This window comes from Nicotiana sylvestris, chromosome 9 (genome assembly GCF_000393655.2).
Source record: "Nicotiana sylvestris chromosome 9, ASM39365v2, whole genome shotgun sequence".
NCBI lineage: Eukaryota > Viridiplantae > Streptophyta > Magnoliopsida > Solanales > Solanaceae > Nicotiana > Nicotiana sylvestris.
This window is the reverse complement of record NC_091065.1, coordinates 6,215,348-6,287,436: the sequence shown is the minus strand read 5'-3', so window position 1 is coordinate 6,287,436 and position 72,089 is coordinate 6,215,348. Positions and strand designations below refer to the sequence as shown.

The 72,089-nt window shown below is 37.7% G+C and overlaps 3 protein-coding genes across 3 annotated transcripts; 1 reads left to right on the top strand and 2 right to left on the bottom strand.

The window, feature by feature from the left end:
• Nucleotides 1-6,033: 6,033 nt before the first annotated feature.
• On the bottom strand, nucleotides 6,034-6,495 carry LOC138877200 (uncharacterized). The gene is made up of 2 exons (XM_070156793.1): nucleotides 6,352-6,495; nucleotides 6,034-6,258 (listed from the first exon to the last, which is right to left on the bottom strand). Exons 1-2 carry the CDS (start codon nucleotides 6,493-6,495, stop codon nucleotides 6,034-6,036), a joined length of 369 nt encoding a protein of 122 aa, XP_070012894.1.
• A 43,393-nt stretch (nucleotides 6,496-49,888) lies between these two features.
• LOC138877199 (uncharacterized) lies at nucleotides 49,889-50,461 on the top strand. Its single transcript, XM_070156791.1, has one exon. The coding sequence runs from the start codon at nucleotides 49,889-49,891 to the stop codon at nucleotides 50,459-50,461; it is 573 nt and encodes a 190-aa protein (XP_070012892.1).
• A 10,251-nt stretch (nucleotides 50,462-60,712) lies between these two features.
• On the bottom strand, nucleotides 60,713-63,886 carry LOC104240558 (calmodulin-7). The gene is made up of 2 exons (XM_009795422.2): nucleotides 63,596-63,886; nucleotides 60,713-61,390 (listed from the first exon to the last, which is right to left on the bottom strand). Exons 1-2 carry the CDS (start codon nucleotides 63,669-63,671, stop codon nucleotides 61,017-61,019), a joined length of 450 nt encoding a protein of 149 aa, XP_009793724.1. The 5' UTR covers nucleotides 63,672-63,886; the 3' UTR covers nucleotides 60,713-61,016.
• Nucleotides 63,887-72,089: the final 8,203 nt, after the last annotated feature.

The window sequence follows — 72,089 nt, the reverse complement described above, 5'->3', positions numbered from 1 at the left end:
AATTACAATCACTATCTCAAAAGAAATAATGCACTATTATATTTTTAATATAAAAATGCACTAACACCAATATTGCCTCACTCATTTTAATATTAAAATAAGAGAGTTTGCTAGTTAAAGGGAGACTATTATGCATAATGAAGATGGGCTATGCATTGAACCTCCACTTAGTAAAACAACGATCTCTACTCCAGAGTCAGTAGTAGTCTCAAACTTGAACTATGACTGTTTTAGGAAAATAAAGTATCATTGTTTACATATAATAATCAAGATGTTGACATGAGCTTTATTAGCCAGCACATTATGGTCTTGTACTATCCCGATTTTCATGAGTATTTTTTAGAATAAGCCCAATTCTCATAGGAAGCGGACTGTTTCCACACTCACATAGGTGAAATCTATCAAGTGGTGCTCCTGTACCTCTAACACCCCACTCATACAAGCTATAGATTTTCATTAAGAGTTAATAAAACTCAATCTCGCAAATTATTATGGGATAAATACACTCATAACATAGATGGAACAATAACAAATATAATAGTGCATTTCAAACCAAGCCATCATATGATTCGTTCTTCCCATTGAATCTGGTTATAGGATCTCTAGTCCCCAAATTGAGTTTTTTCATATATGACTTACGAGTTTATGGGCTTCAATCCCATCCACCTCAATGTACTCCAGACCCTTTCTCTTACTAAGGCCTTATTCAGTGGATCTACAAGATTATCACATGATTTAACATAATCAACTTTAGTAGTACCACTTGTCAAATATGTTCTCATAGCACTATGTTTTGTCCTTATAGGTATGAATTTATCGTTATAATATCGATTTTGTACTCTACCAATTGCAACGATGCTATCACAATGAATTAAAATAGGAGAAATTGGTTTTCCAAAATAAGGAATTTGAAATAATAAATCTCTCAATCAATTCGATTCCTCACTAGCTGAAGCTAAAACAATTAGCTCAGCCTCCATGGTAGAGTTAGCAATTAGTATTTATTTTTTTAATTTCTAACAAATAGCATCACCTCTCATAGAGAATATAACTTGTAGTAGGACATGAATCACCAGATAAAGTGTTCCAATCTGCATCAGAAAAGTCTTTGAGTACACCAATTTTTTTTATTAAACAAGCCATAGATTTTTGTACCAAGTAAATATCCTCATAACTCTTGTTATGGTATGCCAATGTTCATTACCAAGTAAATTTAGATCTCCGTTTATATGCTTATTGTGACTCGGATTAGGCAAGTTGTCTCTTGACGCGATGCTCCTTGATAGGTTATTTTATTTGTATGGTTAATTCTCCCATCTCCTGAAAAATCAAAAGAACAACACACAATTTCCCGTTCCTCTGCTGAAGCTGAATATCGATCCATGACTGCTGCAGCCTGTGATAAATGGTTGAAGGGTTTGCTGTTGTTTCTTGGAATAAAACATTTTGATTCGATGCATTTATGTGATGACCCTAAAGGTCATCTCTTGCTTTAGAAGTCTAAACTGTGTTTCGAGGCCTTAAAACCCTTTTTTTGTCTCACCTTGATTTGCGTGCATAGTTTGGGTTCCGAAAAGCTTTTACGTGAAATTTAAGAAAAATAATGAAATTGGCCTTTAAAATCGATTAAAGTTGACTTTGGTCAATATTCTTGGTAAACAAACCCGGACCCGTGATCTGACGGTCCCGTAGGGTCCATAGTAAAATATGGGACTTGGGAATATGCCCGGAATCGAATTCCGAGGTCCTAAGCCCGAGAAAAGAATTTTTAAAGAAATTTATTTGCTGAAAAATATAAAGGCTTTTAGAAGTAAAATGATGCATTTTCTTGATTGTATCGGGTCCGTATCTTGGTTTCGGAGTCCGGTAAAAGTTTAAAATAATAATTACGTTGAATCTGTGAAATTTGGTAAGAATCGAAATTGGTTTGGTATAAATCGGACATATAGTTGAGAAAATGGAAATTTTGATGTTCTTAAGTAATTTCATGAATTTGAGGTTAAATTTGTAGTTATTGATATTATTTTAATGATTTGATCGCACGAGCAAGTCCGTATGATGTTTTTAGACTTGCATGCATTTTTGGTTTGGAGCTCCGAGGGCTCGGATGGGTTTTTGATAGGGTACGGGGTGAAATGGACTAGGAAAAATTGCAGCTGGTATCTGGTATTTTTGCTCAGGCCTCTGATCTCGCAATTGCGAGATAAGGCTTCACATTTGCGAAGTTCTCAGGCTTGGGAAATGCGACCAAAGGGTCACAATTGCGAACCAAGCCTGGGCAGGCCCTTATCGCAAATGCGAATATTGGGCTAGGAATTGCGAAGCCCCCTTATCGCAAATGCGACGTACCGTTCGTAAATACGAAGTCAACAGGTTTTCAAAGGGTTCGCAATTGCGACATCTGCGACCTATTAAGTGAGATTTTGACGGGATTCTTCCTCATTTTTCAGCTTTTTCAAACTTAAATATGCGATTTTCTTGAAGAGAGTTCTTTTCCAAATCATGAGTAAGTGGTTTCTAACTTATTTTCTTCAATCTATAACATCTTTTTGCATGATTTCACTTCAAAATCTAGGATTTTTCATGGGAATTTGGGTGTTTTTGGGTAGAAGTTAGGATTTTCAAATTTTGGGGAGTTGGACCTCAATTTGAGATCTGATTTCAAAATGAATTGTATATTTGAGTTCGTGAGTGAATGGGTGATCGGGTTTTGGTTCGAACTTCGGGTTTTGACCAAGCGGGCCCGGGGTCGATTTTGACTTTTTGGAAAAAATAATGGGAAATCTATTTTCATGCATTAGAATTGGTTTATTTAGCATATATTAATGTTATTAAGTACATTGTGACTAGATACAAGCGAATTGGAAGTGGAACCGAGGGGTAAAGTGGTAGTTGAGGCTTAATAGGTCTGTGGAATCGAGGTAAGTGTTTGGCCTAACCTTAGCTTGAAGGAATATGAGTTGTGGTCTATTTGCTATGTGTTTGTATCGAGTACGACATATAGGTATGGTGACAAGTATCTATACGTTGGTGTCAAGCATGCCCGTGAGTCTTATATCATGATTGTTGTGACTCTATTATGTATCGATCATGCTCAAATTGGTGATTATTTATGTTGAACAAAGCTTATGAAAGTTTCTTGGTTATTGAGTATTGTTGAGAATTGACACAAGTTAAGTTTCAATTTTGTAAAGTAATTGTTGAAAACGAGATTGGTTATAGTTGAATCCCTTGCCGGGATGTTATTGTTGATATTGTTGATTTCCTTGCCCTGGATGTTATTGTTGATATTGTTGACTCTCTTGCCGGGATATATTGTTTCTATTATTTGGGTGAAATAGAGTGTAAAGCACGAAGGGTGATGCCGTGCATGATATGGTGAGTGAGTGTAATGCACGTAGGGTGATGTCATACCGATATTATGAGTGTTAATGCACGAAGGGTGATGCCATGCCGATATTGTGAGGAATAATGCACGAAGGGTGATGTCGTGCCATGATTATGTGAGGTAATGCACGAAGGGTGATGCCATGCCGTCTTTGTTGTTTCATATGGTGAGAATGAGAGTAAAAGCACGAAGGGTGATGCCGTGTACGTGTTACTGTTTCATTATCTTGTTGGTTTAAATATGATGTTCATTACGCTTCGTTATTAATGCTTCTTTACTGGCTTATTGTTAGAATCTGTTATTTCCCACAGCATATCCCCTTCCCACTTTATTCTGTTGATTCTTGTTATTATGATTCTGTCTGTATATGATTTAACTGCACAGGTTTATTTGATAGTCATGTCCTAGCCTCGTCACTACTTACCTGAGGTTAGGCTCGACACTTACTCAGTACATGGGGTCGGTTGTACTGATACTACACTCTGTACTATTTTATGTAGATTTCGGTACCGGACCCGGTGAGTAGCTAAGGTAGCTGCCTTCAATCCAGGGAGACTAAGATAGATCTACTGGCATCCACAGAGCCTGAAGTTCCTCTTTCCTGTTTTAGCTTTCTGCTGTCTCTTTTCTTTCCGAGAACAGTTGTACTTTCTTTTCAGACCAATATTTGTAGTAACTCGTACATGTTCGTGAAGTTGTGACACCAGATCTGAGGGTAGACCTGTATTAGATTATTTGATCATGTTATAATTCTTCCGCATTTATAATCTGTTTACCTTTAGTTTTTGGCTTATATCTGTTTGGGGTTGAATGTTAAATGTGCAGAACCCTAATAATTGGCTTGCCTAGCTTTCACGAGTATGCTCCATCACGACTCCCGAAGGTGAAAAAATTAGGGACATGACAATTTGTACTGTGATAGTCAATCCACTTTGCACATAGCAACAAATCCGATATATCATATGAGCGTACTAAGCATATTTTGATTGTCATTTTATTTATGAGGACATACAAAATAGGAACATTGAAAAAACTCATGTAATGTCTTCTCTACAACTTGCTAATATATTCACTAAAGCTTTGGGCAAGACCAATTTCAGTTTCTTCTAGGCATGTTGGGCATTCTTAATCCTCATGCTCCACCTTGAGATGGGGGATTAGACGACATTAGGTTGTATAGACTGTGCGGCAATTTACGGAACTTATTTTGGAATTATTAGTTGTCAATAGATGTATATTAGGTAGTTTCTTTGTAGAGGAGATCTTGTATTGCACAGGTATAGAAGTTTATTTCTAATAGGTGTCTTTTGGAGCTGTATATAGGTGAACCTTTCCTACCCCAGTAACTCTGTTCTCCTCAATATTTGAGAGGCTTTGTTATAATGGTGTTAGCTTGCGTGTTTGAACTTTGAACTCTTGCCTCAAGCCAATCAAATATGCTGCAGCTCACAAATTTCAAAGACTAAAATGGAAAGAACTTGAGTGTTCCCAACGACCTTCTAATTAACTGATCATCTCAATAACTAATTCTTTACTAATTCAACTAACTAATCGACTAGGTATACAACCAAATATGGAAAGAAAGCTAAAAGAGCTAAAAGGATCATATCCAAGAGCTATCTTCAGGAGCTGCATTCAACCATTGGACTAAGACTTGAGTTGTAGCCCTGCCTTTCTTCTTCACTAATCTTCTACCAAGGATTTACTCGTGTCAAAATGAAATGACTTTAATCTGGGTGGATAGTTGGGAGTATCACAGAAGCAACATAAGATCCCATCTCCTTCTTGAGTTGGAAAATATGGAAGGTAGGGTGTATTTTAGTGCCTGCAGGTAAATCCAATGTGTAGGCCACTGACCCAACCCTAACAGTAATCTGGAAGGGCCCAAAATATTTAGCTGATAGCTTCTGGTAGGAGTGATCTTTAAGTGATAATTGTCTATAAGATTGCAGCTTGACATAAACCTAATTGCCAACTGAAAAAGTCTTGTGATTATCAGCTTGAACTTTCATCCTATTTTGAGCTTGTCCCAAGTGGAATTTAAAACTCCTGATAGTAGCTTCACTTGCTTGGAGGATTCTATCCACCATATCTAGTTGAGAATCGAAAGGCAAGTAAGGTAACAAGGGAGGTGATTTCTGGCCATAAACCACTTTATAGGGTATCATGTGAATGGAAGAGTGGTAAGATGTGGTGTACCACCATTCAACAAGTGGTAGGCCAGTAAGGCCAATCCTTAGGCTTATCAAATGTCATACACCTCAAATAATACTCGAAAGACCTATTAACAATCTCAGTTTGGCCATCTGTATGTGGATGATAGGCAGTAAAAGTGAGGAGTGAGACCTTCTGCAATTTGAAGAGTTCCTTCCAAGATTTACTAATGAAGATTGGATCTCTGTCAGAAACTATAGATTTAGGCATTTCATGCAGTTTAAAGATGCAATACATGAATAATTGAGCAACATCTAATGCAGTGTAGGGGTGTTTAAGGTCCAAGAAGTGAGCTGCTTTGCTCAATCTGTCCATAACTACATAGAGAGCTTCCTTGCCATTAGTTTTTGGTAACCCCTTAATGAATTCTATTGATATGTCCTGCCAGTCCTTGTCGGGGATTAGGAGGGGTTGCAGCAGTCTTGGATAAGCTACATTTCAACCTTACATCTTTGGCATGTGTCACGCCCCCCGACAAACGAATAAACATCATGTTTTATCCTTTTCCAATAGAATTCTTGCTTCAACCTATGCAATATAGCACTAATTCCTGAGTGGCCACCTATTGAACTCTCATGAAAATAAGCAATCAGCTTCTTCCTCAAAGAATTATCAGGCCCAACCATCAGTTTTCCTTTTCTGCTGAAGATGCAAGACTGATAGAGGTAGTAAAGTTTGGGACTCACAGATGACTCAATCTTTCAAATAAGCTTCAGTAGTTATGGATCAGTTGTTCAAGATTGTGTGACCTCCTCGAGTAAAGTAGATTGAACTCCTGAGATGCTGAACATATGTATCATATCCTCCTTCCTAGAAAGTGCATTAGCAGCTAGATTTTCCTTTCTTTTCTTATACAACATTGTGTAGTCATAACCTAGTAGTTTGACCACCATTTTTGTTGACTAGGTGTGGTGATCCTCTACTCAAGTAAGTACTTGAGGCTGTGGTGATCAATTTTTATGTTGAAATGCCTTCCCAACAAGTATAGTCTCTATCTCTGTACAGCAGTGACCAAAGCTAGCAGTTCCCTCTCATAAACAGATAGTGCCTTGGTTTTAGCTGATAGTCCCTTACTGAAAAAAGATATAGATCTGTTATCTTGGGTTAGGACAGCTCCAATCCCATCCCAGATGCATCAGTCTCTACAGTGAATTATTTTGAAAAGTCAGGAAAGGCCAGCATAGGGGCAGGAGTTAATGCTACCTTCAGTTTTTCAAAAGCTACATAAGCCTCTTGAGTCCATTGAAAATTCCCTTTTTTTACCGGATCATGAAAGGGGTCTAGCAATTGCCCCATAACCTTGAATGAACCTCCTATAGTATCCAGTTAGGCCAAAGAACCCTCTAAGTCCTTTAACAATTGTAGGTTGAGGCCAATCTAGGATAGCTTCTACCTTAAGCTTATCCATAGATACACCTTCTTAAGAGATAACATGTCCCAAGTAGTCTATCTTTGTTACTCTTAAAGTCACATTTACTCTTCTTTATATACAATACATTGGCCTTTAAGATCTCAAAGGTGATCTCTAAGTGCTTCAGATGCTCAAGCCAAGAAAAACTATAGATGAGTATATCATCAAAGAAAATCAGAATGAACTTTCTAAGGTGAGTGATGAAGATTTGATTCATCAGACTTTGAAAGGTGGAGGGGGCATTGGTCAGGCCAAATGGCATGACCAAAAACTCATAGTGACCATGATGTATTCTAAATGCAGTTTTAGGAATATCAACTTCAAACATTCTAATTTGATGATAGCCAGATCTGAGACCATAACCCCGTGCCCCCGCCTTAAAGGATCTCAACTCATCACCCTCATCTCCAACTTATTCGTGGTTTTAAGGTGCTTTTGACTATTATAAAAACTTATTTGGAGCTCTAGCTTAGAAAAATACCTTGCACCATGCAGTTCATCTAGTAGTTCCTCAATTACTGGAATAGGAAACTTATCCTTTACTGTGCAATTGTTTAGCTCCCTATAATCCACACATAGTCCCCAGGTACCATCTGTTTTCTTCACCATAACAATGGGTGAAGAGTATGGACTGGTATTGCTTCTGATAACTCCTGTGGCCAACGTCTTATCTACCATCTTCTCTATTTCATCTTTGAATTGCAGGATATCTATAAGGTCTGATGTTCACGGGTGAAGTTCCTTCTTTCAATGTAATCTTGTGATCATGGCTCCTAGAGGGTGGCAACTCAGTAGGTGTCTCAAACATGTCATTGTACTTGTCAAGCACTATCCGTATTTCTTGAGTCTCTCCAACTTCATTGGTTTCTCCTCCCAAAGCACATAAACTAGCCCCACTGATTGCTCCTCTTGCACAAGTAAGCCCATTGAAATCATGCAAAGCTCATCAAGCTTGGCCAACAGCTTGTCCATCCTATCTGAAGCAATTAGTTTTATAGCAGGTTGAATTCCTTTGAGAGACACTTTCTGGCCATTGAAATGGAACTCTATCTTGAGCTTCTTGAAGTTCCATATGACGTCTCCTAAGGTGATAAACCACTAAATACCAAGAACTATACCACGTCCTTCAATAGGTAATATTAGAATGTCAGAGCTGAAACTCACACCTTGCATCTTCCACTCTAGATTCTTGCAAATATAATACCTTGCTGCCATCAGCTACAGAAACATTGATGGGAGCAATAGCAGTCATCATACACCCAAGCTTCTTGGCAATGTTGATATCCAAGAAATTGCGTGTGCTTCCAGTATCAATGAGGACCTAAACAACCTTGCTTTTAATAGAAACTTTCATCCTCGTAGTTCTGAAGTCATGGATACCACTTATAGCATGCATTGAAACATTGGGCAAAATGGAACCATCCTCATCTGTTTCTAATCCTTGAGCCATTATGGTTAAGAAATCAACTGCGTCTAACATCACATTCTCCTCCAATTCCACTGGTTCTTGTGACTCATCCATTTCCATATAAAATAGTTGTCTTTTCTTCTTACACAAATGCCCAAAAGTATATTACTCATAACAGTTAAAACACAAAACCCTTCTCCTTCTTTCCTCCATTTCTACAGGAGTTAGTATTTTTGGGTTCTTGTATATTGGTTTGGAATTTCCAGCAGGAGGATAGTGAGTTTTGGAAGGTAACTGAGATTTTGTAGAGGAGGTATTTTGAGTGAAAGAATCTGAAAATCTAGGAATATTTCTTGTTGCGGAAGCCAAATGTATATAGTGTGAATAAGTCACAACTACTATACCAAAAATTATGACAGCCACCAAATAATAAATAAGACAATAAAACAACAATAAAAGGGAACACCAGAATTTACGAGGTTCGGCTAATTTTGCCTACTCCTCGGACACAACCAATATTTTATTTCACTCCAAAAATACAAGTGAAATAATACTAAAGAGAGAAGATACAAATGCCTTAAACAGATGAGAAGGCAAATGAGAGGTGTGTTTCAATCCTAAACATTAGGCCTTCTTTTATAGGGGAAAAATCCCCCCAAACTTAACTCCCAACCAATGTGGGACTTTGGCATTTTGCCAAACTTCAACAAATCTCCACCTTGGCAAAATTCCACATTTTCAATTCTCTCTCAATAACAAATTTTGGTTGTGTCTTCATCTTCAATCTTCAGTGTTCAACAATGTTGATCAAATCCAAACAATGTTGAAACTTGACCGCAGTCACCACCTTTGTCAGCATATCAGCAGGATTCTCTGTAGTATGAATTTTCTTCACCGTGACTCCACCTTCTTCTATGATTTCGCGTACGAAATGATACTCGAACATCAATGTGCTTCGTCCTTGCATGATAAACTTGGTTCTTCGCTAATTGAATAGCACTTTGACTATCACAAAAAATTGTGATACCTTTTTGTTCAACACCAAGCTCCTTTAGCAATCCTTGAAGCCAAATTGCCTCTTTCACAGCATCTGTAATAGCCATGTATTCTGCCTCTGTTGTAGACAAAGCAACTGTTGACTGCAAAGTAGACTTCCAACTAACTGGTGCCTTTGCAAAAGTAAACACATAACCAGTAGTTGATCTTCGTTTGTCCATATCACCCGCAAAATCTGAGTCACAATATCCAACTACAGACTGATTGTCTTCCTGCTCAAAAACTAACCCGACATCTACAGTATTATGAATATACCGTAGAATCCACTTCACAGCTTGCCAATGCTCCTTCCCTGGATTGTGCATATATCTGCTAATAACTCCAACAGCTTGTGAAATGTCAGGCCTTGTGCAAACCATTGCATACATCAAGCTACCAACAACATTTGCGTATGGTACCTTTGACATATACTCTCGTTCAGCTTCATCCATTGGCGACATAGTAGTACTTAGCTTAAAATGGGAAGCAAGTGGAGTACTAACTGGCTTAGTCTTGTCATCTATGCCAAAACGTTGAAGTACTCTCTTCAAATATTCCTTTTGAGATAAACAGAGTTTCTTTGAACGTCTATCTCTAATTATCTCCATGCCAAGAATTTTCTTTGCCTCACCCAAATCCTTCATCTCGAACTCCTTCTTCAGTTGAATCTTCAACTTATCAATTTCTTCCAAATTCTTGGAAGCTATCAACATATCATCAACATATAGGAGAAGATATACAAAGGAACCATCTTTAAGCTTGTGCAAATACACACAATGATCGTATTTGCTTCTCTTGTACCCTTGCCGCAACATAAACTCGTCAAATCGCTTGTACCATTGTCTAGAAGATTGTTTCAATCCGTACAACGATTTTTCAAGTTTGCACACCATATTTTCTTTTCCAGCAACTTTGAATCCTTCTGGCTGAGTCATGTAGATTTCCTCCTCCAAGTTTCCATGTAAAAACACAGTTTTTACATCCATCTGAACTAGTTCCAAATCCAATTGTGCTACCAAAGCCAACATAATTCTAATGGAGGAATGTTTTACAACTGGAGAAAACACTTCATTGTAATCAATTCCCTCCTTTTGAGCATATCCTTTGGCCACCAATCTTGCTTTGTAGCGAACATCTACTTGGTTAGGAAATCCTTCCTTCTTTGCAAATACCCATTTGCACCCAATTGCTTTCTTTCCCTTCGGGAGATTGGCCAATCTCCATGTATGATTCTGATGAAGGGACTGTATTTCATCATTCATGGCAATCCTCCACTTATCTTCTTCTGAACTTTGGACAGCGTCTTTATAAGTAGTAGGAACATCATCAGCTACAATTGAGGTTGCACAAGCAACCGTCTCTATGAGACGAACAGGTTTCGTTATTGTTCTTTTTGGCCTGCTGGTTGCTATTGATTCAAGTTGTTGTTGAGATTCCTGAGTTGGAATCTCCTCTACTGGCTCTCCTTCCAGAGGGTAATCTTCATTTGTTTCCTCCTCTGCTTCTTGTGTAGGAAAAATAAATTTTCCCTCAAACTCCACCTGCTTAGAAGCACCTTCATTTTGTTTGGTATCTTCTGTTACCTTATTTACCATAGCAAATTCATCAAAGGTAACATCTCTGCTGAATATTACTTTCTTTGTCATAGGACACCATAAGCGATATCCTTTGACTCCAGAAGTAATTCCCATAAAAATAGCCTTCTTTGCCCTTGGATCCAATTTTGACTCTGTCACATGATAATATGCAGTTGAGCCAAACACGTGCAAAGAGTTATAATCTACAGCAGGTTTTCCGTACCATTTTTCAAATGGTGTTTTGCCATCAATAGCAGCAGATGGTAGACGATTAATGAGGTGGCATGCATATGTAATTGCCTCAGCCCAAAATTCTTTGCCCAAGCCAGCATTGGACAACATACACCGTACCTTCTCCAGCAAGGTCCGGTTCATACGTTCTGCCACTCCATTCTGTTGTGGTGTATGTCTAACAGTGAAGTGTCGGATGATGCCATCATTTTCACAGACCTTATTGAAATGATCATTTTTGTATTCACCTCCATTGTCTGTGCGAATACACTTGATTCTCCTGCCTGTCTGATTCTCCACCATCGTCTTCCATTTGAGAAAAATTCCCAACACTTCATCTTTGCTCTTCATTGTATACACCCATACTCTTCGGGAAAAATCATCAACAAAGGTTACAAAATAGTGCTTCCCACCCAATGAAGGTGTTTTGGAAGGACCCCAAACATCAGAGTGTACATAATCCAAAATGCCTTTAGTATTATGGATCGCTGTACCAAATTTAACCCTTGTCTGTTTCCCTTTAACACAATGCTCACAAAACTCCAAGTTGCAAGCCTTTACTCCTTTTAACAATCCTTGATCTGATAGAGTTTTCAAGGATTTTCCTCCAGCATGTCCCAAGCGCATGTGCCATAGCTTGGTTGCTTCTGCCTCTTTGTCGTCACTGGATGTTACTGTCGCTGTCCCAATAACTGTACTGCCACGATAGCGGTACATATTATTATTCTTCCGATTAGCCTTCATTACCACTAGTGCACCGGAGCATACTCTCATCACTCCATTTTCTGCAATGATTTTGAACCCTTTTGATTCTAGGGCTCCCACAGAGATGAGATTCTTCTTCAAATCCGGTACATATCGAACATCTATCAATGTTCTGATCATTCCATCATGGTTCCTTAATCGTATTGAACCAATGCCATATGAGGTAAGAGGGCTGTTATCCGCTGTGTGGATGACTCCATATTCTCCTTCTTGAAATTCCATGAACCAGTCCCTGTTGGGACACATATGATAGCTACAAGCCGAGTCCATCAACCATATGTCTGATGATGTTGATGACTCTGTTGTAACTAATGAGAAGTCTGAATCATCACAATCAGCTACATTTGAATCCATAATAGCCTTTCCATTGTTATGTTTGGCCTTATTCTTCAACTTCGGACAGTCTTTCTTCCAGTGCCCTTTTTCTCGACAAAAGGCACATTCATCTTTACTGGGTCTGGATCTTGACTTGGATCTTCCCTTCTTTGTCCTCGTTTGATTTTGAGGACGACCCCTCACAAACAGTGCTTCTCCTTCTCCGCCCTTCTGTTTTTCTCGCTTTCTTTGTTCATAGCTGTACAAAGCTGAACAAACTTCTCTGAGAGAAATTTCGTCATTTCCATGGAGTAGAGTAGTTTCAAGGTGCTCGTACTCATCAGGAAGTGACGCCAACAACATTAAGGCCAAGTCACCATCATCATAAGTTGTATCCATATTTTGCAAATCTGTGACCAACTTATTGAAACTGGTGATATGTTCATTCATCGTGGTACCAGGAACATAGGTGAAGTGAAACAGTCTCTTCTTCATGTACAATTTATTTTGACTGTTTTTCTTCAAAAATTTATCCTCCAGTGCTTTCCATAATTTACTTGCAGAAGTTTCCTTTGTGTATGGATATTTCTGCTCTCTAGCAAGGTAGGATCGAATGGTACCGCAAGCAACACGGTTGATAATTCTCCAATCTTCTTCTCCAATAACATCTGGTTTCTTTTCTTCAATGGCCAGATCTAGCCCTTGTTGAAAAAGGACATCTAGAACCTCGCCTTGCCACATCCCAAAATGTCCGGACCCGTCAAAAATTTCTACCGCAAATTTCGCATTTGACACAATTCTTGTCATAAGCGAAGATGCCAATGATGACGTATTGTTGACACTTGATGTAGATTCTTCTTGTTTATTGTCCCCCATATTTGACACAAATATTATTTAATAGCTGACGACACAAATCAAGATTATTTCCTTTCTGATGTAGAAGATCAGACTAAGCTGCAACTACAGAGCATACTCAGACAGAACCTTGACTCAGTTACCAAGATAAATCTTTTCTGATGTGGAAGATCAGACTATGCTGCAACCACAGAGCATACTTAGACAGTACCTTGGCTCTGATACCAATTGTTGCGGAAGCCAAATGTATATAGTGTGAATAAGTCACAACTACTATACCAAAAATTATGACAGCCACCAAATAATAAATAAGACAATAAAACAACAATAAAAGGGAACACCAGAATTTACGAGGTTCGGCTAATTTTGCCTACTCCTCGGACACAACCAATATTTTATTTCACTCCAAAAATACAAGTGAAATAATACTAAAGAGAGAAGATACAAATGCCTTAAACAGATGAGAAGGCAAATGAGAGGTGTGTTTCAATCCTAAACATTAGGCCTTCTTTTATAGGGGAAAAATCCCCCCCCAAACTTAACTCCCAACCAATGTGGGACTTTGGCATTTTGCCAAACTTCAACATTTCTTGAGTGGGCAATATAGGACCAGAGGTGAAAACCTCTTCTACACAACCAAAGTTGCTCCTGTATTCTGGCCAGGCTAATGGCTTTAGCTAGAGTTCTAGGGCCCAACATTTTCACGGGCAACCCAATCTCAAGTTTCAACCCTCTAATGAAATAACTAACCACAGTCTTCAGATAGTTCTACTCTAGTAAGTAGTTCATCAAAGAGATCAATATATTCTTGAACAGAACTCACCTGCCTCAGATCCTTCAAGTCACCCACGGGATCATCAAACAATTCAGATCCAAACCTAGAATATAGGCTTCTAACATATTCACTCCACCTAGGCTACTCTCTTGTTATCTGATGCTTCATGAAAGATCGATGCCATTGTAGGCCTTGCCTTCAAGCTTGCAAGAAGCTAATTTCACCTTAGACCTTTCATATGTTTCATCAACATAGAAGAATTATTAACCCTGAGGGGTAGCTCGGCTGGTAAAGGCTCGAGGACAAAGTCCTTCAGGTCGCCGTTTCGAGCCCCAGCAGGGCCACTGGAGGCATTACAAACCGGCCGCGTCTCCAGGGCCCCGTGGAACTAACCGTGGTGGACCTGCCTTGAAACAATGGGACCCGGTATATACAGCTAGTCGGGTTCGCAAAGCGACACCCGGAAACCACAGCAAAAAAAAAAAAACATTGAAGAATTATTCACATTTATACAACCAATCCTTCATTCCTTCCCCATTAACCTTTGGGAATTTCACCTGGTAACCTCTATAGTTGGTAACTGGTAATCCTCATTTCTAGCTTGAACGACTGCAGGGGCACTATCTACAACTGCTGCTTCACCAATGATTGTGTATCCCCTCCTGCAACCATATTACACAATATCATCCTCTTTATTTCTTCCATAGCCAACAATGATGGTCCCAACATGGTCCATGTAGGCCCGATATGAGATGGGCCTACAGACAGCGGCGGACCCAGGATTTTGTGCAAGCGGGTTCAGTCGGACAAGTCCATAACTAACGTAAGCGGTATAAGCCGTATAAGCGAGTTCAAAAATAATTTATATATAAAATTTACCTTGGTTTAGCCATAATTTATACATATACGCAGTATTATTTTTTGACGAAGCGGGTTCAGTTGAACCCACTTCTCACCACTTGGGTCCGCCCCTGCCTACAGATGTTAGTATCATGTAGCTTTGAACTCTTCGTCTTCCCCCATACATTCAAGTATAATAAAAGGAAACTTACACAAATATCCCAAATAAATCTCAACTTACCAACCTCTAGCCATTAGTCATAGACTTACCAAAACTAGCTAACAAAAATTAAAAAATCAAATAATAGGGTTCTTTCTATCAAGGAATCACATACAAAAATCACCTTCCATATTTTTAAGCATGATTAGCAACATTAGATACAAGACAGAAAAGAAATTTCATGGTTGGGGTAACAAATAAGGTGATGAAATATAAAAATCTATACAATATTCCAAAAATCTAAACAAAAAAAGAACTTTTTTAATGGGTATAATTGAAATTCGTTGAAAATATATAGATAAGTCAATATACAAAATTTGAGGAAGATTGAAGGTGATTTGGACTGGTTTTGTATCAAAATTTGTAATTAAATCGAGTTCAAAAAAGTCTTCTGCGACACATGTATCACGCATGTATCTCACACATAGGTATACATGGATATACATGTGATACACAATTGATACAAATATGATACATATATGATACACAAATGATACATAGTGTGATACACATCATTTTTTTTTCATGTTCAGCTTTTACTTCGAATTTTCAGTTCAAACCACCTCAAAACTTCACCAAATCATCCCAAAACTGAGAATCAAGCTCCTTAAGTTGTGTCCAATCTATTCTAATAACACCCACTCAAAAAAAAAGCAAAAAATTGATATATTTTTGCTACAAATAGCTAATTGGCTAATTTGGCTAATATTAACAATATTTTATCAATTGACCAATTTTTGTAATGAGCTACTTATAAATGGACATAGCTGGTAATTTCCCTATAATAAACAGACTCTTGCAGAAATGTAGGGTAAGACTGCATACGATAGACCCTTGTGGTTTGACCCTTCCTCGAACCCCGCACATTGCGGAAGCTTAGTGCACCGGCGGTCTAAAAATATCTTTGGGTATATAAAGTATTGCACTATTTAATATTCTTACAGTATAATTGTAAATTGAATTTCAATTTTTCTTTTTTATTTAGTCAAAGTACTTTATACTTATGTACTTAATGTCATAATGATTTTTGTGCTATTTTTCCCTTTAGCAAAAAGTACTTCAACTTCACATATTTGAACCTAAGACTCATTTTCTTTAGTAAAAAGAGAAATGATCAGGATTAAAAAATTTCTCATTTTGTCTACGATTAATTTTACTTAGCCATTCAGGAGAATCAACAAAACATACAACATAACTTTTAGGTGACGTTACTAAACTTTCTAAATCATAGAAGTCTCAACTTGTAGGATTTTAGCATAACAATATGTTAATAATATCTTTTTTGCAAAATACTGCATACGCCATTGTTCGGGCCAGAGTTTTGAATCATAATGTGGGCCAAGAAAACGATGCACTAATTCCAGTCCGACAAAAGTTAAAGTTCCTTCAAAGGGAAAATGATATTGTATAGTTGCTCTCAACATAATAGCCGAAAATATATATATATTTATATATGTTATATACAAGAAAATATATAAATTTTATAGACTTTTTCAGCTACCGAATACAAATATTATCAGCCGCAAGCAAAAAATGATCTTTGCCACTGTTAAAATTGGTCAAATTACAATATACAACGTCCAAAAGATAATAATATATAGTTCAACCCCCTTTATACGTAATGGTGAGTAACCCTCACGAATTATATTCAAATGGGGTTGCCGTTTGTAATTCTGCCTTCTTTATTCCAACAAGATTAGTTCACATCTTTTGTATGAACAAAGTTGTCCATAACAGAAAACTCGAGACTTTGCCCTACATCCACACCCCGCCCACCCCAACCCCCATCTATATAATGTCACGTCAAGTTTATGTTCTCGTATCATTTTCTTGAAAAGATATTATATCATCGTAGAAGAACCAAGTGGTAAGGCAACAGATTTTGGTCTCGCTGATTCCACTATGGCTTTTCTTGCAACAACTTCACCAATTCATGTTTTAGCTTTGCTTATGCTGATTTTTGCATCTACCAAAATCCATGCTCAAGGTGAAACAGCTATAGGGCCATGTGTTGTCTCTTGTGGCAAAAAAGTAGTTGCTTGTGTTGTTAAATGTACCTCAACATCAGATAAATGCTCTCAGAATTGCGCTGTTGAAAGTATCAATTGTATGACTTCTTGTATCAAAGAGCGCCCACCAACGGCTATGATTTTGGACACGGACGACAATCGGGACGGAGCTAGCATGGAACGTACCAGCAACTTTGGTCTGTACCCTATGTATTAGTTGAAAAATCCACTGAATGTGGAGATATAATAAAATTCAGAACCCATGCTTCAATATATAATTCATGAACTTCATATCCTAATTTCGCCTCTAAATAGACATATATGTATACATATCATTTAGGGCGTGAGTGTGTGCTAACCACTCACGGTCTTTGATTCGAAATATTTAAATTAATCAAATATAAGCTTATTAAGTGCATGTTTTTTTTTTCTCTCTTCATTTACAACCAATTACTCGCTCTAAATATATGTGGTTCATTTAGACTTTATACAAAGTCTTAACATCATTCTAGACTCTGTACAAAGTCTTAAAATCATTGTGAACAACAATATATCTTATTCATTTAGACTTTAAACGAAGTCTCAAAATCAATCAAGACTTCATACTAATAAGTCTTAAGATCATTCTGAAGTTGTTCACCTAAAGATTTATGCAAAGGTATACATAGAGTATATATGATTATATATAGTTACACATATATTATTCATGGTCCATAAATTATATATATTATACATCGGACGACTGTTTTTAGTTTAAACACTTGGGTGGGCGACTATTAAGTTAGTTCTTCACATTTTTTATTGAGCTAAAGTAATCAGAAATCAACCAAAGTAAATTGAGATCAAGACAGAGAAAGTAATTCTCAACAAAAGATAATATTCATTATGTGATTATAATAATTTCATGATCAGACTCGATATGGACCTATTGCCCAGAGAAAGAAAAAAAATTGAAAAATCAATTAATTAGTTTTTTCCAATTAAACTTTCTTTCTCCCTTTGTTTTATTTTTATTTTTAAATTTCTATTTCTCTTTGTTTATAAGTACATAATATTAACTTTTTAACACAAAATATTAACTTTTTACCGAGATAGAAGGAGATTCATGTTGATATATAGAGTTATTCAATATCTATGCTTGTGGTACTTAGAAGGATTCAAATGTGATAGTCAAGGTGCATGTATGATAAGTGGTGGAGCCACCTTATGCTAAGGGACCATCGCCGAAAATTACATTGTTGAACTAGTTAAAAAAAAAAAAAAAAAAAATATATATATATATATATATATATATATATATTATAATATATGTTAATTCCCTTTCTTTTCTTTGTGTGTTTACTTTTTATATTTTGACATCCCTTAATAAAATTCTTAGCTCGGCCATTGCGCATGATGATTACTGTATTGGGAAAAATAAATATAACACGTGGAATTAATTATGTGACTGACATGGCAAGACACGTGGATCATTAGAAAAGTGACAGCTGGAGAAGAGTACTTAAAGAGATGCGAGTCTTAATAGGTACGAGCAAAACGTATAAGAGACAAGAAGAAACGGTTGCTCGGGTCTCTTGATAATTTGAAGAGACACCGGCGGAGTGAATCAAGACAGCAAAAAGTATAGATTCGTTAATCTTCGATTGATGAGCATGAATGATTAGAAATGTTACAAAATCTCCACGAAACAGTTATGATTGTCAATTATAACGTTCCATTAATGTCATTAAATGCTCATAATGACTCTATTACGAGAAGGAAGAGACCTTGTACTTAGAAATAGCTATAAAAGGAAGAGAAATGACATTCGTATGGATAAGTTCTGATTATTACTGGAATATACTTATTTGCTTTACTTTATATTGATTGCTCTGCTATTTCTCACTCTTTCTCATTGCAAAAATATTTCTTTATTTGATTATCAGTAACCCGAGTACTTCTAAAAATAAGCTTTGACCGAAATTTTTATTTTCTGGTTAAACAAATTGGTTCTGTTATCGGGAATTTGTGTCACAACCCTAATCCCCGAACTCGGTCGTGATAGCGCCTCTCGTGAAGATAAGGCCAGCCAGTCCAACACAGTACATTTCTTTAAGCAGTTAATTACCATAAAACAGTTTAAAGCATTTAATAGCAATAATTCGCGGAAATATAGATAACAGTAGAAGAAACCATCCCGACACAGCCTAAACCGGGGTGTCACAAGTCATGAGCAACTAATGATCCTGATACGAGTCTACTAGGCACGATGTCTGGTACAATAGTTTGAAAAACATAGAATTAATAAGATAAAGGGAGGCACGGAGGCTGCGGACGCCAACAACTACCTCGTAGTCTCTGAAACACCGCCTGGACTGGGAGGATCAACACTTAGGAGCGGGATCTGCTATGCCTGAATCTGAACACAGGGGTGTAGGGAGTAAAGTGAGTACTCCAACTCAATGAGTAACAAATATAAATAATGGCTGAAAGCATGAAAACACGTAAAAGCACAAGGCAATTCTATATCAAAGTAGTAAAATCACTTAAAACAGTAAATCCGTGAAGAAATCAAGTTAAATCCCTTCTTAAACAAGTAAAACAGGTAGTTTGGCAGGTAAATAATAAGTAAAAATCCGCCCCTCGGGCACAGTATCAATCACTCAGAACAGTATCAGCCCCTCGGGCTCACTCTCAGTATAATATCAGCCCATCGGGCTCACTCTCAATACAATATCAACCCCTTGAGCTCACTCTCAGATCATGATGGGTACCCGCGCTCACTGTGGGTGTGCAGACTCCGGAGGGGCCCCTTATGACCCAAGCACTATATCAAGCCACCTCGTGGTATCATCTCTCGGCACTCGGCCTTACATCACTCGACACTCGACCTCACATCACTCAAGCCACCTCGTGGCATATAAAGTATCTCAGGCCCTCGGCCTCATATCACTCAGTGTATCCTCACATCTGGCCCTCGGCCGCACTCAGCCAGAAAATCATCACAAGCCCCTCGGGCATTTGTAAAACAGTAGTGCTCATCCCAAAATATTGTTTAGAAATATCATTTAAGTCTCAAAACTGAGTAAGAGTGGCTGAGTTGTAAAACCGGGGAAAAGAACAGGACTGAGTTCAGGTAATAAATCAATACAGTGAAGAAATAGTGATAAAAATCCCCGGAGGGTACAAATAGTTGGCACGAAGCCCAAAGATGGCAATCAGCCTAAACCATGATGATAACAAACAAGTTTTAGTCAAATACGCGGTAAAATCATCAATTGGGACGGACCAAGTCACAATCCCCAATAGTAAACGACCCCACACTCATCATCAAGCGCGTGTCTCACCTCAATATAGCACTACGATGTGCAATCCGGGATTTCAAACCCTCAGGGCATCATTTACAATCATTACTCACCTCGAACCGGCAAATTCTCTAGCTCGCGACGCCTTTTCCCCTCGAATCGGCCTCCACGCACGTCGAATCTATCCAAAATCAGAATGAATATGTCACAATATGCTAAGGGAACAAAGCCCAAGCGAAAACAATCGAATTACCACAAAATTCCAGAAATTGGTCAAACCCGACCCCGGGCCCACATCTAGAAATTTGACAAAATTCACAAAACTAGAATCCTTTTACTCTCACGAGTCTATCCATACAAATATTATCCAATTCCGATACTATTTGGTCCTTCAAATCATTATTTTACATTTTTTGAAAAATTTCACAATTTTCTTCCAAAATTCCATCCCAAATCACGAATTAAATGATGAATTTAATAATAGATTCATGTACTATAGCCAAATCTGAGTTAGAATCACTTACTCCGATGAATTTCTTGAAAAACCTTCGAATAATCGCCAAAATCCGAGCTCTCTAGGTCAAAATATCAAATAAAATCCAAAACCTCGTATTTATAGAGTACCCAATAGATTTCCACCTCCACGGGCCGCACAAAACTGACCGCGGTCCGCACAAAACCAGTGCGGTCCGCACAAAAATGACCGCGGCCGCACAATTTTCCTCTGCAGTGATAAGCTTTAGTATTTTAGCCATAACTTTCGCTACAGATGTCCAAATTGCAATATGGTTAGCTTTCTGGAAACTAGACACGAAGGGCTACAACTTTTATTTTTTAATCATCTCAAAATACCTTGTAGACCAAAAGATATGAGCTTCCGAAATAGGACCAGCGGAATGTTCTTCACCACGGCCGCACACCATTTTGTGCGGTCTGCACAGCACCTACCGCGGCGAACTTCTTTTTGTGCGGTCCGCACAACACATACCGCAGACACACTTCATTTTGTGCGGACCGCGCGGGTGAGTTCCGAGGCCTGCAACCCTTCTGGACCTGCTGCAGCTATGATTTTCGGCCTAAAACATCCCAGAACCTACCCGGAACTCCCGGAACTTCAAGCCAATTGTACCAACACATCCCATGATATCGTTCAAACTTGTTCAAAACTTCGGAACGCTCACAACAACATCAAATCACCAATTTAACATAGGATTCAAGCCTAAGAACTCCAAAAACTCTTAAATTATGCTTTCGATAAAAAAGTATATCAAATCTCGTCCGAATGACCTGAAATTTTTGCACACACATCCCAAATAATACAACGAAGCTACTGCAACTCTCGAAATTCCATTCCGACCTCTATATCAAAATCTCACCTATCAATCGGGAAAACGCCAAAATCTCAATTTCGCCAATTCAAGCCTAAATCTTCTCTACAACTCCAAAACCCATTCCGATCGCGCTCCTAAGTTACAAATCACCTAACGGAGCTAACCAAATTATAAAATTTTTGATCCGAGATCATATACAAACAAGTCAAATCTTGGTCAAACCTTTCAAATTTCAAGCTTCAACTTAGAACTGTTTTCTTCCAAATTCGTTCCGATTACTCTGAAAACCAAAACCAATGATTTACATAAGTCATAACACATCACACGGAGCAAGTAATGCCCGAGAAATGGCGAGCAAAGTGCAAAAGCTCAAAACGACCGGTCAGGTCGTTGCATCCTCCCCCACTTAAACATATGTTAGTCCTCGAACGTGCCCAGAGTTGTTCCAAAAGCCAACCAATTGCTGAATAACCTCACCATGCACATACCCGGGGGTGATCCCACGTCACCCTATCTCACATAGGTTCGATAACACAATAAAACTGAAATTTCACAATCCATCCTAGTTTATAAACCATAGAACCACATTTCCTCTTCTAAAATCATCAACACGATCAAAATCTCACATTTATACTGTGAATGAGTCCGAACAAGCTGTAACAAACCATATATGCTATCTCCGGTGCAATCACATGATATACCACATAACTCAACACTTGCAGTAATAACTTCTAACCACAACAGCCGTATACAACATCCGCATACCGATAGAAAAACTCTTATCAACTAAAGTCTTATCCCAAAACTTTCATATACTGCCAATGATCACCAAGACACGCGGTAAGCCATAACCATTTCCCAGATCAACCATTCATGAAGCCACTCCTTCCTTGGCAAATACCACAGCCAATTTCCGAACCGAAGCTCGTTACTATCCTTCCAACATGCTGAAATCGCATTCGTTCGTATTTATTAATGATCCCCAACGATCTCCTCCAATCCAACACATTACTCTGGTGACATGACACATCCATACAGACCTAAGCCACAACTTGCACAATACACGCATCAATACGCAACAATACGAACATACTCAAATCATGAAAATGACTCAAATGAAAGAGCTGAACCTCAAGTTCACTAGTACCACCACAACACAAGACTGAGAACCCGTCTCACATCATAGGAACAGAACACACGAATCTAACCTGCAAGGTCATACCTCCATATAACTTCGCTGCGATATGCGATCCTATCCAATACTGCTCCACATGAGCCACATTAGTCACATTGCTCGAAATCGACAATCACGCACAATTTGATGTCTGGAACAAAAGCTCATCATACCCACTGTGAAGAAAATAACATACACCAGACTAACCCGAAAGGATATAACCAATACGCCATTCACCGAGCAACACCCAATCACTCTTCTTGCTCGACTTCCACTATGAAACCCCAATAGAACCGCACCATATGTACCTATAACCAACAAATCATAACATCTCGCAACACAGAAATGTAACTCATGGATCTCCCCAAATTATTAATAAGCTCAATAACAATCGAATCAACACACTCCTCAATAGTACAATTCGGAGCCAACTAAGCCGGCTCAAATTAAAACACGCATCCACATTAGCCTGCTGTAAGCACGTGATTTTTGCCCTATATGAGAATTAGTCCCAAAAAATTCAAAATAAAATGATTTTCCTTGATGTGCAATTTTGAGTATTTTTGTGACATTTTTTTTTTGATAATTATTTGCATTTATCTGTGTTTGCTTATTTGTTAAATTAATAAAAAAAATACAAAATGTATCGCATTTTGCATGTAGGATTTAATTCTACAATTGTTAGTAATTAAGTTTGTTTACAAAAAATAAAAATTACAAAAATAGGCATCTTTCGCATTTTTAGCATTTAATGTCCAAATATACAATTTTATGCTTAATTATTACTTAATTGTGCGTTAATTGTTACTGGGAGTTAATTTGCGCTTTTATTACTTAATTTAGTTCTTAATAATAATTTAAGTAATTTTATAATTTAGTTTTAGAAAATAAAAGAAGAAAAGATAACAAAAATATAAAGAAAAATCGGATTGGGCCACTTCTTCAACTTTCAACCCCAGGCCCAAATAATTACCCAATTTTCCCCATGACCCGGTCCACTTCAGAACGGGTCGACCCGGTCCGCCCCATTAACCCAAATACCCAACACCCGTTCTTCATTTTGTCGAAACACAAAACAAAAAAAAAAAAAAAAACCAAAAACCCTAAAGAAACCTAAACTATCCGCCCCCATCCCCTCTCATTCTCTCTTTCTTCCTGAAGCTCCCAAAACCCTCCCATGGCTGCCCTTTGCAGCTTTGTCCAAGCGACCATGGCTACCCTTTCTTCACCATTGTTAAACAACAACAAATCCGACCACAACACAAACACACACGCCCAAAACTCGTTGGAAGTCGTCGATCCTCCATAGCCACGCCAAGCGACCCCGCTGCCATTGTTTCATTTCTTTCGTTAAGCTCGAAGCTTGCTCGACATCCATGGCTGCTGCTACGTCCAGTCGTCGACCCTGCTGCTACGCAGTTGCTGCCTCGTCGCCGCTGCCTTCTCCGCCACTGCTGCATTTGCTGCTGCTAGCTTTTGCTACGACCATGGATGCCGCTGCGTCTTCTCCATAGGTTGCTGTTGCGTCGTCTGCTCCGAGCTGCTGCTGCGTTGTCCAAACTCAGTCACGTCCGAACAACCCCATCACCATAGCCGCTGCTTCATCGTCCAAACCACACCGTCGCCGCTGCTTCTCCTCCTAGCGTCCAGCAGCTGCTGCTGCGTCCATTTCTCTTCCGATGTCCAGCAGTAGCGGATGCTACTGCTTTCCTCTTTGCAGCATCCCAAACAAACCTACTACAGGCGTGAGGTTCATAGCAGTCCGTAAACCCACATAGCAGTCCACAGTCGAGTTCGCGTATATGGATGAGTTTTGGTCGATGCCGTCGATCCCTGTTCGAGTTCGTCGTTGGTTGGTCGTTGTTCGTTGTTGAGTCCGGACAGATTTATTCCCATTCGAGGTTTGTCGAAACAGTCCGTACATATTTCATTTCGATCCGCTTGGTAGTTTTTGAGTTTTTTGAATTAAATTTTTTTTAGTTTGTTCAAGTGCTTTGTTAAATTAATTTTTCAGATTTCAAATGAAAGATTAATTAGTTGTTCTTCATGTTTGTATTATTGTTTAAATATTTGTTAGTTTGTTAGATTCAAATTGAAATTTAATTAATTATTTCTTCAATTTGTTTCATGTGTTGTTATGTATTTTTCAGAAATTATTAATGTTGTTTGAATCGTTTTAATCCGCCATGTTTGTTGTTTTTAGTTCATGTTCATCTTTGCTTGAAGTTCATGTTTAATCCAGTGATTTAATGTGAGTTTTATGTTTGTTTTGATTTGTTGATTTAGTTTGAATCATGTATTTTGTTGTTTGTATTGTTGTATCCTTGCTCATCCATTGATGGTCTAAATTAACCAGGATTGGTTCCCGATATGGTTAATTTATTTCCATTAATTTGGAGTTGTGTTTGTTCATCGTGTTCATATGATTTGTTGTTGAAGATTGTTGAGAAATTGGTCATCTTGACTATATTTTGGTCAAGTTATGATTAATTGGTTGTTTAGAGCTGATGGGGTAATTTGGTAAATTGCAGTATATTCGGGGGTAAAATGGTAAGTGCAATAAGGTCGGAGGGGTAGTTTGGTAATTGAACATTATTTTGATTCTTTATGTTAAACATGGGGGACAAATATAATGGGGTGGGATTTTTGATGTACTTGTTTAACATAATGGGGGACAAGACAAAACATAATGGGAGGGAATATTGCATTTGTTTATGTTAGGCATGTGGGACAAATTGTAATGGGTTGGGGATGATGTATTTATTTAATGTACGCATGGGGGACAAATTATAATGGGTTGGGGTTGATGAATTTATTTAATGAAGGCATGGGGGACAAGGTTTAAAATAAAAGAAAACATTAATAAGTGGGACAAAGCATGTCATTGGGGGAATAATTTGGGGTTGGGAATTGAAGACTTGTCTTGCTATATATATATGGTCATTTGACACATTAAAGGGGACTTGAACATAAAGAGAGAAAAGGAAGACTTAAAGAGAGAGAGGATTATTATTTGGGAGAATATTTTTTTGAGAGTAATACTTTTTGAAAATCTAAAGAAGTGTGGTAGAGTTTTGAAAAGAGAAAGACAACTTAAACTTTCACTTGAATAATTTTCGTTTGTCTTTTCTCGAGTGTTATTGAAAATCAGTAAACTATTGCATCTTGTATCCGTCTCTCTTCTGTTTTGACTACAATTGCACTTTGGTATTGCTGAGTTTTCAATCCGTTGCTGGGTTATTCTACTGGTTCTTACTGGTCTGCGGTGTTGCTGGACCTGCTGTTGCTGTGTTATTATTGTTGCTGACTTCTCCTTCTTTTGTTCTTGTACTGCCATTTCCAGGTACACATTTGTATACTCTCGGATTGAAGAGAAATGAAATATTAATCAGGCTTTGTTCTTGTTGAATCCCTCCTATTTAGATTTGTGTTTGAATATAATTTTCCTTTCTTGTATAAAAATGTAGTTGATTGATTAAATGAGTAATGATGTCGCATATGTATAACTTCTTCATCTAATAATGTTAGTTTAAATTAATCAAAGAATAGTTAATCTGTTTTGATATTATGATGTGTCAATCTCACGTTTTAGTATTATTGAATAATAGAATATAGAATGAAAACAGTTTTTCTTTGTACAAACTCGGTCGCGATTTTCCATTCGCATTAGCCGTAAACTAATAACTAATAAGTTACGTTTTAGCATGTAATTAATTAAGAGATTTTCTTTTATTTTAGAGATGAACTTAATAGAAATATAGTCACTGTAGGTTTATCCTTTTAAATAAAAATGAGACGAGCCTCGACAAACAAAAATTCACAAGCTGCGGGGCCCTCTAAATGTATATATTAAAATACTTAGAATTCGGGACAGGCCGTTTATCGAATTTTACGGCCTTCCCAAAATAACAATACGCTAGTTGCTTTAGGCGCACCTTTAATAATTTAACCTTCTTATACACGGGTGCACATTGATGTGACCCAAATCCAAATCTCAACAGAGTCAAAATGTGTCGACGACCACGGGTGCATTGATTGTGACGTGGTTCGAGATGCATTTTCACGACGTTTCAATTCTATAAAAATAAATGACAATAATAAAAGCGGTTTAAACTTAATAAAAGCACGTAAGTCATAACATGTATTTAAATCAGATATTCAGCCATTATAACAATTTAAGCGACCGTGCTAGAACCACGGGATTCGAGGGTGCCTAACACCTTCCCTCGGGTCAACAGAATTCCTTACTTAGAATTTCTGGTTCGCAGACTTCATTTGGAAAAGTCGAAAATTTCCTCGATTTGGGATTCAAGATAAACCGGTGACTTGGGACACCAAAAGCCAAACCTTTCCCAAGTGGCGACTCTGAATTAAATAAATAATCCCATTTCGAATATTGTCACTTAAATTGGAAAAACTCCACCCGCGCATCTTACCCCTCGGGGCGGGCGCGCAAAAAGGAGGTGTGACAGCTTTGGCGACTCTGCTGGGGAATAAACCCAGAACCACTGGTTCAAGGTTAGAATTCGAGCTTAGAATAATTGTTATATTTGGCTTTATTATCTGATCTTTATTACATGTTTTTGCATAATGTGCTAAATGCTGTCTTTTACCGCTTTGATATTATCTGAACTGTATATAAACTGTGCCGAAACCCTTCTCTTCTTACCTCCGGGGAGAAGCTCGCTGGTCGAGACTCCCTATTCTGTTAGTGTCAATACCTGAAATAAGAAAGAGGTCGGACAAGTTACAAAGCCGGACGATCTCGCGGGTCCCCGGTACATAGCCCCCTCCTCGGCTCGAGTTGTCCGTTCGGGTACACAGTCTAGAACGTATACCCAGGTTATAAACCTAGTATAACAAAACCGCTGCTTGAGAATTAAACCCAGAACCGCTGGTTCAGGGTTCGAGAATTCGAGCTTAGAATAATTATTATATTTGGCTTTATTATCTGATATATATTACATGTTTTGACATAACATACTAAATGTTGTCTTTTACCGCTTTGATATTATCTGAACTGTATATAAACTGTGCCAAAACCCTTCTCTCTTCACCTCCGGGGAGAAGCTCGCTGGTCGAGGCTCCCTATTCTGTTAGTGTCAATATCTGAAATAAGAAAGAGGACGGATAAGTTACGAAGCCGGACGGCCTTTTGGTTCCCGGTAAGTTGCCCCTCCTCGACTCGAGTTGTCCGCTCGAGTACACAGTCTAGAACATCTATCCAGGTTATAAACCTAGTATAACGAAACCTCATGCCGGATCCCTAGTAGGAACGTTTATCTGCATCATGTTGCATTTGACATAGGGGACTCAACACAGGGGTTGGGTCCTTCTAGGACAGGCAACCTGGAATGAAAAGATCATCCTGCTGCATCCCGTTTGTTCTGCGCATCTATTTGCTTCAGATCTGCATGTTGACCGGTTTCCGAAAAATTTTCAAAAAAGAATAGTAGGGTAGGGAGATAATTACTTATTCTTTTGGAAAAAAAACCAATGTCCAAGTAATGTCAAAACCTCACCGGAATTTTCTTAAAAAATATATATAAAAAAAAATGAAAACAAAGCTTGTCTTTCAGTTTGACTATTCCTTTTAATCACTTTCAAAATCCAAAATATATATAAATAAAAAAAATCAAAAAATTTATTGTTTCATTTGTAGTACCTCAAAAAAAAATGGAAAAAAGGAAGTTTAAAATGTATAAGTATTTCCTTGGTCTCTTTTCAAAAAATAAATAATAAAATAAAAAATAGTTATTCTTCTTTTCTTTAAAGGATTTTATTTTTGTTTCTCCTATTTTGATCCGACCGAACTACGCGGGTCTGATTCTCACCGGATGTGAGATACGTAGGCAAACCTCATCGGTTCCGGCCCCAATTTTCAAAAATCCAAAAAATATATTTTCCTTTAGTTCTTTCTTTATAAATGTTTCTTTAGAAAATACAAAAAAAAAAAAGAAATAAAAATAATATAGAAGTTTTCTTTAAACTCAAATAAAAAAATAAAAAAATAAAAAAAAATAGTCTCCTTCTTTCTGAAGTCTTTCATATGAAAAAATGAAATAAGAATTAAAAATCAGCAACAAAAATCCAAAAAATACTCTTTGCTTTTTAGTCTCTTTTTTGTAAAATGTCCATAAAAAAAATATTTGAAAAATTGAATTCCAAAATATTAGGATTTTTCTTTAGAAGTGCTTTTGTAAATAAATAAAACTCAGAATTCCACATCATTTTCTTAAAAGTCCCTCTTTCAAAATTTAAGAGGCAACATCATATACATTCTTTCTTCCGTAGAAAAGGTAAAACAAACAAAAAAAAATCAACCAAACACATTTTCTTTTTGTTTAAAAAATAATAAATAAAAAAAACCTTTCCAAAGTTCAAGTCAAAAGCAAATAAATTTTTTAGAAGTGTTTCTTTAAAAAATAAAACAAAAATCAAAATAAACAAAATTTTCTTTCTTCTTTTAAAGCATTTCTTTCAAAAATTCCAAAAAAAAGGGTTAGTCTAGTTACTCCATTTTCGATGCGAGAACTACGCCGGTTTGATTCTCACAGGGTATGAGATACGTAGGCAACCCTCATCGGGTCCAACCTCCCTTTTTTTTCCAGAAATAACCAAAATGTCAGAATTTTAATTTATGAGTCAGGTGACGCCGTTTTGTCAAAAATAGCTAAATGTTCCCGAAAGGGACGCCGGAAGGCTGACTTTGCACAAACAGCCATTTTCGGTCATTTTGAACTCTGACCGATTTGACCGACAGCCTTGGAATCCTCGTCCCCGAGACTCTGTGAGGCCATGTTCCCAAGTTAGGATCACCATTCTGAAAAAAAAAAATAATAAAAATATATATATATATATATATATAAATAAAAATAAATCAAGTGATGCTGTTGTTGTAAAAAACAGCCAAATGTTCCCGAAGGGGACGACGGAAGGCTGACTTTGCATAAACGACCACTTTTTAAAGTTTTGATCAATTGACCCTCACAGCCTTAAAATCTTCATTCCCGAAGTGCTGAAAGGCCGTGTTCGAAAATCGGATCTTTCTTTCTAAAATAATAGTCAGGTCATTTTTAGTCAAATCATTTTTGCTTAAATCACCCTAATAAATGTGCGGGATGAGCACAATGCTAAATGAACACTTGTTTCTTTATCTTTATACTTGTTAGTTTCGAACTACGTAATGATCTGATTCGCGCGGCGTCGTGATACGTAGGCAATCCTCATCGGATCCGGTCACATTTTACTGCAAATATTGAAAACAGTAATAAAAAAGAGAATAAATAGATAAATAAATAAAATAATAAAAAATATATATATAAAAAATAAATAAAAATAATAATAAATAAAAGGGGGAGCCTAAAAGAAGCCGGAATAACGCATGTCTTCGTTGCAGACATATAGAAATTCATTTAACTGTATAGGTGCATCATGCCCCAACGTGAGATTGCCTATCTGTTATTTGTTTCGAACTAACCACTTGTCTGCTGATGAGTCTTCCAGGTTTTAGAAAGGTAGTTGGTTTGGGGGAAGTCTGGCCTCGCATTCATATTTCACGAGGTCAAAAGGGAGTGTTCAGTTACCTGCTATTAAGACAAAAGGGGGTATTCACACTTACTTCACAAGGTCGAAGGGGAATATAGCGATGTTTTCGGAAATTCCTTTGCCGACAATTCCCGTCCCTGATGAGAGTTCGATCTCGGCCGTCCCAACTTTCGAGTCAGCAACTGCTGAGGAAAACAGAATCCTGAGGCTCCGCATGATGGAGATGTTGGATGACTGGCATAATGGAAGGGAACCACCAAGTATTATCCCTGGATTCCCTGAGTTGTTCCACAGAACAAGTGGGATTTCAAACATTCCCATAAGCTACCCAGCTACCCCGTTCGGGTACCCGGCCATTTCAGCCCACTCCGCAGGATCACCCTCTGAGTCTTGCCCTTGGATGTCAACGACGGATGTCGCTACAAGCATTTTCACCGCACCGCCCTGTCCAATCATGGCACAGCCCACTACACACAGGCCCAATTTTGACTCTTCCTCATTCACCTTTCCAGCTCCCTCTTTCTCATTGGAACCAACTCGATTCACCACCAACACTCCCCCTCAATAACCTCAATGTGAGTTTGCACTGGAGTAGGACCAAAACCCCAAAATTGCTGAACGAGATGAGATGGCCAAAAGAATGAGGAGCCTTGAGCAAAATTTGAAAAATATGCAAGGTTTGAGCGGACAGAAAAGCGTCTCCTATGCCGATCTATGCATGTTCCCTCACGTGCATCTCCCTGTGGGTTTCAAAACTCCAAAGTTTGAGAAGTACGACGGGCACGGCGATCCCATTGCTCATCTCAAAAAATATTGCAACCAACTGCGGGGAGCCGGAGGCAAAGAGGAATTGCTAATGGCATATTTCGGGGAAAGTCTGGTAAGAATAGCCTCAGAATGGTACATGGACCAGGACATGTCCTGATGGCATGTCTGGGATGATCTCGCTAGAGATTTTGTGAGACAATTCCAGTATAACATCGACATCGCACCAGACCGAAATTCTCTGTCGAACTTGAAAAAGAAACCTTCAGAAAGCTTCAGAGAGTATGCTATTAAGTGGCGCGAGCAGGCGTCGAGGGTGAAGCCTCCCATGGATGAAGTGGAAATGGTCACTACCTTTCTCCAGGCTCAAGAGTCTGACTATTTCCAAAACATGATGTCAGCCATGGGAAAGCCGTTTGCAGAAGCAATTAAGATTGGAGAGATGGTGGAGAATGGTCTGAAAACAGGTAGGATTTTGAGTCAAGCAGCCATAAGGGCGACCTCCCAAGCCGTCCAAAGCGGGTCCGGAGGAATGGCAAGAGGGAAGAAAAAGGAAGAAACAGCCATGGCAGCCTCAGAAGCAAGGGAATATCGTAATTCCAGGCCCCGTTTTTCGGAAAGAACCTCGCAACACTACTACCCCCACTCAAATGTGACATACGCTCCTCAGCCCTACATGGTCATGAGCACCCAGCCTTACATCCAGCGGTCACAGCCAGCCAATCGGGGGCAAGCTCCACATCCTAGGAATCAGCCTCCTCACCAAAACCGCTACAATCCTCGACCTCCTCAGAATAATTTCCGTCCTCGGGAACCACCCAGGAGACCCAACTATACACCAATCGGTGAACCCTATTCCACCCTATTCCCTAAGCTTGTCCAGATGAATTTGTTGCAACCCATACCACCAAACGGGCAGAACCCGGGATCACCATCATATCAACGGGGTGTCAGATGTGCGTACCATTCAGGGGTAGAAGGGCACGACACCAACAACTGCTGGACATTGAAACAAGCTATAGAGAATCTGTTAGACCAAGGGAAGATTGTGTTGAAAGACGAGGATATCCCGAATGTGACTAATAATCCGCTGCCCGCCCACAACAACGGGCCGATAATTGGGATGATTTGTGAAGACGAGGAGATTGATCCGGCGCTTAAATCCATAATTGCTATTGCTAATACAGAAAGGGAGCCCAAGGCAACTCCGGAGCAAGAAAAATGAATAATTGATGTATACAAGCAGGCCTCTATGGTATGGGGGACGATCAAACCACCTCGGCCGAACGAGCCAGTGTTTGTTGGACGTATACCACAAAAGCCAAGATACAACAAAGAGGAAGGTGATGAGGTGTTCCCGCTCGAGGAGAGTGAGTAAATATGTGAGGCAACGAGGGAAAAGCTATACGAAATACACATGGTCCAGCCAGGAGAGGGCACTAGCACCGCTGAGGTATCGTACATGGGACCAAGCACCAAGCTTCAAAACTAGAAGGCTACGCCATTCTTGATCAAACGGAAGTCCTAATGAACCTGTCTTGCCACCTTCTCTGCATCACGAGCTACCCCAGGGTGTGACTCAGATGTTTTTCTTTAGTTTCATGTTTTTAATTTCCTGAATGTCAACCTTTTTCTTTATCTTCCCCAAAATGCCAAGAAATGAAATCATGTTTCATCACTCACTTTCTTCTTCTATGTTTTCTTTTTGTGTTCTCTTCAATTCTGATAAATGCAGCTTTAAATAACATGACATGTTTGCGGACTTCATGCCCGGATCACGAGAACTCCGTCAGACTTCAAATAATGAGTCAAAATTTGAGATATAAAGAATTTGAAAAGTAGGAACAACTAAAGAAAATTGGTTCATGGTTTGGAAAATGTCCGTCACTAAAGCAGAGTTTGAGGATAGTAAATGGGTTTAGACCCGTACAGAATGTTAACCTTAATGACTGCGGTTTGTCACGAGCAATTGTACCAACAAATAAGGGTCCATACGTCATTGAAAAACATTACCAAGAGGAGCATTTGTATCTGGGCGACGTCGAAAGAAATGACGTCAGCCTTGCTTGGAAAGCAGGTGCAGTGATATGTCTAAATCGCTCTGGCGATATTTTTGCACAATTTGAGATGACGAAGGCTTTCATTCTCGCCACCCGAACACGATCGACCCTTTTGCAAACCCATTTGAGCCGATTACTCTCCTTTGATTACCCTCTTTGGAACCTGAAAATATTATTGAAAATAAAATGAAAAAAAGGGAATTGAAATGAGAAGAAAAAATGAAAAAAAAAGAGAAGAAAATATATATACAAAAAAGGGGACAATGAAAATGAAAAAAGGAAGAGAAGTGAAAAACAAAGCAAATCATGAAAAACACAAAAAAAAAAATGTGTGCCCGAACTACGTTTGACTTGATTCCGAAAGGATACGTAGACAACCTCTCCTTGGGGTTCAGTCACACCAAAACAAAAATCCAGGAATTCCCCCGAAAGTAAAACTGGGGCAGAAGTTATAATGATTCGACAATGATCCCGCCCAAAAGGTTCCAAAGTTGTAGTTCAATCCACATTCTTTTCACCCCAAGCCTTTGTCCAAGTCCTTCTGATCAATCAGCAAAGCGTTTCAAAATGGAAAGTTGGAATTATTTGGGTTTAATACAACAAAATGAGGAGAATAAAATGAGAGAGTCTTGTCCGTGAAAACCTTTGGGCACAGTGAGGCAACGCGAGAAGAGAAATCGAAAATGAGAGAGCTTGTTTAGTAAAAACTCGCAAAGAGTGCTAGAAGGCGACAGTAAGAAGAGAAATGAGAGAGGTCGACTAGCGAAAACCCGCAAAGGGCGTTGTCGACCAAAAAGATGATTCTACCTCAGAAAGTCCTGGCAAGGTTCCCGGGTTTTGAAAAACATAGATCTGTTTTGATTCATGAGGAAATGCAAGTTCTTGAAGGTCGGGCATCCAGTCCAAAAGGCATGTCATGTCAGTTGAAGCCAGCATACACTCCAGATAAGTCCTTCTTCTCTCCCCGAAAGGGACGCTTCTCTTTAAACTCATATGCTTTCCTTTACATAGTTTTCTTTGAGTTCCTTTTGATCTAACTCTTAATTCCGTAACAATTACAAAGAAAGGTGGCAGGACCGGGTTTTTTTTACAGGGCCCCGTTTGGCAAAAGTCAAATAAAATGTACGGCCTCAGTGGCGCGTCAGTCCCATCCCGACTGGCCATGGTAGTTGATTTGCTTCCAAAGTAAAGACGTTCGAAAGAAAAGAAGAGCCTACGAAGGCAAAATAAAGTTGGAGAGGTTAAGTCCCACACGATTAGCCACTACGGTTTAGGTTTGAGGATCAAAATCCCTGACACAAAACCGACAAATCCCCACAGGGTATCCCTTTGTTACAAATCCCCACGGAGTCTCCCCTTGTACAATTCCCCAAAGAGGTCCACCCCAGCACATCCCCAGCAAGTCTGCTTTAATCAAAAAAAAAATCCTCACAGTGTTTGCATTGGACAAATACCCACGGAGATTCCCTTGTACAAATCCCCACAAAGTCTCCCTAATAAAATCCCCACCGAAAATCCCCAAGCAGAACGGGACGGAAAAACCAAAGCCTTACAAGGCAAATCATCACAAAATCTGGAAACGCAAGTCTGAGTAGTCCAAAGGGTTTCACATGTGAATCCAATCAATGGCAGAGTTTCTCAACAAGAATTAGGCCAAGACAAAGCAATTGGAACAGCCAAGGTCCCCAAACCAACCGCCGTTTTCAAACTGACAATTTTTCTTTGTTTAGGAAAATTGAGACAGGTGCGACCCAAAGCAGCCGTGCAAGAAGCAGGTGTATCCCAAAAGAAATAAAACGCGTAAGCATTGAAACAACCTTGCAGCGGGAAAACGACCAAAGGTAAGTTTCCCATAATATTTTCGTGCATTTTGATAAATAAAAGGAAATAAAAAAAAAGGGTGAACCAAAGAAAAGAAAGAAGACAAGGAATAAAAATGAACATCCCAAAAGAAAAACAAATCATGGTAGCGTAGGACCTCATTCCTCGACTATCCCGGTATAAACCACGAATCTCCCTGGCATAACCCAAGGAGCTTTATCTACCCAAATCCCCGGCATAACCCGAGGACTCTTTCCGGCATAACCCGATGACGTCCCCGGCATAATCCGAGTACTCTTTTCCCTTTTCGGCATAACCCGATGAACCTCCGGCATAACCCGATGATTTCCCCGACATAACTCGAAGACTCTTACCTTTTTCCGGCATGATCCGATGAATCTTCCGGCATAACTCGATGAATCTTCCGGCATAACCCGATGAACCCTCCGGCATAACCCGACGAATCTTTCCGGCATAACCCGATGAATCTTCCGGCATAACCCGATGAATATTTCCGGCATAACCCGATGAACCCCCCGGCATGTTCCGATGAATTTTCCGGCATGATCCGATGAACCTTTCGGCATAACCCGATGAATCTTCCGGCATAACCCGATGAACTTCCCGGCATGTTCCGATGAATTTTCTGGCATGATCCGATGAACCTTTCGGCGTAACCCGATAAATCTTCCCGGCATGTTCCGATGAATTTTCCGGCATGATCCGATGAACCTTTCGGCATAACCCGATGAATCCTTTTGGCATAACCCGATAAATCTTTCGGCATAACCCGATAAATCTTCCCGGCATATTCCGATGAATTTTCCGGCATGATCCGATGAATCTTCCGGCATAACTCGATAAATCTTCCGGCATAACTCGATGAATCTTTCGGCATAACCCGATAAATCTTCCCGGCATGTTTTGATTCCGGCATGATCCGATGAATCTTCCGGCATAACCCGATGAACCCTCCGGCATAACCCGACGAATCTTTCCGGCATAACCCGACGAATCTGTCCGACGTAACCCAAATAGTGTCCAGCATAACCTGACAGCCTTCCCAATTTAGGGCTCTAATCCCTAAGTTGAACCCCCCCAGCTAGTCAGAATTAGGGTTTTAAACCCTAAACTGAACTCTTTCCTTTAGTCAGCATTAAGGTTTTAAACCCTAAACTGAACTTTTTCCATTCAGTCAGCATTAGGGTTTTAAACCCTAAACTGAACTTTTCCTTTAGTCAGCATTAGGGTTTTAAACCCTAAACTGAACTCTTTTCCATTCAGTCAGTATTAGGGTTTTAAACCCTAAACTGAACTTTTCCTCTAGTCAGCATTAGGGTTTTAAACCCTAAACTGAACTTTTCCTTTAGTCAGCATTAGGGTTTTAAACCCTAAACTGAACTTTTTCCCTTTAATCAGCATTAGGGTTTTAAACCCTAAACTGAACTTTTCCATTCAGTCAGCATTAGGGTTTTAAACCCTAAACTAAACTCTTTCCTTTAGTCAGCATTAGGGTTTTAAACCCTAAACTGAACTTTTCCTTTAGTCAGCATTAGGGTTTTAAACCCTAAACTGAACTTTTTCCTTCAGTCAGCATTAGGGTTTTAAACCCTAAACTGAACTTTTTCCTTTAGTCAGCATTAGGGTTTTAAACCCTAAACTGAACTTTTCCTTTAGTCAGCATTAGGGTTTTAAACCCTAAACTGATCTTTTCTATTTAGTCAGCATTAGGGTTTTAAACCCTAAACTGAACTTTTCCTTTAGTCAGCATTAGGGTTTTAAACCCTAAACTGAACTTTATCTTTAGTCAGCATTAGGGTTTTAAACCCTAAACTGAACTCTTTTCTTTAGTCAGCATTAGGGTTTTAAACCCTAAACTGAACTCTTTCCTTCAGTCAGCATTAGGGTTTTAAACCCTAAACTGAACTTTTTCCTTCAGTCAGCATTAGGGTTTTAAACCCTAAACTGAACTCTTTCCTTCAGTCAGCATTAGGGTTTTAAACCCTAAACTGAACTTTTCCTTTAGTCAGCATTAGGGTTTTAAACCCTAAACTAAACTTTTTTCCTTCAGTCAGCATTAGGGTTTTAAACCCTAAACTGAACTTTTCCTTCAGTCAGCATTAGGGTTTTAAACCTTAAACTGAACTCTTTTCCTTCAGTCAGCATTAGGGTTTTAAATACAAAACTGAACTTTTTCCTTTCAGTTAGCATTAGGGTTTTATACCCTAAACTGAACTCTTCCCTTCAGTCAGCATTAGGGTTTTAAACCCTAAACTGAACTCTTTCCATTTAGTCAGCATTAGGGTTTTAAACCCTAAACTGAACTCTTCCCTTTAGTCAGCATTAGGGCCCCAACCCTAAACTGAACTTTTCCCCAGTTGGTCAACATTAGAGTTTCAACTCTAAACTGAGCTTCTCCCCAGCTAGTCAGCATTAGGGCTCCAACCCTGAACTGAACTATTTCCATTCCGCTAGCCTTAGGGTTCCTACCCTAAACTGAGTATTCTTACTTTGTGGCAATATCGTTGATCCAATTCCTTCATCAATGCTATGAACTTCCTGGAAAATAACTCACGAAATTTTCCTAGTGAAACTGGGGCAGAAAATTTCGTTCGTTTGTTTTTTCCCCGCAGGTCTGACCTCGAGGCGCATGGATCGAGAAGACCCACGAGATAAGCCTCAACCCAGAATAAAAAAAAAAGATGTTCCGAGATAATTGGAAAGACGAAGGGCATATCGCTCAAAGGTTTGATCAAGGTACTGAGTTCTACCAATACCATCTTACTCAGTGTCCCGGAAATAAACAGGAACCTACAACTTGCAAGCATCAAGATTCAGATCGAAGTCTACAAGCAGAATCAGCTAAGACCCAAGATCAAGTCGCAAAAGAATCATAGATATGAATCTTGTAACTAGTGGTTGACATGCATACGTAGTTAGTTCAGTTTCAATTCTCCTTTGGTTGTAATAAGGGAGTCAGTAAGCAGCAATAGCAGCGGCAACAGCAGTAACAACAAGCATTGCAATCCCATGGTAGTCCCAGCTACCAAAGTTTCCCGAACTACATTAACCTGATTCCCCTTTAGCCAGGGATATGTAGGAAACCTTTGAAGCAAAGGTTCGGTTAAATCTTTTTCAAAAAAATGCTTCACACGGAGTACTCGGATGGGCAAAAATCGCTCACTTTATCTTTGCGCGAAAACCCTTCGTGTCTTCGGGCAAAGAGGGGCAGCTGTAAGCACGTGATTTTTGCCCTATATGAGAATTACTCCCAAAAAATTCAAAATAAAATGATTTTCCTTGGTGTGCAATTTTGAGTATTTTTGTGACATTTTTTGGATGATTATTTGTATTTATCTGTGTTTGTTTATTTGTTAAATTAATAAAAAAATACAAAATGTATCGCATTTTGCATGTAGGATTTAATTCTACAATTGTTAGTAATTAAGTTTGTTTACAAAAAATGAAAATTACAAAAATAGGCATCTTTCGCATTTTTAGCATTTAATGTCCAAATATACAATTTTATGCTTAATTATTACTTAATTGTGCGTTAATTGTTACTGGGAGTTAATTTGCGCTTTTATTACTTAATTTAGTTCTTAATAATAATTTAAGTATTTTTATAATTTAGTTTTAGAAAATAAAAGAAGAAAAGATAACAAAAATATAAAGAAAAATCGGATTGGGCCACTTCTTCAACTTTCAACCCCAGGCCCAAATAATTGCCCAATTTTTCCCATGACCCGGTCCACTTCAGAACGGGTCGACCCGGTCCGCCCCATTAACCCAAATACCCAACACCCCTTCTTCATTTTGTCAAAACACAAAACAAAACAAAAAATAAAAAAAAAACCAAAAACCCTAAAGAAACCTAAACTATCCGCCCCCATCCCCTCTCATTCTCTCTTTCTTCCTGAAGCTCCCAAAACCCTCCCATGGCTGCCCCTTGCAGCTTCGTCCAAGCGACCATGGCTACCCTTTCTTCACCATTGTTAAACAACAACAAATCCGACCACAACACAAACACACACGCCCAAAACTCGTTGGAAGTCGTCGATCCTCCATAGCCACGCCAAGCGACCCCGCTGCCATTGTTTCATTTCTTTCGTTAAGCTCGAAGCTTGCTCGACATCCATGGTTGCTGCTACGTCCAGTCGTCGACCCTGCTGCTACGCAGTTGCTGCCTCGTCGCCGCTGCCTTCTCCGCCACTGCTGCATTTGCTACGACCATGGATGCCGCTGCGTCTTCTCCATAGGTTGTTGTTGCGTCGTCTGCTCCGAGCTGCTGCTGCTGCGTTGTCCAAACTCAGTCATGTTCGAACAACCCCATCACCATAGCCACTGCTTCATCGTCCAAACCACACCGTCGTCGCTGCTTCTCCTCCTAGCGTCCAGCAGCTGCTGCTGCGTCCATTTCTCTTCCGATGTCCAGCAGTAGCGGATGCTACTGCTTTCCTCTTTGCAGCATCCCAAACAAACCTACTATAGGCGTGAGGTTCATAGCAGTCCGTAAACCCACATAGCAGTCCAGTCTAGTTCGCGTACATGGATGAGTTTTGGTCGATGCCGTCGATCCCTGTTCGAGTTCGTCGTTGGTTGGTCGTTGTTCGTTGTTGAGTCCGGACAGATTTATTCCCATTCGAGGTTTGTCGAAACAATCCGTACATATTTCATTTCGATCCGCTTGGTAGTTTTTGAGCTTTTTGAATTAATTTTTTTTTAGTTTGTTCATGTGCTTTGTTAAATTAATTTTTCAGATTTCAAATGAAAGATTAATTAGTTGTTCTTCATGTTTGTATTATTGTTTAAATATTTGTTAGTTTGTTAGATTCAAATTAAAATTTAATTAATTATTTCTTCAATTTGTTTCATGTGTTGTTATGTATTTTTCAGAAATTATTAATGTTGTTTGAATCGTTTTAATCCGTCATGTTTGTTGTTTTTAGTTCATGTTCATCTTTGCTTGAAGTTCATGTTTAATCCAGTGATTTAATGTGAGTTTTATTTTTGTTTTGATTTGTTGATTTAGTTTGAATCATGTATTTTGTTGTTTGTATTGTTGTATCCTTGCTTATCCATTGATGGTCTAAATTAACCAGGATTGGTTCCCGATATGGTTAATTTATTTCCATTAATTTGGAGTTGTGTTTGTTCATCGTGTTCATGTGATTTGTTGTTGAAGATTGTTGAGAAATTGGTCATCTTGACTATATTTTGGTCAAGTTATGATTAATTGGTTGTTTAGAGCTGATGGGGATAATTTGGTAAATTGCAGTACATTCGGGGGTAAAATGGTAAGTGCAATAAGGTCGAAGGGGTAGTTTGGTAATTGAACATTATTTTGATTCTTTATGTTAAGCATGGGGGACAAATATAATGGGGTGGGATTTTTGATGTACTTGTTTAACATAATGGAGGACAAGACAAAACATAATGGGAGAGAATATTGCATTTGTTTATGTTAGGCATTGGGGACAAATTGTAATGGGTTGGGGATGGTGTATTTATTTAATGTAGGCATGTGGGACAATTTATAATGGGTTGGGGTTGATGAATTTATTTAATGAAGGCATGGGGGACAAGGTTTAAAATAAAAGAAAACATTAATAAGTGGGACAAAGCATGCCATTGGGGGAATAATTTGGGGTTGGGAATTGAAGACTTGTCTTGCTATATATATAGGGTCATTTGACACATTAAAGGGGACTTGAACATAAAGAGAGAAAAGGAAGACTTAAAGAGAGAGAGGATTATTATTTGGGAGAATATTTTTTTGAGAGTAATACTTTCTGAAAATCTGAAGAAGTGTGGTAGAGTTTTGAAAAGAGAAAGACAACTTAAACTTTCACTTGAATAATTTTTGTTTGTCTTTTCTCGAGTGTTATTGAAAATCAGTAAACTACTGCATCTTGTATCCGTCTCTCTTCTGTTTTGACTATAATTGCACTTTGGTATTGCTGAGTTTTCAATCCGTTGCTGGGTTATTCTACTGGTTCTTACTGGTCTGCGGTGTTTCTGGACCTGCTGTTGCTGTGTTATTATTGCTGCTGACTTCTCCTTCTTTTGTTCTTGTACTGCCATTTCCAGGTACACATTTGTATACTCTCGGATTGAAGAGAAATGAAATATTAATCAGGCTTTGTTCTTGTTGAATCCCTCCTATTTAGATTTGTGTTTGAATATAATTTTCCTTTCTTGTATAAAAATGTAGTTGATTGATTAAATGAGTAATGATGTCGCATATGTATAACTTCTTCATCTAATAATGTTAGTTTAAATTAATCAAAGAATAGTTAATCTGTTTTGATATTATGATGTGTCAATCTCACGTTTTAGTATTATTGAATAATAGAATATAGAATGAAAGCAGTTTTTCTTTGTACAAACTCGGTCGCAATTTTCCATTCGCATTAGCCGTAAACTAATAATTAATAAGTTACGTTTTTAGCATGTAATTAATTAAGAGATTTTCTTTTATTTTAGAGACGAACTTAATAGGAAAATATAGTCACTGTAGGTTTATCCTTTTAAATAAAAATGAGACGAGCCTCGACAAACAAAAATGCACAAGCTGCGGGGCCCTCTAAATGTATATATTAAAATACTTAGAATTCGGGACAGGCCGTTTAGCGAATTTTACGGCCTTCCCAAAATAACAATACGCTAGTTGCTTTAGGCGCACCTTTAATAATTTAACCTTCTTAAACACGGGTGCACATTGATGTGACCCAAATCCAAATCTCAACGGAGTCAAAATGTGTCGACGACCACGGGTGCATTGATTGTGACGTGGTTCGAGATGCATTTTCACGACGTTGCAATTCTATAAAAATAAATGATAATAATAAAAGCGGTTTAAACTTAATAAAAGCACGTAAGTCATAACATATATTTAAATCAGATATTCAGCCATTATAACAATTTAAGCGACCGTGCTAGAACCACGGGATTCGAGGGTGCCTAACACCTTCCCTCGGGTCAACAGAATTCCTTACTTAGAATTTCTGGTTCGCAGACTTCATTTGAAAAAGTCGAAAATTTCCTCGATTTGGGATTCAAGATAAACCGGTGACTTGGGACACCAAAAGCCAAACCTTTCCCAAGTGGCGACTCTGAATTAAAATAAATAATCCCATTTCGAATATTGTCACTTAAATTGGAAAAACTCCCTCGCGCATCTTACCCTCCGGGGCGGGCGCGCAAAAAGGAGGTGTGACACCTGCCAACGAGATCCTTATCACAAAAATCATGGAGTTGCTCTTCAACTCCTTTAACTCTGCCGGTGTCATACGATACAGTGCCCCGCATCAAATTAATACCGAAACCAACAACCTTGCCCGACGACATGCCCAGCCACAAGAAACATATCTGAAAAATCCCTCACCACCGGAACTAAATCAATGGTAGGAGCCTCTACACTGACATCCATCACGAAAGCCCAAATAAGAAAGACAATCCTTCCTAGCCGTCCACTGGGCCTTCGAAATATAAAACAACTCCACTAGGGCATAATCCTACGGACCTCGCCACTCAATCTGTGGCATTTTCGGCATAACAAACAACGTCGCCTTAGTGAAATAGTCCAGAATGACACAACACGGAGACAACCAGTCTGAACCCAATATCACATCTAAAATCTAACATACCAAGCAACAAAAGATCCGCTCGGGTCTCCAAATCCCGATAGTCACTAAACAGTGCCAATACACACGACTCACAACCTCCACATAGCCTGAATATGAGAACTTCCCATCTCCAACTCCATATGGCCCATGAATCAACATATCTGGTTCCAATTCTGCCGTCTGAATGCATACCACACCTCAAATACCCAATTATTCCACGAGAGATAATCTAGAAACCGTCTGTGCCACCAAGTAAACTCGAGTATCAGTAGTCGTTCTATCCAGAAAATGCCGCAATACTACCGAAGTATCATCAACTTAATCACATTGCCCTTTCTGAAACATATGCCCTCGTCAAATCACCCCAAATTAGCAATACCCTTTCCTTAATCATCCGAAGACCCTTTCTCTAATTATCTAAAACTCGTTCCTCTAATTATCTGAAACTACCTGCCGCCTAAGAGTTGTGACCTTCCTTTTAAAACCGAACCGCACCCTTACACACGCCATTCTCAATCCTTCACAACATACCGCATAACCCGCACTATCCTAGGATAACCATGAGAACTTTATATCCCTTCTGAACCACAAGAAACTATGCATTCCACTAGCCAAGAACTCCCCATTGATCCCATCTAGAAGAGAACCACTATACATCCCATGCTCCTCACATCAATAGGAAAAATATACCTTTCTAACTGTGGTGGAAATCATCTAGAACTCCCCGAATTCCTTTTTCACAACACTAACTCATCAGGACTGCATCCTTTTAACTCAACCGAGCTATGCATGTCACTAAAACCCAAAAGAATTGCTGCGAAACACCTGCAGAGACTCGTTACCTCGAAAACACCCAAGGAACTAATCATATCCTTACCACACCGATCTGGCCTACTACTACGATATCCCATATATTCGAGTTTCCCTCTGATCTACCGTTAGCTTGACACTTCTTCTTGCTACAACGCCATAATTCCTCAACCCAGACTCACCACGCGAGTCCCAAGCATGAAACCATACTATCTAAGGCTCATAAGCCGCTGAGTACTCTCTTAAATGTTTTCAAAAGCACCACGTTCAAAATACCTACCCCGAAGGGACTTCCTGCGAATCTGGAACCATTACCTTCCTAATACTGATATATAGAATCCCATAGTTAATATTGAAAGTACCACAAGTCTTGACATCTTCCAAATGAAAACTCAGTTCCTAACCACATATACAACTTTAAAATACCCAATTGCTACATGTATAATCTTGAACACATTAGAACCATTCTCGAGAGTCATTCACTCTATTCAAACTGTAATTAGTCTGATCAAATGAACCGAACAACGCATGCCTCATTGGCACTCCGACACCGCAGAATGTAACCTCATCCCAATACAACCAAGCAACTTCCGGCTCTATGCACTGAGCAGTCTCGCCAATAACAACTCAAGACATCCCGTGATTCTTACACACCTATGAAGCATAATATAATCTTCGTCAAAATTGTCCTTTACTCGAGCCATCCTCGGTCTCAATTTCCGCAAGACATAACTGATTCACCAGCATGTCTCAAACCGGAACCAACATAGCACATAACCGTGCAATCACCTAATCAATAGCAGGCTCCCCCACTTGGCTCGAAGCCATAGATTAGCACACACTCAATAACTCATAACGATTATACTCTATTAATGCCATGATACTATAGTGAGATTAAACTCAAATCTTTTATAAGCCTGTGAAAACACAGATCATCTAGAATTTTAACTCTTCTGAAAATCTCGCATTCCACTCTCGCAACAGTTATACCCACTCTCTAAGCGACCCAATTTAAATTGCAACACATATCCTTCACTCGAAAATAAGATCTTCTAACATATACATAAGGATCGTACAACCTCAAAACATTTTGCAGGAGACAACCCACCTACTTTGCCTCTAACTAACATTTCTATATACCTTCCACTGTCATAAACTGTACGCAGTCACTTAGTCTTCCTAAGTCTGAACTCATACCGCAACATGAAATTTACTACACTCACAACTGGGAAACATGAAAAGATCCTTCCCACGCCCATAACTCGGGGCTATACCTCAAATCAAGATGGAATTCAAGCACCTAATAGTTCTTTTATCCTCTAGCAGACCTTTCCGTAGCTTCCAAATCATGTGGATACACCTCGCAGTACCAACATACTCATCACAAAGTTATCCAGCCATCACTTCCACTAGTAGGGACAATACCGAACATATACGTTCAAAAATACTTGCTCACACAATCAGCACCTCGGTGCTCAAGCTATAAGCAAAGATTCAGCCTCAAGTTCTCCAGACTGGCCCAACATCAACTCACAGAGATCACATTTCGCCCCTCGATCAGGGAATTACAAACCATCGAGGCACATCTGATACTGAGCGCTCATGCGCGCATACAAACACATGGAAGGAATTCAAGAGTTACTTTTCAAGCTTAATCAAGGATGCACGATTAGAATTCAAAAATATGAAGTTTTCCTAAAGGTTCTGCAGCCTCTCGAGGATAAATACAGACATCTACCAATCCGCGAGACTCTACTAAACCTACTCATGACTCGTGAGACCTATGTAACCTAGGCTCTGATACTAACTTGTCACGACCCTAATCCCCAAACCCGGTCGTGATAGCGCCTCTCGTGAAGATAAGGCCAGCCAGTCCAACACAGTACACCTTTTTAAGCAGTTAATTACCATAAAATAGTTTAAAGCATAATTTAATAGCAATAATTCGCGGAAATATAGATAACAATAGAAGAAACCATCCCGACACAGCCCAAACCGGGGTGTCACAAGTCATGAGCAACTAATAATCCTGATACGAGTCTACTAGGTACGATGTTTGGTACAATAGTTTGAAAAACATAGAATTAATAAGATAAAAGGAGGCACGGGGGTTGCGGACGCCAACAGCTACCTCGTAGTCTCCGAAACACCGCCTAGATTGGGAGGATCAACACTCAGGAGCGGGATCTGCTATACCTGAATTTGCACACAGGGGTGCAGGGAGTAAAGTAAGTAATCCAACTCAGTGAGTAACAAATATAAATAATAGCTGAAAGCATGAAAACACGTAAAGACACAAGGCAATTCTATATCAAAGCAGTAAAATCACTTAAAACAGTAAATCTGTGAAGAAATCAAGTTAATCCCTTTTTAAACAAGTAAAACAGGTAGTTTGGCTGGTAAATAACAAGTAAAAATTCGTCCCTCGGGAACAGTATCAGTCACTCAGAACAGTATCAGCCCCTCGGGCTCACTCTTAGTACAATATCAGCCCCTCGAGCTCACTCTCAGTATAATATCATCCCCTCGGGCTCAATCTCAGATCATGATGGGTACTCGCGCTCACTGTGGGTGTGCAGACTCCGGAGGGGCCCCTTACGGCCCAAGCGCTATATCAAGCCACCTCGTGGCATCATCTCTCGGCACTCGGCCTCACATCACTCGGCACTCGGCCTCACATCACTCAAGCCACCTCGGACATATAAAGTATCTCAGGCCTTCGGCCTCATATCACTCAGTGTATCCTCACATCTGGCCCTCGGCCGCACTCAGTCAGAAAATCATCACAAGCCCCTCGGGCATTTGTAAAACAGTAGTGCTCAGCCCAAAATATTGTTTAGAAATATCATTTAAGTCTCAAAACTGAGTAAGAGTGGCTGAGTTGTAAAATCGTGGAAAACAAAAGGACTGAGTTCAAGTAATAAATCAATATAGCGATGAAATAGTGATAAAAATCCCCGGAGGGTTCAAATAGTTGGCATGAAGCCCAAACATGGTAATCAGCCCAAACCATGATGATAACAAACAAGTTTCAGTCAAATACGCAGTAAAATCATCAATCGGGATGGACCTAGTCACAATCCCCAATAGTAAACGACCCCACGCTCATCATCAAGCGCGTGTCTCACCTCAATATAGCACTACGATGTGCAATCCGGGGTTTTAAACCCTCAGGGCATCATTTACAATCATTACTCACCTCGAACCGGCTAATTCTCTAGCTCATGACGCCTTTGCCTCTCGAATCGGCCTCCACGCGCGTCGAATCTATTAAAAATCAGAACGAATACGTCACAATATGCTAAGGGAACAAAGACCAAGCGAAAACAATTGAATTACCACAAAATTCCAGAAATTGGTCAAACCCGACCCCCGGGACCACATCTCGAAATTTGACAAAATTCACAAAACTAGAATCCTTATATTCTCACGAGTCTATCCATATGAAAATTATCCAATTCCGATACCATTTGGTCCTTCAAATCATCATTTTATATTTTTTTGAAAGATTTCACAATTTTCTTCCCAAATTCCATTCCAAATCACGAATTAAATGATGAATTCAATGATAGATTCATGTACTCTAGCCAAATCTGAGTTAAAATCACTTACCCCGATGAATTTCTTGAAAACTTTCGAAAAATTGCCAAAATCCGAGCTCTCTAGGTTAAAATATCAAATAAAATCCAAAACTTCGTATTTATAGAGTACCCCACAGATTTTCACTTCCGCGGTCCGCACAAAATAGACCGCGGTCCGCACAAAATCAGTGTGGTCCGCACAAAAATGACCGCGGCCGCACAGCTTTCCTCTGCAGTGATAGGCTTTAGTATTTTGGCCATACCTTTCACTACATATGTCCACATTGTGATTTCTTTACCTTTTTGGAAACTAGATACAAAGGGCTACAACTTTTGTTTTTGAATCATCTCAAAATACCTTGTAGATCAAAAGATATGAGCTTCCGAAGTAGGACTAGCGAAATATTCTTCACCGCGGCCGCACACCATTTTGTGCGGTCCGCACAACACCTACCGCGGCCGCACTTCTTTTTGTGCGGTCCGCACAGCACATACCGTGGATGCACTTCATTTTGTGTGGACCGCACAGGTGAGCCGAGGCTTTCAACCCTTCTGGACCTGCTACAGCTATGATTTTCGGCCTAAAACATCCCGGAACCTACCCGGAACTCCCGGAACTTCAAACCAATTGTACCAACACATCCCATGACATAGTTCAAACTTGTTCAAAATTTCGGAATGCTCACAACAACATCAAATCACCAATTTAACATAGGATTCAAGCCTAAAAATTCCAAGAACTCTTAAATTATGCTTTCGATCAAAAAGTCTATCAAATCTCGTCCGAATGACTTGAAATTTTTTCACACACATCCCAAATAATACAAAGAAGCTACTGCAACTCTCGAAATTCCATTTCGACCTCTATATCAAAATCTCACCTATCAACCGGGAAAACGCCGAAATTTCAATTTCGCCAATTCAAGCCTAAATCTTCTCTACAACTCCAAAACCCATTCCGATCGCGCTCCTAAGTCACAAATCACCTAACGGAGCTAACCAAATCATAAAAATTCCGATCCGAGATCATATACAAACAAGTCAAATCTTGGTCAAACCTTTCAAATTTCAAGCTTCAACTGAGAACTGTTTTCTTCCAAATTCGTCCCGATAACTCTGAAAACCAAAACCAACGATTTACATAAGTCATAACACATCACACGGGGCAAGTCATGCCCGAGAACTGGCGATCAAAGTGCAAAAGCTCAAAATGATCGATCGGGTCGTTACAATCTGATAATCTTTTTCAATTCTTCTACCAAAAATCATGTCGAACGTCAACGACAATAACCAACAAAACCTAAAACATCAAAAAATTAGCAACATCAGTTGAATCAACAAAATCAACAAGGTGATGGAACTCCAGCCCCCTCACTGCAAAAATCTCCTCGACAATCTCGAGAGGGGACTCCTGACAGATCTGAATCGAATATGAATGATCAACATGAGAACAATCAAGCTATTGATGCAGCGTTGAAGCAAGTAATCGCCGAACAGGTCAACAATGCTCTTCAAGCTTTTGTCAATAGGTTGCCAACTGTGCCACCAACTCCACCTCCAAACAACACCGCAATCGTAGAGAATCCACTCTCGGGGCTCGCTAATTCTGGCAGCGGAGGAACTCCCAGCGAATCTCGCGATGGAGGACCATGTATCCCAATTAATTCTGATTTGCAAAAGTTTAGTACTAACTTTGCAGAAACAACTCAAGGAGCAAAACGATCGCATAGAGTAGATACCTAGAGCGCCACCTATAATCAAAGGAGTAGATATAGAAAAATATTCTCAACAATCTTGGAAGCCAAGTGCAGCTCCTTTGCCAATTCCAAAAAAGTTCAAGATGCCCGATATCCCAAAGTACGATGGGACAACTGATCCACGAGATCACGTAACTGCATTTACAACTAGTGTGAAAGGCAACGACTTGGCCAAGCAAGAGATTGAATCAGTATTGGTCAAAAAATTTGGTGAAACACTCACGAAGGGAGCATTGACATGGTATTCTCTTTTACCTGAAAATTCCATTGATTCTTTTGCTGAGCTTGCAGATTCATTTATAAAAGCACACTCGGGAGCTTAAAAAGTCAAAAAAAGGATGGAAGACATTTTCAAAATAAAACAAGAAGATACGGAGCTGCTTAGGGAATTCATACATAAGCTCCAGAGTGAAAGGATGATGTTACCACGTGTACCTGACAATTGGGCGTCTATGGAATTTGCCAGTAATTTAAATGAAAAAAGCTCGGAAGCCACGAGGAGACTCAAAGAAAGCTTACGAGAATTTCCCATAACAACTTGGAATGATATTTACAACAGGTATAGCATGAATCTGCGGATAGAAGAAGACACTATCACTCAACCCCAGAGAGATGAAAGGGTAAGTTCAAGGCGGCCAGAAACAGAAAAAAGGTCCGGTAAAAATAGGTACGAACCTTATATGGGACCAGCAAGAAGGGATTCACGTGCAAAACAAGAGAACCCAAGGTATGATTCCAGATCAAAGGACAGAGATTCAGGTTCATCATCTCGGTTCAGAAAGGAACGAGATACGCGGGATACGCAAGACAACGATAGAAGTTCAAAGGTGAAAATTGGAGGGTACAGTTTTAATGTTAGCACGTCCGAGATGGTAGTTGTTTTAAGAAGCATGGGAGATAAAGTGTGGTGGCCAAAATAAATGAGATCGAATCCAAACAGAAGAAACCCAAATTTTTTGTGCGAGTTTCATAATGATCACGGTCACAAAACAGCAGATTGCAGACTATTGCAAGGTGAAGTAAAGCACCTATTAAAATAAGGTTACTTAACCGAATTGTTTCGTGAAAAAAGGTAAGCAAGCATATATGAAGAATAGGAAGGAACCATCAAAACCTCAATCGCCAAAGAGAACGATTAATGTCATAAGCGGAGGGGAGAAGGTCAATGGCGTAACATATATGGCATCAAAGAAGGTGTCAAAAATCACAGTCACACACGGGAAGCGAGTTCGTCAAGTTTTGAAAGAAGATAGTATAACTTTTGATGATGCAGTAGATGGCGTGTTGAATCTACATAATGATGCACTGATAATATCTTTAATTGTACATAATACTAATGTAAGACGAGTTTTAATTGATCCAGGTAGTTCTGTAAATATCATTCTTTTAAGAGTGGTAAACAAGATGCAAGCCGATGATAAATTGGTACCCGAAGCACGGACCTTGTCTAGTTTTGACAACTCAAGCGTTGTGACAAAAGGGGAGATAATACTCACTACATTCGTAGAAGGAGTAGTTAAAGATACTAAATTCCAAGTGATAGATATGGACATAACATACAATATGATTTTCGGCAGACCGTGGATTCATGAGATGGATGTTGTTCCGTCTACCCTACATCAGGTTATCAAGTTCCCTTCACAATACGTAATAAGATAAATTCGTGGAGATCAACAGGCTTCCCAAAGCATTAACTCAGTGGCAGATTCAAGCACGAAAAATGACATTACAGATGGAAAATAGCAATTATAAAATTTAGTTGATGATTTTGCAGCACAAGCCACAACTGTAGATGGACAAACGGATGTAGACTCAAGGCTTCATACTATTCAAGAACCAGAAGAAAAAGAACACATCAAAACAACAATCGAGAAACTGGAAGTTGTGGTATTATTCGCACATTGGCCGGACAGAAAAGTCTACATTGGAACCAACCTCATCCCAGAGATGAAGAGTTAGTTAATTGAATTTTTAAAAGCTAACACGGATTGCTTTGCTTGGTCGCACTCAGATATGACAAATATACCACTGGAGGTGATGACCCATAAGCTGAATGAAGATCCAATGTATCCACCTATCAAACAGAAGAAAAGGAAGCAAGGGTCCTTTAAGAATCAGGTGATTCAGGATGAGGTACAAAAACTATTAAAAATTGGGTCTATCCGTGAGGTACAATATCCTAATTGGCTAGCTAATACTGTAGTGGTGCCTAAAAAGAATGGTAAGTGGCGAGTTTGTGTTGACTATACTGATTTGAATAAAGCTTGCCCTAAAGATTCCTTTCCATTATCACACATAGATCAACTAATTGATGCTACTACAGGACATGAACTATTAAGTTTTTTAGATACCTATTCAGGATATAATCAAATAAAAATGGATCCTTCAGATGAAGAAAAAACTTCCTTTACTACAAACAGGGGGACTTACTGATATAAAGTCATGCCTTTTGGCTTAAAGAATGCAGGAGCCACGTACCAAAGGTTAGTAACTAAGATGTTTCAAGAACATATGGGAAAAACCATGGAGGTTTATATCGATGACATGCTAGTCAAATCACGATTGGCAAGGGATCATTTTCAACATCTGTCAGATATGTTTCAGATTCTCCATAAATTCAATATGAAGTTAAACCCTGAGAAATGTGCATTTGGCATGTCAGCAAGTAAGTTCTTAGGTTTCCTTGTTTCTACCTGTGGAATTGAAGTAAATCCTGCACAGATTAAAGCTATTGAAGAAATACCGGATATACTCACGAGCAAAAAAGAAGTGCAAAGATTAACGGGTAGGATAACAGTGTTGGAAAGATTTATTTCTAAATCTTCGAAGAAAAGCTTTAAGTTCTTTTCAGTTTTGAAAAAGCAAAGTGAATTTGAATGGACTGAAGAATGTCAACAAATACTCAGAAATTTAAAAGCATACTTGTCAAACCCACCGTTATTGGATAAACCAAAGGATGGGGAAAAGCTGCTCATCTACCTCGCTGTTTCAGAAGTGGTTGTAAGTGTCGTACTAGTTCGAGAGGACAAAGGTAAACAATCTCCGATTTATTATATTAGCAAGACTTTACTGGATGCTGAAACTCGATATCCTCATTTAGAAAAACTTGCTTTAGCATTAATTATCGCATCTAGAAAATTAAGGCCTTATTTTCAGTGTCATGCTATCTTCGTAGTAACTGCTTACCCATTACGTAATATATTGCATAAGCAAGAGTTATCAAGTAGATTAGCTAAATGGGCTATAGAACTAAGTGAATATGACATCATATATCAACCTAGAACTGCAATAAAATCACAAGTTTTAGCAGATTCCGTGGCAGACTTTAGCCCAGGCATGGTAACAGAAGTAGTAAAAGAACTGCAGGTATTTAACGGGTCTAATCCAGGTACTTGGACCCTGTTTACCGATGGCTCTTCAAATATAAAAGGAGCGAGTTTAGGCATTGTCCTAATCCCACATGCAGGGGAGACTATATGACAAGCCATAAAATGTCACCTTATTACTAATAATGAAGCAGAATATGAAGCTGTGATTGCAGGTTTAGAATTGACATGAGAGCTCGGAATAGAACAAGTCATAATCAAAAGCGACTCGCAACTTGTAGTCAATCAAATGCAGGGGACTTATATAGCTAGAGAGGCGAGGATGCAACAATATTTGGAAAAGGCACGAGATTTGATTAGGCAATTCCAACTTGGAAAATCGTGGATATACCGATAGACGAGAATGTCGAAGCAGACGTGTTAGCTAATCTTGCATCCGCTGCAGAAGTGACTAATGAAGAAAATGCTTCTGTAATACATTTGTTTCATTCGGCATTCGACCAAGATAAAAACAAGTTAAATTTCAATAATTTAACTTGGGATTGGAGAAACGAGATTGTCAATTTCTTGCGGTACGGAATACTACCTGAAGATAAGAAAAAGGCTCAGGCACTTCAACGAAAGGTTGGTCGCTATTGTTTTGATCGAGGCTATTTATATCAAAAAATGTTTGGTGGCCCTCTAGCAAGGTATCTCGGACCTTCTCAAACGGAGTACGTGATGAGAGAAATACATGAAGGGCATTGTGGAAATCATATTGGAGGAATGTCCTTGATAAAAACTTTAATCAGAGCAGGTTATTACTGGCCAAAAATGGAAGAAAAGGCAGAAAGTTGTGGCCAAATGTGACAAGTGCCAAAGATATGGTAACAATATGCATCGACCAGCAGAGTTATTATATCCGGTTATCGCACCATGGCCTTTTATGAAGTGGGGGATGGATATCGTGGGACCATTACCACAAGCCAAAGGCAATGTACGATTTTTATTAATACTCACTGATTATTTTACTAAGTGGGTGGAAGCAGGTGCCTTCAAACAGGTACGAGAAATAGAAGTTAGAGATTTCATTTGGCGAAACATCATTTGTCGGTTTGGAGTTCCAAAAGAAATCGTGTGCGATAATGGCCAGCAATTCATAGGTGCAAAAATCACAGGATTCTTTCAAAGTTGGAAAATTAAAAGGATTACTTCAACACCTTATCATCTCGTGGCCAATGGACAAGTTGAATCGACGAATAAAGTTATTATTAATAACTTGAAGAAAAGACTAGAGAATCAAAAGGTAAGTGTCTAGAAGTGTTACCCGGAGTCCTGTGGGCTTATAGAACGATAGCGAAAACAAGTACGGGAGAGACACCATTTTCACTTGTGTATGGTGCTGAACCTTTAATTCCAGTTGAAATAGGTGAGCCAAGTACGAGGTACACCCAAGCAACCGAAGAGTCAAATGAGGAGGAGATGCGGGTAAGTCTTGTTCTGCTTGAATAAAGGAGAAACAGCTTTGATAAGGGCTGCACAAAAATAAATTATTGAGCGATATTACAATCGGAAAGCTCATCTTAGATACTTCAAGATTGGGGACTACGTACTCAAGAAAGTTTTTCAATCCACAAGAGCAACCAATGCAGGGAAGTTGAGTCCAAATTGAGAAGGACCTTACAAGGTTCGAGGCATCGCTGGCAAAGGTGCATATGAATTGGAAATCATGGATGGAAAGGTTCTACCCTCGAGTTGGAATGTTGTTCATTTAAAGAAGTACTACTTTTAAGGAAAGGAAATATACCTGCGGTCAGGTATCCCTCAATTGCAATTTTTATTTTGTACAATTAAAATTATACTAACAATTTTAGATGATAGGCAAAAAGCTAGCCCGCACGAAATGATGATATTAGACCTGAAAGACACGCGGAAGAAACATAATTCTCGGTCTAGGGTTACAACTTTTCTGATGGAAATTTAAAGGGTTAAGCAGCCATCATCTAAATTATATTCTCCTTCGAGTCCCGTAATTTCAGGAAAAGGACCATATGAAAGGAATAATCAAGTACTCGAGATTTAATACTTCAAAGCTCAAATACTTGGGGGACTATATATATGACAAAAAGGCAAAGAAGACTGGAAATAAACAGAATTCAAGTCAAGTTTAAAGTCTACCCAACAAATCGAAAGTTCAGAGCAAAGTTACGAGCAGTCAAAAACGCAAGCCTGATTCAAACCTATGAAGAATACACTCGTGGATGTAAATTTTAAAAACTTACGAATGTATAGGTCAAAGGCAATATTTAGTCACGGGTTTCCAAGTTATACCCTTAAATTTTTCACAAATCTATTGTAAAGAAAACAGTTACGAAAAAGTTATGGATAATACTTAAATACATGTAAAGTATTATTTAAAGTACGAATAATACAAGACTTTCTTCAAAGTTATTCAAAGAAATATGTATATTCCTATGTTTACACCATTATGAAGTTGAGACGTTTTCTTCATTAAGTGTCGTATATAAAAGGGCCCTCTTTTATAATTCATGCTTGTTCAAAAAGTCATGAAATCTACAGAGCTTTTTTAAATGCAAAAGTTAAAATAGAAAAGGATAAAGAAAAAACCCAAACATTAAAATTAGGTGGAAAATAAAGCCCCAAACTTATAAAGAAAAAGGCAAGGGCAAACCAGTAAGAGAGTAAAATAGAAACTCGAAATAAAGATTTCATAAAAGTTGGACAAAACACTTTATAATATCATAGTAACATGGTTAAAACTAACTATGAACTTAGTTCTAACCTAATTGTCTTTACAAAAAGCCCCGAAATGGACTAGGGGCAAAACCTTCCAAATATCACCCCAAAATAGGATCAGGGGTAGACCACCAAGTATTCTACTAAAAAAAAAAGGCAACACTTCAAATTTTCTTGAACTTTCACCGAGGGGTAGAATCTGAACCAGCAATGGCATCATCATGACCAGGATGGGCAACTTGAGCGGAAGGAGGTTGAACAGCCACTTCACCGAGAATAACTTCATCACCCTCGGGAGTGTCAGCCACGGGTGAAGAAAAACTCTGTCTTTACTGGGTTTTCTCAATTGTTTCTTTGATCTTTGCTATCTCAGCAGCCAAGTTAAAACCTTCCTGACTTGCCTCCATCGGAGTATCATGGCATGCATTCAAAAAAGCACAACTTATTTCTATGGTAGTCTTGTCCTCAAGGGCTTCATAATCTCTTTCCCAGTGCTCAATCTTATTCTTAAGTTCTTCCTTCTCAGTTAAGAAAGCATCATAAGAAGCCTGAGGGGGGCAAGTGAATTCTCCAAAAATCGAACTCTATCAGAAGACATTCGGAGATCCTCTTAAGCTTGGGTCAGTGTTTGAACAAGCTCACCAGCATAAACTTCTTTCTGATTCAATAGGTCTTTCATACCTCTTATCTCTTCAGTAGCTTTAGAAAGTTGTTAAGCAAATGAAGACTCAAGAAGGTTCTTGTCTTTGCCCGCCTGATTAGAAGAGGCCCTCTCAACTGCTAGCTCTACTGCCAAAACCTTTACTTGTTGCTCTAAGGTACACTTGTTTTCCTCCAAAACTTCCATTTCAAGCTGAAGACTCTTGCTCTTTCCAATTATCTGTCTTAGTACGATAGTCATGCATTAGCTGCTCTATATGGACGATCATTTTCATCATCTCCGTACCCATGAGATTGATCTACATAGTAAGAAAAAGGAATATGATGCTAATAAAAGAAAAATAACACGAGATAAAAAAATGAGGTTTATACCTTCAAAGATGAATGCACAATATCATTCATCCAAGTTAGAGAGCTATGACTTTCTAGTTTAGACTTCTCAACTGGGCCTATCAGTGGCTTCAACCACACGTCAGTCTGGCCTAATTTCTTCAAAAGGTTACCGTCTGTGGGGACTTCAATGGTAACTTATTTTATCGTCCTACTTCCGCTAGAAGAGACAATTTCAACATGAGAAGTTGTAGCAGTAGGAACAACAGAAGTTAGAATAGCCACGGGCGAAGCAGTAGCGGCAGCAGTAGGAACATGCAACTGAGGTTCCATCGGAGCAGACACAGGGAAAGAGGCAAGAGGCGCTTCCTACGAAATTAAGCCAAAGCTTTAATCATCAAATCCACTAGAGAAAAGGTGTTTAGTAGAGTCACGGGGTGCTGCAGGCATTTCTTAATCAGAACTTACTAAAGTAGAACTCTAAGGCTCAAACATAGAAACAGGACAAGGAGGAGGAGTAGTTTCATCATAAGAAATAACTCGTCTTCTGGCTCGTGGCTTACGAATCAATGAGCTTTCTTCCCTCTCCTCTTTATCTTCGAAATCCTGTGGTCTATTAGCTTTTCTTTTTGATGTGGGGCTCAAAATTATTTCCTGAGCTTTTGCTAAAAAAAAAAAGCCTAGAAACAGCAATTACCTCAGCGCTCACACCCCGAATGGGAAACCCTAATAAAAAGAAGGGTTAATAAGTTCTAAAGTAAGAATAAAGAAAAAGGAGAAAGTGGAAGAGAAAGTTACCGTGAGTCTTAACCTTCCAACCAATTCTATTTGAAAGATACTTCCAAGACCTTACTTTCATAGGAGCAATTGTTGACAATTTTTCTACCCAACCGCGGAAACCAGAAATCTCCTCAACAGTATAGTTGTTGAAAGAGAAAAGTAAAACAGTTACGAGAAGTACAGGTTCTACACAAAAAAGAGAAGAAAGTAAAAAATTGAAAAAAAACTCACGTGCAAAGTTCCACTTCTCAAGGAAGGGCATATTCTCTTCACCTACTAACCCACTTGTGGGAGCAGCGATGAACCAGGCATCCCAGCCACGATCTTTATCATCCCCGGGGCTGAAAACAACTCTCTTACTTCTCGCCACAAGAGTAAAAATCCCATGACAGAATAATATGGGAGAGTAGAGATAGATTAGATGATAAAAGGTGAAGGGTAATTGAGCGAGGTTAGCCAAATACCTAAGGCATGCCACAACCCTCCATACAATAGGGCCAATCTATTCTAAACACACATTGAAGAAACGACAAAATTCAATAATGACTGGGTCAATAGGAGGCCTAAAACCTAATGTGAAGGAATATGTATACACAAAAGAAAAGCCAACTTTAAAAGAAGTGATCCTTTGGTTTTCATTGGGAGCCAGAATTGGAAAATCAAATTTCCAATGGCAATCTCTACGTACAATGGAAAATCAAACCCTCAATAATTTGGGAAGGGTAAACATCAGCCCGATCATGAGAATTCATAGAAGTAACGTGATTTCTAATCGATTCTCTATCAGAATAGAAGGATAGTTCAGCAAGGATGATCTCATCAACTGAAGTTTCACGTATTGATTCACTAGCGTCCCTATTTTTAACAGAAGATCTATGTGAAAAAGAAGCCTTAGTTCTAGAAGATGACGGAGGAGTAGAACTAGATTGAGAAGAAGAACCCCGTACAGATACTGCTCATAAACTGCGTAACCTCCCACCTCTCCTACTTCTGGTTGGAGCAAAAGGAAGTTCATCTACAATAAGAACTTTTCAGGGACCAGGGGTTGAGGAAAACATAGTTGTATGGAGAAGGAGAACATGATGAAGAACAAGAATAAGATGTTAATAAGAGACACTGAAGAAAGTTTTTTCGTAAAAGTAAAGGCAAAAGATGTATTTATATGCAGAAGCAACCGTCATACAAAAAAAGGTAATGATGGAGACGTCATTATGAAAACTGTCACTTCGTGACTGGAGTATCCGCAAAAAAGCCCTAAAACTCGCTGCAGAGTTGCAGACAAATCGATAATTGCCACGTGTTACAGGCATTAAATGGAAGTGACATATGACACATCAGTTTAGAAGAAGGTATAATGATACGTAGGAAACTGCAGGAAAAATTCCCGCCATAAAAGAGATCCACTTCCCAAATATTCAATTGCTGAATAATTGGCAAGTGGGGGGACTATCTGTATGGGAAAAAATAAATATTACACGTGGAATTAATTATGTGGCTGACATGGCAAGACACGTGGATCACTAGAAAAGTGACAGCAAGAGAAAAGTACTTAAAGAGATGCGAGTCTTAATAGGTACGAGCAAAACGTATAAGAGACAAGAAGAGTCTGTTGCTCGGGTCTCTTGATAATTTGAAGAGACCCCGGCGGAGTGAATCAAGACAACAAAAAGTACAGATTCGTTAATCTTTGATTGATGAGCATGAATGATTAGAAACATTACAAAATCTTCACGAAACAGTTACGATTGCCAATTATAACGTTTCATTATTGTCATTAAAAGCTCATAATGACTAGATTACGAGAAGGAAGAGACGTTGTACTTAGAAATAGCTATAAAAGAAAGAGAAATGACATTTGTATGGATACGTTCTGATTGTTACTGGAATATACGTATTTACTTTGCTTTATATTGATTGCTCTGCTATTTCTCACTCTAATTTTCCTTTTTCATTACAAAAATATTCCTTTATTTGATTATCAATAACCCGAGTACTTCTAAAAATAAGCGTTGACCGAGATTCTTATTTTCTGGTTAAACACTCACCATCACCGTTGTCAAAAAATTGTAGGCGGTGATGAAAAATTAATCCCTTAATCAATAAAAGATAATTTCCAAAAATAATATTGCTAATAATACAACCCCCTTTTTTACTCTAACAAGATTAGTCCACATATTTTGTATGAACAAAGTTGTCCATAACAGAAACCAAAAACTTTGTTCTACATTCCCCGTTATATAAACTCAAAAAAACAATAATGCAACTCTCAAGTTCATATTCCAATATGGCTATTCTTGCAAAAACTTTACCCATTCATTCTCTAGCTTTACTTATGCTCATTTCTGCATCCACCATACTATTCCAGCATGCTCAAGGCCAATCAATTCTGACGCCATGTGCGGTCACTTGTGGCAGAAAAGCAGTCGGTTGTGTTGTTAAATGCATCTCAGCGCCAGACAAATGCTTTCAGGATTGCGCCGTTGATATTATCCATTGTATGAGTTCTTGTCTCACTCCAAGCGCGCCACCACCAACGGCTATGAGTTTGGACACAGACGACAGTCAGGATGGAGCTAGCATGGAACGTACCAGTAACTTCGGTCTGTTTAGGAATCCACTGAATGCGGACATATAATAAACTCCAGAAACTCTAAATATATCTGATTCATTTAGACTTTATCTGAAAATCATTCTACACTTTATACGTGTATACTATAATTATACACGTTTATATACATATTATTCATGGATATGCATAAATTATACAGTCGGTGGGCAGTTATTGTGTTAATTCTTTACATTGAGCTAAAGTAATCAGATATCAACCAAAGTAAACTGAGATCAAGACAGAGAAAGTAAATTCTCAAATAAAAGTAATTTTCATGTGATTATAATAATTTCATTATTAGACTTAATGGACCTATTGGCCAAAGAGAGAAAGTATTGAAATATCAATTAATTACCTTTTTTCAATATACTTTCTTTCTCTCTCCTTTTTCTTTAATTTCTCTTTCCCTTTGTGGTTTTTTTTTTTTGGGGGTGGGGGGTGGGGGGGGGGTAAAGATATTAACGAGAAAAGCATAGCCATTTTTTCCAACCACGTCCTCGGCTGCTATTTCTCTCTGTTTTGCTGGCTCGTGGAGTCACCTCTTCAGCCCAAAGTCCTTTTCTGTCCGTCATTTAACCCACAAAAACAGAAAAAGGGCAAAAGCTAAATTTCCATTCGGTTCCAATGGAAAAGCATAAATATAATAAAGAAATTAAAAAAAATTAAGTACATAATATTAATTTTTTAAGGAGATCCATGCTGATGTGTAAAGTTACCCAATACCTATGCTTGTGGAAGTTAGCAAGTAGCAAATGTGAAGATCGAGGTGCACACAAGATTACCCAACTACTATCGTTGTCAAAAAAAATTGTAGGCGTAAGTACCCACTCAAGCAATTTTCGTCTGTGTGGATATTTGAACACTAATATCCCATAGTCGTCACCCACTTTATTAACCGTTAGGCTACACCGTGAGTCTACCTTTCTTTCTCATCCCTTTAAAGTTTAAAGTAGTATCTGTATCGGATTTCGCAAAATTAAGACATCAGCTTCGATCATGACCAAAACCCGGGATCATCTGACTGAATGGTTATTCCCATTACTTGAGTGGTGTCCGGGGCAACTTGCGTGCACCTCAACTGTTACACCAAGTACATGCTACCTCCCACCAGCACAACAGCACAAGTACCGGTTAACACCGCCCACCAAGAAATGTACCTACTATCTGCTTCGATCATCCACATAACTGCACAGCTCCATTTAACTATGGTCCAAGGTAAAACCAAAAGCAAAAATTAAGGTAACTCCAAATACTCTTGCTAAGGATGTTGAGAGAACAGTCCTACAATTTATACCATATATGTCCTACTCCTTCAAAACGTTAAATGAGCCTGAGGTGTGGAATGCCTCGAGCTCGAAGTCAAGCATACCAATGTAAAACGGAAACCAAGTTGTGTATCTGCTACAAGTTAATGCAAATCAAGAAAACACAAAAAAACACATATAAAAGCATAAGGAAGAATTTGGAATATCAACGAAATTAGTCACTTGGAATACAAAACAAAAAAGTTCAACACGTCATAGGTTCACAATACCGAATTCAGGAAGAAATTACCAGGAGTTGCTAACAATCCAAACTACTAAGACAAGGAAGAGGGCAAACAGGCATATACTGAAGAACAACACTAAGAACCATACGAATAGGAAAATAGGCAAGCGCTGAGACAGGTAAATATGTCCTAATTTGAACAGAATCTCAACAAACTTATCTGCCCTGTTTCCTTCTCTTCGTATTTTTACTTCTAATAAAGATTAAAAGTTGGATTCATCAGTTCTCACTTGGCCATCATGACCTTGACGAACTCCTCGTAGTTGATCTGCCCATCGCCGTCCACATCAGCTTCACGGATCATCTCGTCGACCTCTTCATCTGTAAGCTTCTCGCCTAGGTTTGTCATGACATGACGAAGCTCAGCTGCTGAGATGAATCCGTTCTGATCCTTGTCGAACACTCTGAAAGCTTCCTTTAGCTCCTCCTCGGAATCAGTGTCCTTCATCTTGCGAGCCATCAGGTTAAGGAACTCTGGGAAATCAATGGTCCCATTCCCATCAGCATCAACTTCATTAATCATGTCTTGAAGCTCAGCCTCGGTTGGGTTCTGCCCCAATGAACGCATTACAGTTCCAAGCTCCTTAGTTGTGATGCAACCTGCAGCAGATATGGAGATAATTATTGAACAGTTATAGCCATAATTCAAATTGCTTATAAAACTTACTGTTTTTTTCCTTATTTCCCTAGGTTAGAGAAAAAAGTTTAACATGAGACTTAGACTGGTTTGTTCTCACAAAACGAGTATAAATCATCTGAATCCAACAGAAACACATATTTGTATCAGATATGAAACCGATGAGTGATGTTCAAAAGGAAGCATGTGAACACATAAGTAGGTTGATCACTTCAATCTGTATAGAATAAAAAACAGAACTATCCTTTCTAAAGAGAATACAGACATCAAGATTTGTTTGGTCGGCAGATTCATGACAACTAAAAAAGGTTTTTCTATCTTCAGGTGCAAATCACTGCATAAAGCATTTTTCCTTTTTCCAATCTTGACATAAAGCAAACAAGTCGATATCTTCGCTCTTCTATATAATAGAATTATTTAACTTATTTATTCACTTTTATTTTTATTTTGGCATATGATAATGACATGAGTTGAGCTTAAACTAAAAACGAGGTCAGTGAAGATTCATATAGCCGACCCCAACTTGTTAGGAACTGAGGCGTAGTTGTTACTGAACTTGCCAAAAAAATCACAATAAGTTGTTCTTGCCAAAATAGCAGCACAATCATATTAATCTGAGAAGGAAGCTCATTTGCATCCACCAGCTCATCCCCAGAATCCATAAAAGATGAGATAACAGAAGAAAACTACTTTGTTTAAATACATACATAATCAGATTATGACATACATAATCTGACTAAATAGGAATTAAAGTGATATCACGATAAACAAGCATATGTATGTACACGCACACCGACACATGTATACATAGTAAGTAGGAAAGGACGTTTTACAGTGACCATCTACTGATAAGCTTTCTACATTCACCAGAATAATGAACTAAATTGCTCCATAGTTCAAATATAGAAGAAAGGACATCAGCTTTGAATCGGTCTCTGAAAAAGTAACTTGTACCAAAACGTCAGAAGAGAATTCAAGTAAACACATTTCTATAAAACCAAGTGTGAAGAGATTCTGTACATGGTTCCATAAAAGACTTGCATACACTTTTTGGCGTTATAGCAATGTAGGGTAAGTTACCAATCTACCAGTATAAACAAGTTTATGATATAGAGTGAAACTGATTAACAAATCACAAGAAACAAAACACGAATCAACAAGAAAATCAACAAATAATAGAAAACACCTAAAAGGTACAACCTTTTTGGGCTTGTCAACTGATTTCAATCAAAACCAACTTCAACCACCTCCCATTGTGATTGAAACCCAAAATAAGAAGAATCAACCTAAATAGTTGCCCACGCAACCGTTTAAACTAAAAAATCGGCTAATATAATATATGCGTAATCCATGTATAATATGAGTATAACCATGTATGATTAGTGTATAATCGATGTATATCAATAGTAGAAGTAATCAGTAAATTCAGCCGGCTATTTGTGTAAAGATCCCAAACAAGAATTCAATTTGTCAACGCTAAACAGTCTTCGAGATCCCATGAAGCCTTAACAATATTTCAAATTGAGCTATTTAACAACATTAAAACCCGCTACTTCGCATAGATAGGTCATCATATCCATTTATTTTAAGAACTGAATCAAACCCCGAGTGCAAAATCAAACCAATATGAAATAAATCGAAATAACAACAAAGAGGATCCAATGTGATCAAAAGTGTAAATTTTCTACATAATGAAATCAAATCAAATATTCCCTCTGTCACCAACTTTATACGATAGTATTACTATTCAAAAAGTCAAACTAGCCTTTCTTCACTTAAGATTCAAATATTTCCTATGTAGTTATAACAATTTGTGACCAAAATGTAAACCCATATTGAATTAATAGCGAAAATTAGATGTTTTGACTCTCGTGCTTTGAACCCTTCACTCTTTTCGAAAGTTACATCAAATCAACCATAGATCACAATTTTTTAAATAACGGTGGTGTTCTGTTTAGCTTCGGCGCACCTCAACTATTTCACCTAATACCTGTCTATGTCAGCTTAGGCATATAGGAACTCAAACACAAATCACAAATCAATCAAAACAAGAAAGACCCGTAATATATAAATACATAAATTTGTAAAATACATAGAACCAAGCACTGGATCTGAGAAAAAATGATAATAAAATGAAAAATAATTTTAAAATATGCATAAAATATTACCATCTCCGTCCTTGTCAAAGAGACTAAAGGCTTCTTTGAACTCAGAGATCTGATCGTCGGTGAGCTGATCCGCCATTTTTCTCTCTGAGATTTTTTTTTCTGAAAGGGAAAGAGAAAGTTGCAGATTGGGAAATTGGAAATTGGAGAGTGTAAAAGAAGAAAAATGAAAGGCTGAAGAGTGGTTATTTTCTTAATGGTTGTAATTGTGCCAGTATTTTTGGGGTGAAAAATATTTTAGAAAAAAATTCTAATATGGTCGAAAATTTGTCACAAAGAGCCTATAGGTGGATCGAGGAAATACTAATTCATACCGGATATTTACACAAAAATAAATAATTTATTTTAGTGATAAAAAAATATAATATAAATAGTAATTAATCATGATTAAATGATAAATCAATTAATATATATATATATATATATATATATATATATATATATATATATATATATATATATATATATATATATATATACACACACATGTTACGCATTGTTTAATTTGATGTAAATATTGGATACTCTAGTAAGGCTGCGTACGATAGACTCTTGTGGTCTGACCTTTACCTGGACCCCGCGCATAGTGAGAGCTTAGTGTTGGGATATATACTATTAACCATGAGTTTGGTTTAGATATAGTATTTATTATGAAATAATTGTTTATTCAGTTTTAATAAAGTTTTAAATAGATCATATAATAGTCTGTGTCATTTGCTTATATAGTAGATGATTTAGTGTATAGAGTTTAGCTTATACACGGAAGATTAAATCATCGGTTCTTATAAGTATAAAGTTTGAGTTCACAATCTAATATGATGGAATTGGACAAACCATCAGGAATGATTGTAGCACAAGATTAAATATAATTAATCTTGATTATGGGAATGGTTTAATTCCAACTTCTTGTGCTAGTACATTTTGTATGTATTGAACGGACCAGGTAGAGATAAGTATTTTATACTGACTTAATAAAATAAACTCTCTAGCCATTAAATGTACTTATACTCTTAATCTTGATATAATTATTATTAGCTGTGTGTATTATTATTGTTTTGATTTATTAAAAGGCGAGATTCTTTCGTGGGTCAATATGCCTGGTAAATTGGATAATAATAATATACATTGGCGAAGTAATAGTTAGTTGATGGAATCCATGTCTCGGTTTAGAGATTGATGATATACCTTTATGAAAGCTTATAAGTTTGCATGTGTAAACCCGGCCGGTGGATTTTGTATCCGACACATGAAATAAGTTAAGCGAAAGTCTAAAGGAAATAATCAATAAATTAAATCGTCAGTAATTTAATTTACTTGATTAGTATCTGAATCTTAATATGGGGAGTTAAATAAGATTTAATGGATGAATTTCGAAATTGGATAAGGAGTGCAATTACGGATTTTTAGTGGAATAATTCGTAATTAATTATGGTAGATATTAATTTCGAAAATTAGAAATTAATTCCATAATTGAAGCCTTGTTAATTAAATTTTGTGGTCCCTACTGTGCCTAAATAATCGGAAATAAAGAAATCATTTTTATGGTGGAAAAGAAAACCCAACAGGTTTTGGAAAAGGGTCTTAACCCTTAAAACTTGTGCTATAAATACATAAGGTTTTCCACCTAGAGGTATGAGTAGATGGTGGCTGAAATTTTCAGCCAAGTTTTCCTAGAAATTTCGCCCACACGAAATTGCTATTTTCGGGTATTATTTGGGTAACACAGTAGAAGACCGTGGAACGTTCGAGGATCACGATTGTGCGGGTGATGGAGATTCCATTGAGAAGTTATGGAACTGAAGGCTCACGTGGTAGAAGAGATATGTTCACGCTTCAAGAGGTAACCCGTGAAATCCCGTTTATGCTAGTTGTCTAAATTACATGTGATTTTGATACTGGGATTGCTTCCGCTGCATATAATAATCCATCAATTGGTATCAGAGCTCACTCACATCTAATTAGATAACTAAGTTTTTCATGAAACAAGAATATGGTGTTTATGTGCATTTTTTGAATTACATATATATGTGGTTTTCTGAAAAACTGCACTGCTGTTTTGTGAATTAACTGTGCATAATTTATGGATTATTCTTATAATCATGAGATATATGTTTTCTTATTGATATTTGATTGAGATTATCTGAATTTTTTGGGGTAAACCCTAGAAAAACGCAAAACCTGTTTTTGACCGAATAGCCGGAATTTTCGGAGGTCAGCGAACTTGACGGACTCCGATTGAGCTGATATTTGGTAAGTTCATCGGAAACGCCGTGGTGAGAAAAACTCACTGCCTTGGCAGTGAATCATGGTATTTTTCGGCGTTTTAAGGTCGTTTGGACTGTGTTTTGGACGTTTTTCTATTTTCTGGAAATTATTTCTTAATAATTTTAATTCTTTTTTAATTCAATGGTATTGGGGATGACTCTCCATGGTCCCCATGATTAAATACTAGTCATATAATAGGTTTTACACATTGACTATTAGCAAATAAACGTGTTGTTGTATTAAATTCAATAATAGAGGTGTAAGATTTTATTGACTAGGTCTTACAAGGTATAATTCATATTGTGTAATGATATAATTATTTTGTAAGAAAGTAAAATTCTCTATTTGATATCCTGGATGACTAATGATTGGAGCGTTTGGCATGTTTGTGCATAAAAAATTTCTCAAATTTAAGTTTATATTTTCATGCCCTACGTGATTACTAGTTTGGATTTTTGATGAAGAATTTTGTTCTCTGATTGGAGGTTCTAATTAAGTGAAATATGACGGTATGTTGTATGAGTTTTATAATGTTGGTATGACTTTTAAGCTATGGTCTACCATAAAATAATTTTATGAGCTAAATATATATTCACTTGTAAATTGAGAATTTTATGAGTAATAAATAGTTACCACTGAAGTGGTTTGTTTATTTGAACTCATGAAAAATTCTTAGTAAATTTGTACATGTGAAATTATATCTATTCATGGATTGAGCATTATGATTAATAAGTAGGATCCACAAAATGGTCTATTTATTTGAGTCATTGAAATATGTTTAATATACCATGTGAAAATTATCCTTGAGAAATCTACATTAATGGTGGAGGTTCATAACTAGAAAAAGAGTATTTATCTTTGGGTACTAGTGAAACTAACTCCACCCATGAGAAGAGATATTGGGGTTTTCACTGAACGGGAGAAAATATAATATCTCAGGTTCTTATGTATTTAATAAAAGGATAATTTATTGCAAAAGGAGATATTATATATCCTAGAAATAGGAAGAAAATAATATATGCCTTGAGCTCATAGTGTAATTATAAGGAGAATGAAAATCAATATCATATTTATTTTAATTCATGAAACTACTTAAAACGGTTATTCTCCGAGTTTGGTTACAGGCTAGTGGTCATGAATTTGACGGACTCCGATTAACCTGAAACTTGGTGGGTTCATCGAAAACGATCTAGTGAAAAAAAACTCCTTGCTATGCAGTGAATCATGTTGTTTTTTTGGCATTTTGAGGTCGTTTAGATGGGTTTTCAAGCAGTTTATTAAATTGAATTTGTTATAAATATGAAAAATTATTCTTTATATATCGGCTATATTTGTGTTAAATCTGAAACATGATGATTTAACTTGATATGATATATAGCAAGAATGCAAATCACATGGATTTAATCCTGACTACGCCAAAAAAAATAATTTATTCGAATTTGGTCTAGTTTTTGGCGATCATGAATTTCACGATCTCCGAATGACCTGAAATTCGGTAGGATCATTGGAAACGATCATATAAGAAGAACTCACTGCTATGCAGTGAAGCACATCATATTTTGACGATTTGGGATCGTTTAGGTGAGTTTTTTTGGAGGTTTGACGGATTAAAATGTGATTTACATACGAAAAGTCATTCTTTCTATCATTTTATATGTCTAATCTGGAACATGATAACACATGTTGATTTGACATGAATTGGTATATGATAAAAAAAATGTAGGTCATATTTTAAATTCTTAAAAAAATGCTTAAAATGATAATTTTCCAAATTTGGTCGCAATTTTTGATTGATATGAAATTTGGTAGATTTATCAGAAATAGTCCAGTCAACAATAATCACCACTATACAGTGTGAAATATTAATTTTAGTATTTTAAGACTGTTTAAATGGGTATTGAGCATTTTTTTTAATATGGAACTTAATCCTCAGAGAAAAGTTCGTGGTTGTGATAAAGTGGTGATGGGAATAAACCCCTATGGTCTTCATTTTTTTTATTTATAGTAAGATAATAAATTTATGCGTTGACATTAGGTTTTCCTCCATATCGGATAAATTTATTATGAACTTACTGGCTATAGTTACTAGTTATTGATAACCAGTATTAACTCTCCATCTGAGCTTAAAGGGTTGAATCAATTTTGTAACTACAATACAATCATGATTAAGTGGTGATAGAAATATATTTCTATGGTCTTCCACTATTAATTTCAAGTGAGTAATAAATTTATGCGTTGACTTTAGGTCTTCCTCCATATCGGATAAATTTATTGTAAGCTCACTAGGTGAAATACTAGTAATTGATATCGTGTACTTACTCTCCATCTGAGTATACATGTTGGATCAATGAAACTAGAGCTATTAAAAATGATGTTCACTTGACTTAAATTAACAGTATACTCTCCATCTGAGTTGGGTCTGTTTTAATTATTGGAGTGAATAATCTGGCATTGCATATGTATGTTGCATGAGTAGTTCTTTCCCATCGAAATTGCTATTCAAGATGCATGACATATATGTGTAGTGTGTTTTAAAATTTTTGTATTAAAAAGTTATATACAATTGACTGAAAATAATAGTATGCTCTCCATCTGAGTTGGTTCTATTTATTTTTGGATTGTATAATTCTTGCATTATATAATATACTTTGCATGAATAATTCTTTTCCCATCGAAATTTATTATTCCAGATGCATGTATGTATATAAATATTGAATGCAGTCTGAATTTTACTATTCAGTGTTTTGACTTATTATGATCTATTTAATATTTTTATCTCAACTCCACAATGATTTTATGCAATTTGTCGTATTACTTGTTAAAATTTTCTTTTAGTGATAAGACATTAATTTTAAGGATGCAATATATGTACTTTTGTTAGAAGGAATTTAATTCCGGTTTCTGGGCAAAATAAGAGATGGATATTTGTTTTATTTTTCGAATAACTCTTGAGTTATTGAGCTTAATAAACACTTTATCTCTTGTGGTACATGAATGCATGACCTTGTTATTATATATTGATGTCTCTCCTGAACAGAACAATATTAGTCTACCTCATAAGAGAATATGTTCTTCAGAATTGAGTAAAACTTATCTGTGCACTTTTATCTAAGTCATATTAATCTGGATAGGATTTCAAGTTGGTCAAGTATGGACCTTAAGGTTCATTGAAAGTAGAGGCACTACCAACTTGTGGATCCTGTTTGGAAGGAAATTTGACTAAAAGATGTTTCCCTTTAAAAGGAAATAAAACTAGTGATAAGCTAGAATGAATCCTTTCTGATTTGTATGGTTAAATGAACATACTCGTAAGAGATAGATTTTGAGTATTTTATGACGTTCATAAATGATTACTCAAAATATTAATATATTTATTTGATGCACTGTAAGTCTTAATGAATTAAGTAATTCAAGGTTTTTAAGACTTGAAATAGAGAAGCACCAAAGAAATATATTAAGTTACTACAATTTGATTGTAGTGGCGAGCATCTCTCTAAAGAGTTTTTTAGTTACATATCAGAATAGGGATTACATCTCAATTGACTACACCGTAAACTCCATAATAGAGTCGTGTAGTAGAAAGAAGAAATAAGTCTCTTTTGGATATGGATAGACTAATGACGTGTTATTCAGATTTGCCTTATTTATTTTTGGAATATTTCCTGGAAACTTCAAATTACATTCTGAATTTAGTTCCTTCTAAGCTAGTACCTGGGACATCTATAGAACTGTGGACTGAATGTAAGCTTGGTCTGTGGCATGTTCAGATATAGGATTATCCCGCATATGTGCTGAAAGGGAAAGCAGATATGTAAGTTGGAACTAAGGATGGATAGGTGCATGTTTATCGAATATCCAAGAAAACGAATGAAGCTTTATTTTATTGTCCTAAAGAAAATAAGGCAATTGTTAAAACAAATGCATTTTTCTAGATAAGGACTGTTTAATAAAACATGTTCCTAGAAGTAAACTATTTTTACAGGAACTGGGCAAAGAAATAACTAGATGTTCAAGAACATCAAAACCCACACGTCAGAATTGACGTTCCATTGCATTTAAGTAGTGGGAGAACGTTAATAGACATAATATGCCTTTATCGAGTGGGAGTGATGTTTGAACATTGAACACTATAGTAAGAAGTCACTAATATTTCAATGTCGTGAGGTAACGAAGGTAATATTAGTGGTACTTCGTCTTAGTGGGAGAAAGCTAAAGAAAATTATAGTTCGGTGTTCATTCTTGGGATAGTTTCGGTAACAGGATCTCTGAAGAGTTTAATACCAAACTAGATAATTACGACAAAGTACTACTGGACAAATATTGCATCAGATATAACTTGGCAAGATTCTTTAACAAAACCTTATTTGGTGAAGACTTTTAATAGTCATGTAAAAGAATGCCTGAGAAAGTTGTAGATGCATGGTTATGAGTCTAAGTGGGAGATTGTTGGGGCATATACTATTAACCATGCATTTGGATATAGTATATTCTAATAATTATCATGGTTAAAAGTCTAAGTGGGAGATTGTTGGGATATATACTATTAACCATGAGTTTGGTTTAGATATAGTATTTATTATGAAATAATTGTTTATTCAGTTTTAATAAAGTTTTAAATAGATCATATAATAGTCTGTGTCCTTTGCTTATATAGTAGATGATTTAGTGTATAGAGTTTAGCTTATACACGGAAGATTAAATCATCGGTTCTTATAAGTATAAAGTTTGAGTTCACAATCTAATGGATGGAATTGGACAAACCATCAGGAATGATTGTAGCACAAGATTAAATATAATTAATCTTGATTATGGGAATGGTTTAATTCCAACTTCTTGTGCTAGTACATTTTGTATGTATTGAACGGACCAGGTAGAGATAAGTATTTTATACTGACTTAATAAAATAAACTCTCTAGCCATTAAATGTACTTATACTCTTAATCTTGATATAATTATTATTAGTTGTGTATATTATTATTGTTTTGATTTATTAAAAGGCGAGATTCTTTCGTGGGTCAATATGCCTGGTAAATTGGATAATAATAATAATATATATTGGCGAAGTAATAGTTAGTTGATGGAATCCATGTCTCGGTTTAGAGATTGATGATATACCTTTATGAAAGCTTATAAGTTTGCATGTGTAAACCCGGCCGGTGGATTTTGTATCCGACACATGAAATAAGTTAAGCGAAAGTCTAAAAGGAAATAATCAATAAATTAAATCGTCAGTAATTTAATTTACTTGATTAGTATCTGAATCTTAATATGGGGAGTTAAATAAGATTTAATGGATGAATTTCGAAATTGGATAAGGAGTGCAATTACGGATTTTTAGTGGAATAATTCGTAATTAATTATGGTAGATATTAATTTCGAAAATTAGAAATTAATTCCATAATTGAAGCCTTGTTAATTAAATTTTGTGGTCCCTACTGTGCCTAAATAATAGGAAATAAAGGAATCATTTTTCTGGTGGAAAAGAAAACCCAACAGGTTTTGGAAAAGGGTCTTAACCCTTAAAACTTGTGCTATAAATACATAAGGTTTTACACCTAGAGGTATGAGTAGACGGTGGCTGAAATTTTCAGCCAAGTTTTCCTAGAAATTTCGCCCACACGAAATTGCTATTTTCGGGTATTATTTGGGTAACACAGTAGAAGACCGTGGAACGTTCGAGGATCACGATTGTGCGGGTGATGGAGATTCCATTGAGAAGTTATGGAACTGAAGGCTCACGTGGTAGAAGAGATATGTTCACGCTTCAAGAGGTAACCCGTGAAATCCCGTTTATGCTAGTTGTCTAAATTACATGTGATTTTGATACTGGGATTGCTTCCGCTGCATATAATAATCCATCAATTGGTATCAGAGCTCACTCACATCTAATTAGATAACTAAGTTTTTCATGAAACAAGAATATGGTGTTTATGTGCATTTTTTGAATTACATATATATGTGGTTTTCTGAAAAACTGCACTGCTGTTTTGTGAATTAACTGTGCATAATTTATGGATTATTCTTATAATCATGAGATATATTGTGCTTGAGTTTTTCATTTTATTTTATGTTTTAATCTTCCACTATTGATTTTATAAGTTCATGTTTAAATATAAATATTTGTGCTTGAGTTATTCATTTTATTTTGTAACTTTTTAATCATCTCCAATTGATTCTTTAACTGTACATAATATGGAGTTTTAGTATTTAAAGTAATAATGATCTTTACATA

Coding starts and splice junctions, on each gene's coding strand:
- LOC138877200 (XM_070156793.1), bottom strand. CDS start 6,495: ATGGTGGTCAAACTACTAGGTTATGACTACACAATGTTGTATAAGAAA. Junction 6,259..6,351: donor AATCTACTTTACTCGAGGAG/GTCACACAATCT, acceptor TACCTCTATCAG/TCTTGCATCTTCAGCAGAAA.
- LOC104240558 (XM_009795422.2), bottom strand. CDS start 63,671: ATGGCGGATCAGCTCACCGACGATCAGATCTCTGAGTTCAAAGAAGCC. Junction 61,391..63,595: donor CTTTGACAAGGACGGAGATG/GTAATATTTTAT, acceptor TATCTGCTGCAG/GTTGCATCACAACTAAGGAG.
- LOC138877199 (XM_070156791.1), top strand. CDS start 49,889: ATGAAGAATAGGAAGGAACCATCAAAACCTCAATCGCCAAAGAGAACG.